Source organism: Topomyia yanbarensis, chromosome 2, assembly GCF_030247195.1.
Source record: "Topomyia yanbarensis strain Yona2022 chromosome 2, ASM3024719v1, whole genome shotgun sequence".
In the NCBI taxonomy this organism is placed as follows: Eukaryota; Metazoa; Arthropoda; class Insecta; order Diptera; family Culicidae; genus Topomyia; species Topomyia yanbarensis.
The window spans coordinates 468,181,852-468,253,940 of NC_080671.1; the positions used below are offsets into that span (position 1 = coordinate 468,181,852).

Genomic DNA, 72,089 nt, shown 5'->3' on the forward strand with positions numbered 1-72,089 from the left:
TTTTCAAACCGTCTTGCTTGGTATGTTATTCATGGTTATCAGTGATCAACAGTCCGCATGAAAAACCACAAAATCAGCATAAAAAGTCGCATGAAAACCTCATAATAAACATTTTAGTGTATATTGAAACATCATTTCTGGCAGATGTTTTGAAATCCGATATTTTACTTCAGAACACTTGGGCCACCCCCTATAAATAAACCTATGTACTATTTCAAACTTCTATTCATTTTAAAAGAGCCTTTTCCGGCACTGTGCTACTCGTCGATCGTAGCTTGGCGGTTTAACAGAATGAAATTTCTCTACACGTTATTGATATTTTTTTCTACCGTTTCATAATGTGAACTTGTAAATCACATTCGCTGTGGTGTATGAGTCTTGGCGCATAGGTTGCTACAATGTCCGAATGAATGACGTTATTGGATTGCTAATCGATTTGCGTGCGTTCGCTTATATTTAAAGAGGGCCTGTCGCAGCCAAGATCCGACCGAGTGTCCTTCATGTCAGTGTGTTTGCGGATGGAGAGTTATCGCTCTTTGGTCTCTTTCTTTCCAATGAATAAATAATTTCTCCCCTGTGTATTTATTGCATCTAAATATACCGGATCGTTCATAATTTTTATAGGAAGACGCTGCCCCTCAGTACTTGGCTGAAATCGATCGTGGAACCTTGCTAATGGAATAAGTATTGAATGTTGATAGGAGTTCCGTTCCGAAACGAGCTTCAATATTTTCTCGTTTGTTTTCTTCGACTCTTTGAATCAAATAACCGACGACCGTTCCAGTGACTGCTGTGTATCGAATGTGGAAGTGGTTGATTGACACCGAAAGGTATCGTGTTTGTGCCATTTTCCAAAAACGCTCCCAGTGGAGCACGCAGTGTTGTTTTACGCACAGTTTGATGGAGCTGCCCAGTGTTTTTCACACAAATACAGTTGCATGGTTTTGCTTGTTTTTTTTTCTTTACTTTATCACAAAAATCTAAATATTAGAAGACCCACACATTGCTCGTGAAATAAAACGATTAATCTCCGTGTCGTCTATATCTCCGGTTGTGCATGCATCTTGCTCGGAATGCTAGCTGATCTTGGCCACAGCGATGGATGTTAATGTCAGGAGGAAAGTTCTGTCGCTGACCGTAATCAATTTCACTAGCTGGCAAGTGTCTCTGCATCTGTTTTCCATCATATTTCCGTGCGCGCACGACGCTTTTCCATGTTCGCGATTTGCTGGCGTTCGTAACTGTCGTCTTGAGTTGACTTTTTGGGGGGTTCGCGATTGTTTCGAGTGAAATATCGGTGAAATATAGCAAACAATATTATGCTCACACTAATTGAAAGTGAAAGTTCGAAATCGGAATTATGAAACGGAATTTTCTGCTGCTGCTGCTCTGTCAGTTTTTGAACTGAAGCCAATTATTCAATCAAAGTTTAGCGATGTGTTTCGGAATGGTTGATATTTATTTCGATTGGTTTATTCAACGAGTTGAAACAGTTATTGATTGATTAACTCATAATAATCATTCATGCATTCATCGAATTTAACAAATCAATAACATGTTACTTTTTTCCTGGTAGGTAATACGCGGTAACTTAGTCACAAGGTTAGCCAAACCGATGAGTGACCTGCTAGAGGGTGTGGCACGCGTAGGTGGTACATATTTTTGTCATCGGCAATTCGTTGCCTTTGAACAATCCACTCGAGTCTGCTAGCCGGTCGTTCATTTTTTCAGCTTCAGACCGAAAACAGATTCTGTTTACGCTATATGCGGTCATTTACTTGTTTCAAGCAGATTAATGAGAAAATGTAGAAACAATCTTCAAAAATCAGAACTTTTAGTGGTTGTCACGTTTAACAAAATTTTGACAGGAAAAAGAGCCTATTTTTATCCCGTTTCTATTATCACCCTATCCATTTGAAGCCGTTGGTTAGGGTAGCGTCTGCCCCCTTTATTCAACGCAATGGTTCGCATTGGGAGGGCGATATTTAGGGCACCAGATTCGAGTTTTCGCTGCGCTCAAACACGAGCATTTCACCGTTTTCAGGCCATTTGTTGCTTTGTATTGGTTTTGGAGAGCGAAGCAAAGCTGTTGATCTGAATTCATGTGGAATCCATCGATTGTAAGACGAGTAATTAATAAAATAGAGAGACACCTTCCCTAATATTGCCAAAATTGGCAGTTTACCGTAATTATGTACTCAATAATGCTTCTAAATAATAAGGGATTCGAGTAACGAGAGCATAGAAGTTATCGTTTTGGCTAAAATAAAATTTGTTAGCGGTTTTCCATAATCAGGAATCAGAATATGTTTTCCATGTTATTAGGAGACTTGTGCCTTGCCATGGCGTCTCATAACTTTCCTGAAAAGGGAAATGAATGAAAAAGGAAGATTCTTCACTCTTGATGGAATAATGAATCCTACTGATAAAACCTATAGTACTTTGCCCCAAGGGGTTTCCAACAGCATGTCAATCTCCAAAAAAATCCCTAGATTACTTCATAATTATTAAGAGTATTCCTTCGAAAAACCGATTAATCATTGATTACTCGATTACTGTAAAATTCCTCAATTACACTGGAAAACTTGGAATCAAAGCGAATTCCTGTTGGAATTACTTCAAATTATTCCGTTATTTAAATCGAAAGCTGCTCAATTTTAGCAAATAGATTCCCGTTCTGCTGGATATTTTCACTATAAGTACCGCAACACATGTCAACTGACAAACGATTCAGATTAATAGGGAGCTGTTGTTAGCTTGCTTTTTATCATTTCTTATACCCAACGATTGCTTTTCGTTGCTTGCAACAGAAATTCTAATGACCTATGCTCGTAAACAGAATCACATCGGTCTTTTTGGATATAAAGGAGGATTTTGATTCAGTTTCTATCACTATGATTTCAGAGAAGCTGCATCAGTATAGTTTGTAACCGATATTAAACAACTTGTTGTCTGAAAAGCACAATACATATTTCGTTTGACAAACTTCACAATTTAGCTACATGGGTTTTGCCCAGGGTATATCTTTCAACCACTTTTTGTACAACTTGTATATAAACGACAACGATGAATGCTTGTCAATTTTTGCATGCTAAGGCAACTTGCAAATGATGGAGTGGCCTTTGTTATAGGATCCAAAGCCGGTATTTTCGGTACCATGAAAACATTTAACTAAGAAAGTAGCTGATTTGGAGCAAAAACTGGACAACAATTAGTCTCCGGAAATCTATCCGGTAATAACTGAAGTCAAATGACACACTCACTAGTAGAATGACGCAGTATAAGTATACACAATGCGCGACAGTGAAGTTATTATTATTTGTCCCCCATTCTTCAACCCACGCTGGACCCTAAGAAATGTTTGTAAAGAGAGTACTAAAGAGCACAAAGTTGAAAGAATAGCGACCTCACGTACCACAAAAGTAATGATTGCATCGACCTTGAGAATTCGAGTGGAGAGTGTACTGTTCGTTCAGTGAAGTGTGCTGAGAATGTTTCATAAGCAAAGTTCTGATTAGTCCTCATTGTGCGCTGTGTGCCGACATAATTAGTTTATCTATTAAAGAACATACACTGATTCAGTACACAGTGATATCGGATTTGGCATCCGCATGCATCGCTTTGAATGACGAGAATTGTACTTTGTTGTCTAGTGGAAAAGGCAGTAGTCAGCCAGAAGAAGTGTTGTACATAAGAGGAAGTGCATGGACTGCAAAGGAGAGGATCAGGTCAACCGCACTCTTGCATTGTTGATATATTGTTGAATACAGAGTTTCTACTATCTATCAGCTATCGAATTCGATGAAAGTTGCGCCGATAAAATTTATTTGGACGTTTAATGTCTCTATAGAATGTTCCTTGGTTCTGCCGATACTGAGGATTTCAGTCATAAGATCAATTTTTTCTGTACAGAAGCAAGAATATGATCAGGTGCTCTGACGTATAAAAACTGTGCTTCAGTTTATGTCCCAGAATTAGCAGTGATTTAGTATATCCTTGGGATCATTGACACCCTTCCCATAGACCGTAATGGTCTATTCATCGCTATAGATAGTTTAAGTTCTATAGAGACCCTCTATTCCATGCAGCGTGTGCACTGTACACTGTACAGCACTCTCCGTATTTTCTAAGGAAAACACGGAAACTCCTGAGTGCTTTTTGTGAAAAATCGTACCACCCTCATACCTTCCAATTGTTCCCTTCCGGATAATGAGAAGGCGCAATCTCTAGCAATCTCAATTCTCATTAGAAGAATGTGAAAGACCAAACAATTTCAACTAATTTTACTTTTTTTTCTCGTCAGAGGACAGAAAGATGGCAAGTCACGTGGAGCAGTGGAGACTGATTATCCTAAAAGTGTCGACGAAAACCTGTTTGAAGGGCTTTGATGCCCTGACTCATATCAGATCATTATACGTTGGATGCGCATTCCTGGCATATTGGGCTTGTGGCAGTCTTTCAGCTTGTGGCAACGATTATCACGACATCGAACATATTGTCTGGTCATGCAACGAGTATTGTGGTGTCAGATCTCAGTTCTTTTAGATTGTGGATGTGCTGACGATAAATATCCAACATTTAGCTATTTGTTCTCTTTTTTCTAACATGCTCTGATTTCTACTACGAGACTGTCAGAAAATCAAATGCTGCACAATTGAATTGGCCTGGATGTCTGGCCCCTAAAAGACACCAGCCGAGTGATCTTCCATAATGTTGCCACTTGTGTTCATCTTCTCTCTGTCATCGTTGTCCGCTATCCCTTTCCTGCTCCTTAATATGATCCCCCTTGTGTATGTCTTCTTTGTGAATGACCCCGTTGTGAAGGTGCTGCCAAAGAATTGATCCACCAAATAACATTTTGCTCGCCTATAAAATGCCGAAAAGTGTTTCTCGTAGTTTTAATTGTTAAATCAAAAAATGCTTCTTGTTAAAAATTTTGAAATGTGTTCAAAGTTTTCAAAAATGTTCTTAATTGCCTCCTTTAGTCTTAATCAAATTCAGTTAATATTTTAGGTCTTAAGTAATTCAATTAATAACTTTTCTTGTATTTTCAATATTCCTAGTTTTAAATGTTTATTGAATTGATATAAAAAATATCAAATTTCAAAAAAAAATTAAGCTGTTGTGCCTAGTTTCAAAACGCCAAATTGTTGAACAATAAAATTGTTATATATTCCTTGTTTTAACGTGTGTCTTGTTAATTTCCTTTTTCATGGATTTTTAGGAACGTGTCCACTGGAGAACAGATAGAGAAAGAATGACCGGATCGGTGAGAATGAAAAAACGGCGAAATTCACCTTTTTATTGGAAACACTGAGAAAAGATATGTCCTCAAGCAGGAATCGAACCCCCTTAGGGGACATTTAGACTAAAAATCAAAGAGGTTTATGATGCTATATCTAGGGACTAAATTAGAATATTTTAAGAGCTTCGGTTTATTAAAAAGAAAGAAAAGTATATGTTCCGATTTTGTCAATGTCCCCGTTTTATCAGCCTAAAATTCACCAATTTTTTCGACGACGAGTTATTACAAGCAGCATAAGGCGTGCAAACGATTTCTCCTTGAGGGGGTCATTTACAAATAACGCTTTTTTAACACTTTGTGAGGATGGATTACAGGAGAACCATGAATGCGAATGGGATGAGACTGGGAATTTTTGTGATTTTTTGTTCGATGTTGTTTGATATTGAATGCAACCCTTTCAAAAATGTAAGGTCAAACAGTTGGCAGAATTCCAGTCATGCAAAAATTAAAACAAAAATGTGAAAATTAAAATAAAATTGATCTTATAGTTTCGAATTACATTACGATTACTTTATGATTAATTGATTACATTGTATCTATGGTTAATTACGCGAATTATTTCAAGAATATAGACAATTCCCTGATTACTATTAATTACCAATGTAATGAATTATTTCGAAAAATTAAAGTAATCCTTGATTAAGTCTCACTATGTTGGCTTGTTGGAAACGCCTTGCTTTGCCCCACTGGACTTGCAACTAAACATATCTTTGAGTTTTAGCTATCTATGTATGGTGAACAAAACCGGATACGCAATTGCATTACTGCCGGGCAGTTACGTATCAAATAGCATGAGGCTAAGTAATCGGATTAATAAAGATCACACGGGTAATACTCAGCACGCTGAATAGCAGCCATGTGATAAGTGAGTTTGTTATGTGCACGTATAACACGTATAACTCGAATCGAACAAGCCTCTTGTATGGTGCGAGTATGAGTGAGTTTGTTTTTTCCATTACCGCAGACCAAGCCCTTTTTACAGTGTGCCCAGTTCGTCGATTTGGAATTAAAATATGTATCTATCTAGGGAAATGTTTAAATGATCAAACGAGACGAGCCAGTGCCAACTCATACGCGGTGCTATCAGAACAGAGAGTTACATCTAATACCTCTACCGATTGAAATTAGTACTGCTTAAGTATTCCATCAATTCAGTACCTCTCAAATTGATATCTGAGCTGCCGTAGATTATATGGTAAGCATTTGCATTACTGCCGATAATGAGTGGAAACCCATTGCTGTTAGGTAAGATACAACCTCGAGAAGAGAACCACCAACCAATTTACAGCGAACAGAATATGGTGGAAGATTATGAGAATCGCGCCACGATAGATTTCGCAAGGCCAGCCTAATAAGCTAACGCTGTACACTTTCAGTCCTTAAAATCGAATTCAGTTGAAAAGGAATCCAAATTGGGGAAGCACTTTCTAGATGTAGTCGAACAGTCAGAACGATCAGTAGAAGGCTTTCAGCCAGTACGAGTCAGTGAAGTCCTTCGTTATTTTGGAGATGAACCCGAATTGCCGGTTTGCTTTTGCGATAACAGCTGTACGGTGTAGGCTAAACGACGATTTTCGCGCCAAATCGAATTTAGAGTTGGCAGCACCCTCTCAGATTTTAATGAAACTTTCTGTACATGAAGACTTTGTCACAAAAAGCCACTTTGCATACTTTGTTTTTCCAAAAGTGATCTAGACTGTCTTTTGAAAGGGCCAAACTTTTTTTACCATTTTTTTTCAATTTTTATCGAAAACTAAACCAATGAAAGTCATAATCATCTCAGAATCCAATAAAACTCAGTTTGTGAGAAGATAATGTCTAATTTAGCAACTAAGCATATTTTTATTAAGCGGTTACCTACTTTTTCATTTTTCATGAAAACGAATTTTTTTATTACTTTATCTGAAAGTACAACTCCTTGAGAATATTTTCCCAAATTTCCAAGATCCGAGAAATAGATCGAAAGTTACAGCGCTTCGAAGCGCGCTTTGGCTACCAAGAGCAGTGGTAATTTGAAATTTTTAACTCGATTATCTCGAAATGTCGTTTTACTAAAAATGGTTTTTCCGTAATCACGATTGCCGAAAAACTACTCAATCAATTTTCTTAATTATTGTTCTAATTGATCGAAATGGATTTTTCTCATACTTTAACGATTCCTTTTCTATTCATAAATTTTAGTTTCATGGATAAGAATTTTTTAATAAAATTTTTAGAGCTCAAAACAGCGAATTTTTACTAAAAACGTTCTCGAATGCAGTAAAAAATTATTATTTATTCAACTAATCGTTAAGGTACGAGGAATACTCATATAAGGGATTGTCGTATAGGTTGGGATAGCTCGATATTTTCGTTCCTATGCAGTGTTGCCATCTGTCATTTTTAGCACATACTAGACTCGATCGTAGCTCACTTTTTATACCAAGTTGAAGTTATAGTTCATTATTGTCACAGCTGCACTAAGGAGTGTCAAAAAACGAGCGAAAAATCTTTTGTTGTACTGATTTTTGCGCCATCTTAAACTGAAACTTTAATTTTAAAGTGTTAAGAAGTAACCAAAATGTTATTACCGATCAGGGTTTTGCGTTTGCTTCATTGGATTTTTTTCTTCGAAAAATTGGTTGGGACAAGCGTGTCGTATAGGTTGGAACACCATACAATTACGCATGCGTACAAGATTGCGTACAAGTTTTACATGTAAAAACTGTGAGTAAGATTAATGGAAGTAAATAAGTCTTTCAGATACTTTTTCTTATTCTAAAATACCAATTAACAAATAAATATTAACCAAAAAATAAATGTAATGCATTAAAGTTTAAATTGCCTTTAATTATTTAAATTGTTTGAAGTGTCCCAACCTATACGACACTTTATTTTTGGCCATTTTGCCGTAATGTAGAAAATTGTGTACTACAAGCTAAAAAATATTGTCATGGAAACAAGATATCAGCCTCTAAAGATACCCGTCCCAACCTAGACTACATTCCCTTACTAATGTAATTTTTTGAGTTTTGGGATTTTAGACGATCTATTGGTCTCTAATCGTGATCACCGCAAACCTCTTAAATAAAAAAGGGTTTCGGGGAAAAGCCATAACTCCACCAATTATCAATTTATTTTAATAAACTTATGCTTGTTTATTTTACTGAAAAATTTACTACCAAAATATTATAAGATGTAATGAAATCATTGCTTTATTCATTTACGTAAATTCAAACATTTTTGACATTTTTATCACTAAAAGGTATGTAACTCCTTAATCAAGAATCCCATTGAAAAGAGTTTATGTCGTTAAACAAATATTCTATTATTAGGGGAATGTGTTCGGTTGTCGGCACACTTTTGTTTTTGGCTCACAACATAACTCCAATCGAACAATATATGGGAATAAGCATACCAATGGAAAGCTAGAGGCCTTAGCTAATAATTTATGAAAGAATTTAATTTATTCTGTCAACTTGAAAAAATTTATTAACAATTTAGTAAAATGCTATTTTTTTACCATTTTGAAAAATGTGGTCGGTTGTCGGCACCCTAAGAAAATTGACTAAAAATGGAAAAATATGAATGACAATCATCAAGATTCAAAGGGAAAAGGAAATTTATTCATTTCAACAACCATCAAAGGCATTATGAACATCATTCTTCAACAGAACCATAATATGTGTATGTGAAAAACTAGTGCGAATATTACGCACTGCTAATGAGGAATTCCACGAAGATCCGTCCGAAAATCTTTAAAATCGTGACCGACCATCTTAGATTCCAATGAAACTTTACACGTTTCACCGTCATGCAAGACTAAATATTTTCCACAGGTAATAAGATTATTTTGACTCAAGAGCAAATTTTCAAAAGGGCGTAAACGTTTCTACGCGCATGAATTTCAATTTTTTTTGTTCGATTACTGTATTTTATACAGCAAAACTATCTGAGAACGAGTTACAGGGAATGAATACTTCTATCTGAAAAAATATACACTGAAAAAAATGTGTCATTTTTCAAAAAAACAAAAATTTATGATAAAAATTTAAATTGCTAAAAAACCCATTTTTTAAATTTTTTATATTTTGTTACCAAAAACCTAAAGAAAAAGGAAACATTTTGAATGTGATTGCATGATGGAGAAAAATCGGAAAAAAAGTTTTCCCAACAATAACTTCGTACATGTTTTTAAATTTCATACTAATAGACATACAAAATTGTAATTCTATTACAGAATATAATTCTAAGCACCATTTAAAATCAAAATGCATTTAACAAAAATCTTCCAAAATGCGATAGTTTTGGAGATATTTGAAATTTTGCTACCTCAAAAACAATTAATTCGTGTAATTATGCTCTTTTTAAAAGTTATTCGCTTTACCCCATCAAAAAATGTCAAAAATTTAATGTTTATCGTTTTAAAGACGTAAAAGCAACCTTTTTAGTGTATTTGGATCATGGAGAAGCTTTCAATAAAAAAGTTTTCCTAACAACAACTTTTGACATTTTTTTATAATTCTTACTATTTGCAGTCAAAAATACAATTTTCTTTTTGAATATGATTCTAAACGCCATTTTAAATCGAAATGCTCTTAACAAAAATTTTCTAAAATGTAGTAGTTCTCGAGATATTTTAACTTTTGTTTTAACAACACAATTATTTTGTTTTATTACGACCTTTTCATAAGTTAGTCGCGTTTCTCCATCAACGATAATAGGTTTTTCAAAAGGCCCGTAAACTTTCGTGCAACTTTCTTTTTGACATCAAGGCGATATTGTGAAACATTTTAAAGTTACATGAAAACAACCAACATATGATTCAGCTATATAGTTTAATCAACAGACCCTATGGATGAAATATATTTTGGTTGCTTTCATGTAACATTCAAATGGTTTACAATATCGCCTTGATATCAAAGAGAAAGTTGCACGAAAGTTTACGGGCCTTTTGAAAAACCTATTATTGTTGATGGAGAAACGCGACTAACTTATGAAAAGGTTGTAATAAAACAAAATAATTGTGTTGTTAAAACAAAAGTTAAAATATCTCGAGAACTACTACATTTTAGAAAATTTTTGTTAAGAGCATTTCGATTTAAAATGGCGTTTAGAATCATACTCAAAAAGAAAATTGTATTTTTGACTGCAAATAGTAAGAATTATAAAAAAATGTCAAAAGTTGTTGTTAGGAAAACTTTTTTATTGAAAGCTTCTCCATGATCCAAATACACTAAAAAGGTTGATTTTACGTCTTTAAAACGATAAACATTAAATTTTTGACATTTTTTGATGGGGTAAAGCGAATGACTTTTAAAAAGAGCATAATTACACGAATTAATTGTTTTTGAAGTAGCAAAATTTCAAATATCTCGAAAACTATCGCATTTTGGAAGATTTTTGTTAAATGCATTTTGATTTTAAATGGTGCTTAGAATTATATTCTGTAATAAAATTACAATTTTGTATGTCAATTAGTATGAAATTTAAAAACATGTACGAAGTTATTGTTAGAAAAACTTTTTTACCGATTTTTTCTCCATCATGCAATCACAATCAAAATGTTTCTTTTCTCTTTAGGTTTTTGGTAACAAAATTTAAAAAATTTAAAAAATGGGTTTTTTCGCAATTTAAATTTTTATCATAAATTTTTGTTTTTTTGATAAATGACAACATTTTTTTCAGTGTATATTTTTTTCGGACAGAAGTATTCATTCCCTGTAAATTGTTCTCAGATAGTTTTGCTGTATAAAATACAGCAATCGAACAAAAAAAATTGAAATTCATACACGTAGAAACGTTTACGCCCTTTTGAAAAATTACTCTTGTATCAAAATATTCCAATTGCCAGAGAATATCACGGAGATTCATATAGCGAACACACCTGCAAAGATTCGTTCGAATCGACGATGGTCATATTTTGCGGTCGGCCGGTTTCTCATGGAATCCCTCTAATGCACTGACGGATCGAATTCACTGCAATTGAGTTAGTTTCAGGCAGTTCATTTTTTACCAAGCTTCAGAAAGATCAGATAGAAGTCATCTAAAGGGAGGAGTGGGCTACTGGGTAAACCACCCCCCCCCCCCCAAGTTGTCTGGTCGTGACTATCTGGTATATACATACTATCTAGCGATGAAAACATGACCAGGTGAGCTTTCTTCATGTAAATTTAAAACGCTAAACCGAGTCGTCTTTCTGGTTTTCAGAATGGTGCCAAAGATCGATCTCTAGTATCTATTCGTAAAGCCCGTTCCAAAATACCCATATTGATTAGGTTACTGAGAACATTTGCCACAAAAAATGGGGTGCCGACAATCGACTATGTTTGGGTGCCGACAACCGAATTTAATAACCTTTTTGAAAACCGATCAAAAAAAATTGTAGCGAACATTTCAGTGTCATTTAATGTTGAATCACAAAATAGAATAAATTCACATCGTAAATATTCAATGCGCATACTTTTTTGATCGATTTACTTCTTTCAATAACACTAAGCAAATCATAAAAAAAATTCAGTTAAGTTTCACTTGTTCAAAAAATATTTTGGGTTTAGAACAGAATATTCAAGTCTGTTTGCTTCAGCAATCGGCACAAAAAGATCATGCTAATATAACACACAAATAATATTTATCAGAATGTCCATGTCTGGTTTCTGTCAAAAGCTACATAGGGGTGCCGGCAACCGAACACTTTCCCCTACTTTTTTATTTTCTTGTTTGGTGCTGAGGAAGAATCAGAGAAAGAATAATCACCACAACATTATGTTTTGAATTTTACATAGGGTAGGAGTATCATTTATGGCAATAGCACCAGTTATGTCATCATTAAAAAAACACTTTTATCAAACAAAATCTTTGGTTACTACCAAATTCATTGTTACAGAGTGGAACTATAATACATGTACTGTTTATTTTGGATACTTTTGATAACATTACAAAAGTCTTGCAATATTTTATTGTTATTTTATTTCAAATTATCATACCCGCTGTGAACCTACTAGTTCAGCTATGAATACACGTTTCCAATTCAATAAAAAATTAGTACAATACGCACAATAACTATTAACATATAGCGTTCTAGGTAAATTTAATACAAGCAGTTTTAATAAAAAAGAACAAATATACACCATTTATCCATATTTATTTGTTCATACACTACTATTACAACTGGTACACTTGACTAGCCATGTTCCTCATTTCGCATCGTTCGAAGTAGGCCATTTTATCACTGTTCCAGTTGTGGCTATAAGCTTGTGTACATTCTACGACTCTGCAAATAACTGCCTAGGCATAACTTTTTAGTGTTTTGTGTGATTGTACATACCTAATTACTGTTCAGTATAAACTTCAAACTACAATGGTTGGTTCTAAGCGAAAACCCGGCAGTGAAAAATGCTCAGAAGAAACCATTAACAAGTGCATTTCGAGCATACGGAAGGGTGCAATGACGTTGTACAAGGCCTGCAAAATGTACGGAAGTCCTATGTCCACAATTCGATACCGAATAAGTGGTAACTGGCAAAACAAAAACACCACAGGTCCTCGGTCAGTACTCACTAAAAATGAAGAAAACGGTATTGTTCGCTGTTTGGTCGGAATGCAAGACCGGGGTTTTCCCCTTTGCTCTTATGGCAAAAGTAAAAGCGTTTTTGGCATCAAATCCCCGCCAAACGCCTTTCAAAAACAACATACCAGGTACAGTCACGCCAAACATAATATTCATGTTAACAACAAGATTTTTTGGTTTAGGCCGTAAATGGTTTGGTGCTTTTTTAAGAAGAAATCCTGGTCTTTCACTGCGTAAGCCGGAAGCGGTAACGACGGCCAGTAGTCGAGTCAGTAAAGAAGATATCCGTGGATGGTTCACCATGACTAAAGATTGGTTACTGGAAAATGGATTCTTTGATATTATGGAAGACCCAACTAGGATCTACAATGGCGATGAAACTTCCTTCTATCTTCATCCAAAAACGAAAGAAGTTATTGCTCGAACTGGGTCTCGTAACGTCTATGAAGTACAACAAGCTCCTGGGAAACAAAATGTTACGGTAATGTTCTCCTTCAGTGCGGCCGGTGCGGTAGTTACTCCTCAAGTAATCCTACCCGGAAAACGAAGGCGTAAAGAAGTAGCAGAAGGTTTTCCAAGCGAGTGGGCTATAGGACTTAGTGATTGTGGCTGGATGGATGTTGATAATTATCGGTTTTACACCAAAAAAGTGTTTCATCCCTTTCTTGTGCAGCAAGCTGTCAAATTTCCCGTGGTTTTCTTTGTGGACGGCCACGCTTCCCATAAAGCAATGGAGGTCAAGAGTTGGGTATTATATTGGTATCTCTTTATCCAAAAACCACTCATATTACGCAGCCGGCGGATGTTGCCGTTTTCAAACCGCTGAAAGATGCATGGAGACGTGTGGTTCAAAGCTGGCGCTTTGAACACTGCGGAGAAATGTCCACATTAATACATTTTGGTAGGGCACTTTCGCAGGCAGTAGAGCAAGGCATAAAAATGGAGAGCATTAAAAATGGCTTTCAAAGTTGTGGCCTTTACCCTTTTAGAGCTGATAGTGTAGATTATACTAAATGCATTGCACGTAAACAAGTACTACATGATGCATCTACTCATCCCACACTTTCGTACCATAGCCCGTTGTCCACCTTGGCAACCGCAACAGTACCCATAGAAGTTGATCCAAATTCAAACCTAGTTTGCAGTGGTTCTGAGGCGGAATCTTCACCAACTTAGAAGAATACTGAGCACATGCCTTCGACGTCAGTTCGTTCCACTTCTTCATCTGAACATCCAGCTATCTCTATGGAGACATCTTCATCACGATATGTTTTAATAGAATTCGATAAGGTTGTCCAAGCTGTTGACATGATTAGTCCGCATACAATGCAAAAAATACAAGGCGATATTAGTCAACTTTCTCGTGAAGATAGAATTATACGCTTCTTCTATCGCGAATTTGTGCATCCGTTCGTCAGGCCTCATAGAGCTCCAACAGTTGGGATGGATCCAATCATTATTGAAAATTTCTACGAACCTGGTTGCAATGATTTCGGTATATTAGAGAATCTAGGTACAAATGACGACGAGTCCACTTTAGCAGTACATGAAGTAAATGAATAGGGTAACATAATTGAATTTTTATAAAGTTAATTTTTTTTATACTAAATTCGTTTCAAGGTATCGAAATCTCTGATCCACGGAACGGTTCACAAGAAATAGTCGTTAAATACGAATTGTTTGATTCGCAGATTCGGCAGCCGATTGAAATAGGTGGTAGAATTTTGAATTAACAATGCTGTAAGTTTCAATCATAAACATTTTTTCAATTCAGATAGGCAAGATGGACGAAGTGGAACAATAAATTCGGTGTTGGAAATAGAGACGATAGCTAATTTGACGTCGTTGGTGTTTGTTTGTTTGTTTATTTGTGGAGCAGGGAAAAGCCCGCTGGAGTGAAGCTCATTTTTGCCTCTTCTCCAGTAGGCATAAAACCTTCTCATCTTTTCATTGTCAACAGGCAATATGCTAACCCTAATGACAAAAAAGCTAATTACTATATAATACACAGAATATAAATAATATACAATGATAGAACATACAAGTAAGTTCAGTGCTTATTAACTATGTCTAACACAAACTCGAAAAGTGAAACTGGCTTAAGTACTACTTACAACATAATACAAAAATTTTATAAACGAAAGCAACTAAACAGTGGATATGACTTCAAAAAACTTTTTTTTTATGGTGGCTCGGGACAAATTAAAGTCGAAGGCATCAGAGAGTTGATTAAACATACGACTCATACAGGCTATGGGTTCGTTATGACCATAATTAGTTCTAGCAACAGGAAGGCGGAAAAAAGTATGGGATCGCAAAACACGACGATGGATGTTGAAGTTCAGCTGTTGGAGTAATGCGGAGCAGTCGATATTACCTTGAATAATATCGGAGACAAACAAAGCCTTTGCGACATTGCGACGACAACTGAGCAGGTCTAGACCGATCAATTTACATCTGTCTTCGTATGCGGGCAAATTTATCGGGTCATTCCATGGAAGATGGCGCAAGGCAAATCGTAAGAACTTGCGTTGAACGGACTCGATTCGGCTGATGCTGTTTTGATAGAATGGTGCCCAGACCACTGATGCATATTCTAATATCGAGCGTACTAGAGAGCAATAGAGTGACTTTAAACAGTGCACATTTCTGAAATTTTTGGCTGTACGAAAGATAAATCCAAGTGTTCTGGAAGCCTTTGATGTTACGTATGAAACATGGTCTCTAAATGTTAACTTTGAGTCAAGAATTACACCTAGATCTTTAACAGAAGTATCTCTCCGAAGATTATTGCCATAAAGTTCATAATTGAAAATAATTAATGAATGCTTACGAGTAAAGGATATTACGGAGCACTTAGATGCATTCAAGACCATCTGATTGTTGCTGCACCAATTAGCGAAGATTTCTAGATCGCATTGAAGAAGTCTTGCATCATCAAGACATTTTACGATGGTGAATAGCTTGAAGTCATCGGCATAGGAAAGCTTGACACATTTTAGTAAAAGGTGGACATCGTTCATGTATAACAGGAAGATTATGGGCCCCAGGTGACTGCCCTGTGGAACTCCGGAGGTAGCAGCAAATGGTAGGGAAAGAGTATCTCCAATTTTAACGCTCATTTGACGGCCAAATAGGTATGAACGCAACCAATTAAGAAAAGGTCCATTAAAACCCAGCTGTTCGAGTTTGCCAACAGCTATACGGTGGTTGATCTTGTCGAAAGCTGCAGTAAGGTCTGTATAAATCGCGTCAACTTGATGTCTTTGTTGGAGCGCATGAGTTATGTATGATGTGTAGGAAACTAAGTTGGTACTGGTAGATCGCTTAGGAATAAATCCATGTTGTTCTTCAGCTATTATGTTACGGCAGTTGTGAGTGACAAAATCCAGGACGATTGACTCGAATAGTTTGGATGTAGCGCACAAGGCTGCAATTCCGCGATAATTGCGCACGTCGCGTTTACATCCCTTTTTAAAAACCGGGAAAACGAAGGATCGCTTCCAACAGTCAGGAAAAATCCCTGATCGCAGAGAGTCGTTGAAAAGGCATGATAAGGGTGTAGCGAGACTTGTAGAACATTGTTTTAGAACAATCGCTGGGATCCCATCAGGACCGACGTTACATGATTTTTTTAGCTTTCTACATGCAGTAATAACTGCATCAGAAGTGATACGAGGATGTTGACCGATGGGGAGCCCACATGGAACTCTTAGAACAGCAGTAGATATTTCTGAAGAGTTCAGTTTATCGTATGTAAAAACACTGCTGAATTGCTTACGAAATAAATCGCAAATATCTTTGGTAGATGAAGCTTCTTTTGCATCACGGATCATGACCGATGGTAAACCTGACTCCTTCCTTTGATTATTTATATAATTCCAAAAGGCCTTTGGATTGGACTTTAGGTGATTTTGAGTGCGTTGTTCGTGGATACGAGAGAGACGTTTGTTTAAACGTTTATATCTGTCGTTGGAAATAATGTAACGAATTTTCAATGGGCGCGTGCGAAATTTCGAGAATTTTTTCAAAGCAGATCTTTTGGCAGATTTTAAACGTTGCAGTGTTCTATTTGTCCAGGGAGGGGAGCAGGGAGTTTTTTTTAACTTTTTGGGTACGTACTGGTCTATAGCGTACAGTAGAACGTTCGATATGACGGTTGCAGATTCGTTGACATCTCTTCCATCGACAACATTGCTCCAAATGATGTTACTCAAGAATTGGTTCATGGCGAGGAAATTTGCATTTTTGTAATCATAATAGATAGACTCAGATATATCTCGAAAGACGATGGGCGAGCAATCGCGAATCGAAAGATGTAAAGGTTGATGATGGTGGCATTTCTTTACAAGCGGAGACGGTGCTTCAGAAATGGAACAGTCATTAATTAAGTCTAAACTAACAAAGCATAGGTCAAGTACACGGCCGTTACTGTTAACGATGTTGTTAATTTGTCCTAGTCCTGCGGTGTTGTAACTGTCCAACAGTTCTGTTGCTAGGTGACTAACGGTGGAGAATGAGTTGTCAGGGAAGAGGTACTTAGCGGGACAGGAGACCCACTTAATACCTGGGAAGTTGAAATCGCCAAGTATTACCATATTATCACTAATTTTCATTTGTGAAGCGATCCATGTAACAGAGCTAAGATGTTCATTAAACAATATTACGTCGCTGGTACGATCCGGAGGAATATATATTACGCAAATGAATAACGTAGATTTTGAAAGCGTTAGAGCGACCCATATTTGTTCTACACATGAGCAATTAGGGGGAAAGAGTTGGCGTGATTTAAAGCGAGAACGCGTTGCAATAAGAACTCCGCCTCCATGGTTCCTGCTACTGTGAGAACTATTTCGGTCGGACCGAAAAACGGTGTAAAGCGGGCCAAATATTTGGTGTGATAACGTATTACCATTCAACCAGGTTTCAGTAAAGGCATAGATGTCATATGATGCATCGGAGCAGGCTAAGTAGTAATCAGTTATTCTCGTATTCATACCGCCAACATTTTGGTAATAAAATTCGAGTTGTTGGTTCAAACCAGTGATGTCTGAATTCCTCGTTCTCGTGGCAGTTGAAGTGGGTATGTTGGTGTGCGATGGGCTTGAAGGGTGTACTGATAGAGTTGATTGGGCAATGGGGTATTGAGTAGCAAAGGGGTTCTCGGCGATTGAATTGTTCGTGCTGGTAATCCATTGGTTATTTGTCGCATTGTATTGGAAAGACGTTGACTTGGTAGCAAATTCTCTTTCACCAACGGGGCGGTTTGAAAACGTTTGTTCAAACTCCGATCTAAAAAAGGAGAGATAGTAATCCCGGGAGGCCAGAAATCCTTTGAGGTGAGGAGTCCCTCGAGCGTAGTAGGAACACTGATCTTAAAAGATACATAAGATAACGGTCGTTCCTGTTCACGATCTTGGCGTACTAGCTTAACACAGAAAATCAAGTTTGGGTCGCACCTGGATTTGCTTACTATATAGAGGATTAAATTATTAGCAGTTTCATTTGGCTGGAATCGAGTTACATAGAACCATTTTCTTGATATTGTGGGAGGTGCAACCGAGAGCGTTGGAATTGTTAATGTTTCAGAACGTTCAATTAAATTACAATTAGGAATACTTAAGCTTTGTATGGCAAACTGTGATCCGGGAACCGTGGGCTGCTGTAGAAATTGTTGACTGTGACGGTGGGGTTGATCATCGACGACAGCACGTACACTGGCGCCGGTGTTGAAACATACGGTTGCGTTAGCAGTATTTGCGTTGTGGGAAGCGGATGTGGAGCTGTTAGTGCGCATGGCAGCTGCGGCGGGAGCAAATGAACGCGCAGCATATGCTGGGGTGATCAGCGATGGAATGGTTTCGAAAACTGGAGCAATTGCAGGTGGTGCAGCGGCAGCAGATGGGCGAGGTGGTGCGGCAATATCAGGTGCAGCAGTAGTATTTGCTATTGAAATAGGTGTAACAGTGGCATGGGAAGTGGCTATGGCGGTAGTGGGTGCAGCAAGACCAGTGACGGCAGTGGTCTCGGTATAAGAAGGCAAAACGATGATATTAGATGCATCATTTGATGCAATCGCAGCAGATGCAGTGGCAGTTGATATAGCAGCAGTTGATTCGGTAAAGCACACAGCAGTAGCAGTAGGTTCGATGGCAATGGGTGCAGCAGTAGTAATAACGTTAGTCGGCGGCGTAGTAGTAGTCGGTATGAGCTCGGAATTAGCAGCAGCAGATGCAATATCATCAATAGCGCAGGTGTTCACAGGTGCATCTATAAGAGGGACTGGTATAATATTGGAAAAATCAGACGTACCGATTGAAACATCAACTCTCCGTCGCTTATCTTCCCGTGGCCGTCGAGATGAGTTGAAACTTGAGGTACGGTCTCGTTTGTTTCCGCAGGAAGTATCGTCGCCAGGCATGAGTGAGTTGAAGATTTCGGAGAATGAGAAGTGCATCCGATTCAGCTCTTCCTCGAAGTTAACAGTAGCGTTGGGATGGGTGGGTTGGCTATGAGGCTGGTTGCAGTTACTGGGGCGTGGTGGTCCGTTGGAAAGATTGCGACACAAAGCACGAGTAGCATCGATTTGTAGGCCAACTAGTTTCATTATAGATGTTATACGGAGTAGAATGAGATCGAGTGTAGGGTTTTGTATTGGTTGATGCTGATGGATTCCAGAGCTACGGCACAACTGACAAAACCAAAAGGCTCCGGGACAATCGCGTACGGCTTTGTGCTGGTTGCTATTCAAACTAGCACACTTGAGGTGGAAGGATTTGCGACATTTTCCACACTCAACTTTGCCACTGCGAACGGTACCGGAGAAACAAGGGCTCGCATCACACTTTTTAGACATTGTTCTCCTTATGACGGCACCGGACAAACACTATTGGTTTCGTATAGTTGACGTTCACTACTGTGAATGAGCACGGGTATGCCGAATGCGAAAATAAAACAATGGTCGATAGCAGCAAACACGAGTGAATAGATTTCACCGAAATCCATATATTGACCAGAGTTGAAAAAAAACCGACACTATGTCTAAGTTCGATACGGGATAAGCAATCGAATTTGCAAAAAAACTGAAACGATAGCGCGTTTAAACCGATGAAAAATCAAAATAATTGCAGACTCTAAGTAATGTATCAAATACTATTTTTAACAATCCATTGCAAGATTCTGAATTAGTTGAGCAGTCAAATGAAAGTATAAGTAGGAACTCAAAAAATCCTAACATTAGTATAGTTGAAATTGTATACTTTCTAGATGAACCGAACAGACTCTAATAATGGATCGTTTTACATTTTATTTTCCTATGGATCGTTTTGTAAATATCCATGAACCATTATTTAACGTTCGATATATGAATCATTTCTAATGTTCATTTTTACATCTTCTATGGACCAAGAAAAATTATTTAGCAATAATTTTCATCAAATTCATGGAACTTTTTCTGACATTTTATTGCTCCATTTTGTAATACCGTGGAACATTTTTGTCGATATTATGGAACATATCGATGTGTTTTAATGTACATTGTTAATATTCTATGGATCAATGTCAGTTAATTTATGGCGCAAAATGTATCATTTTATGGAACATTTCCAATATTTTTATGGGTCATTAGTTGATTTTAATTGCTCTTTTATTACTATTTTAGTGCTCTTTTGCGACCATTTTATGGTTCAATTTTACATAATCTATGGATCAAATCACCCCTTTTTATGGATCATTCACACTGTTTTATGGATTTTCAGTTTTGTTTTATGGAACATGGACAACTTTTTTATGGATCGTTTTTCAATTTTTTATGGATAATTTTTGTTGTTTTAGCGGCGCAAACTTAGGGCTGCCGAACAATTTTGTCAACTTGTAGCTGATATGTTTGTGAACTTAGCACTTTAACTTGTTGGATAGTTAATAGTTAGCCGATGATGTACAGCATTTTGTAGTGACATAATATTCAATGCACAAAAGAAAATAAGTTTGAGGTGGTTCAACCAATGTTTGTAACTGGTGTCATGATTGTTATTTTAAACTTTGGTCAAACAAAAAATTAAACTTTGACAGAATGATTATTTTAAATTTACAAGTATTATATTTCATATTCTTGTTTGTACTGTGGCAGACATAGAATATAGATGTATTTCTGTAATGCATCAATGCAGATTGGAAGGATTTTATTTGCTAACAAAATTTTCAGCGAAGTAAATCTGTCAAATGGGTTGAATCCAAATTGCTGAGCTTTCAACATCTTGGATTGCTAAAACGTTCAGTTCAACGAATTTTCGCTGACGTCATGCAAAAATTGAGAAAGCTTCAAATTCCGATTAAAAAATAACAAATTACAATTAATTACTTCCTATAGTCGTGCGATCTGTCTGATAATGTATTGACAATTATAACTTTACAGATTGAACCTGACACTGGATGTAGACAGTGAATCTTCACATGATTCCTGATGGAGGTACCTCGACAAAATGCGATGTAAACCATAACTCAAAATTTTCTGGACTAATCGTTCTGAATTTTGCAGTTCTTCTTCTTCACATCATTGCCCTGGTAACTACAAGAGATTTTTGCAAAATGCTTAATATTATTATTATTTTACAATGACATGTTAATCGTATTTTAGCAAAAATCGGACTTTGGCTTCAAAGTGCTACGAAAATTCGAACACTGACCAAAAAATAAAAGCTCCCTTAGTTACTTGTGGAATGATATGAAAAAACAACTGTGCAAATGTCTCAACGATTGGACCAGTACATTTTGAGTTACGAGGTACACCGCAAAACCAATTTTCGACGTGGCATCTGACTCAACTTTTTGCGTCATTTCGCCAAGTCATCTGTCCAGTCTCAACTTTCACAACTCTTTCATACATACTTTCATATATACGCAGGGCATATCTGTTCTACCACTAAGAATTAAACGACAATTTGTTCTACAGTGGAAATGCTAATCGTCCAAGATGTGATGGAAAATTATAGATAGTGAATCAAAATATAAATAACGATCAGAATAAGAATATTTGTAGCAGATTGTTTGCCGTCATGGCGGCCTTTTACACTGTTTTCGTTTTGCTTCAGGATGCAGCCATTTCGGCAATAACAGGTACTATCGTCTTAGACCGGACTAAACTCAGGCCTAAAATCAAAGATAGTACCGTATGGCGGTACAAACTAGCTTCAAGCTTACCACTATTAGAGTTCTTCTGACATTTTGTTCTACCGTTAAGTGAATATGTAGCCGAAAATTCATTTGGTGATATTTTTATCAGTTTGTTCAACTGTCCAGTTATATAACTCTCAGGGAGTTGTTATGGTATTTCCATAGTCGCGAGCATGACTGGCTCTTTTTGCCATTCGCTTGAGAGTGCCACTAAAAGCATCACTGGGTCCTTTTCCATGGGATGCTGCAAAAAAGCAATCCTGCGCTTAACTCATACTTTGAGTGGAATCTACACAAGCTTGCAATGTTTTTTGTATTGTGCTGCTGCTCCATCAGACATAAAATAAATTTTAGAAAAGTTTGTCAATTGTTTCATAAAATTTATCAGTTTTGAGAGGAACAAATGAACTGCTGTCTTCAAGTCTTCCAGTCTTCTAGTCTTCCAATCTTCCAGTCTTCATTCAAGTTTGTTATAAATATATACCAAATTCGTTACTGATACTTTTTGCTTGTATCAGGAAACTAGCAGTTGGGAAAATGGATTCTGAGATGACTATGACTTTCATTGGTTTAGTTTTCGATAAAAATACACTGAAAAAAATTCAGTTTGGACAAGGAAAAGTTTTTTTCAAATAACTTTTTTTCCTTGAAAGTGCTCAACTTGAATTTTTGACGGTAGGTAGGGAACATAATTACCTATCTTGCAACAAAATTTCATCCAAATCAAAAATGGTTTTTTTTATTGTAAATCGACTTTAAATTTTTAAAATCGATTTTTTTTCAGTGTAGGAGTCAATGAAGAATTTTTTCAATATTTTTATTTAAAAATTTGATTAATTTTGTGAAAACCACTCCTATAACATTTTTGTAGGATTTGTCATTTTTAATAATATAGCCATTTGAAAAAAAATGGTAAAAAAAGTTTGGCCCTTTTCAAAAAACAGTCTAGATCATTTTTGGAAAAACAAAATATGCAAAGTGGCTTTTTGTGACAAAGTTCTCATGTACAGAAAGTTTCACTAAAATCTGAGAGGGTGCTGCCAACATTTGTTCGAGTTTTCGAAATTCGTCTATATGCCAAAAATAATAGAGAAATACTATTGTTATTCTCCGGTAGTTTACTACATGTTGCATTTAAAACTTCCCTTCTTACTTAAGCTTATAAAAGATAGAGATGTTTCCAGAACCAAAATAATTACAATAATTATTTATGCAGATTCTTCAAACATGTATCAAACATTGAGAGAACAATCCATACTGGTGTCACCGCCTAGGACCGAAAAAGTGGAACGGTCTTGTCTACCGGTGCAATTACCCCGCCGAAAATCCTTCAACCGTCGTGTTATATATGTTTTGAACTGGCAGCAGTGCTGTTTCAAGCGCGGAGACATCTTGCCTGTCACATTAGTGTTTGAAGAGGTTGAGACTCCAAACGCAACAGCAAGCAGCGGCGTGGCAAACCTGTAAAAAAAGGAAAACACATTACGGACTCATCAGTGCAAAAAATAAAAGAAAGAATCTTGTTTTCAATGGGCATGACTTAAAAATCGATGTTATTTGTTTATTTTCGATCGGAACCAGGCGGTATTTTTAACTCAACAAGTAACACGCGCAACTCCGGTCAGTCTGTTTCCTCGAAGGAGGGCGGATAGGCGCAGAAAAAAAAATCTCTGCTTGAACACATACTTTTTGCTATATACCATAAGCACATAACTTCTTCTGGTACGTGCATTATATAGCGAAAAAATATCGGTATTTTTAGAAGAAATTATCTTTTTCCATCCGACTGTCAGTATCGATCGTACTCTCCGCTGGAAAACATCTAACGACCCACCGGGCAATAATACTAAATGTGAGCTTTACTCTTTGTATACTAGATATTGTGCGCTTGACTAACCAGCTTGGCAGTTTATCCTGCGCTGTTTGCCGTTTCGGTCGAATAACGTGGAGTGCATCTTGGTGAAATTAATTTTTCAATTTCCGATTTATTTTAGTGTTATAACTTTGCACACAACGCATCGCACCCGAAGCACAAAGCACAAAGCTAGCTCAGGATGAGTGAAACTAGGAATCTCGCGACAACGTTCTTGATCCTTATCGGTCTTCTGTTCCTGCTTTGGCTCGTGTACGAAGGATTCTCCTAAAGGGATCCTGTCCTTCTGCGAAGGGAGCAACAAGCATGTGTGAGCGAGAGATAGTTTCATTAGAAAGCAAGGATGACGCGAGCGAGTGAGTGAAGGATGACGCAGAATGCACCTGCTGCTGTGCTGCTGCACCGTATGGATAAGAGCAATGCACAATCTACACCTAACCAATTTCTTAAGATGCACTTAGATACTAGGATTCCAGCTTGATTTTTCGTTCCTCATAAAGTCACCCATCCATTGCATGCGGAGTGCACTTGGCACATCTTCCAACATTGTAGCACTGAACGTCAACACCATCAGCGCCATGAGTAAGTATCCTATAATTTTTCTTCTCTACTGTCTAATCTTGTTAAGAAACACCGAAAATGCCACGATACTGTGGCGTAAGACCATTTTCCCCGTACTCTGTGATTGGCCAACCAGTCCGGTCGCATCACCGGAAAACGATCAGCCTCATTTTGTTATTGGAAAGTGCCAGATGTTATTCGGTGCCGCCAGTCTTAAATTTAGAATCGACTTCGAACAAGCCGCCCCGGCCTGGCCTGCTCCTATAAAAGTCGTTAAAGTGCTCGTTGAATATTTCTCTAATAATTACCAGTCAGTCAGGGCCGCGAGAAGCTGGACAGCATTTCAGTCATAATTTTATGGGCGGGCTGCGTCCCGCTGCGCTGCGCTGTGCTGTGCATTGGCGCTGCTGGTTGGCTGCTGTGGTTCGGATAATGTCGATGGAGGCGCACGGTGCGTGACCGATCGACTGACCGACCGACGACAGGACGGCGCATTTTGCGCACCGTTCGGGAAAAACATGCGTCATTGCGCGCTCTAGAATCGGGTTGATTGAAATATCTGGGACGGAATACTCGAATGGGTGAAAGGTAAGAAGTTCCCCGAAGTCACAAAGTGCGAGGAACAAACTGGGACGATATTTCAAAGCGGACAGATGGGTCAACTTGGATTGCACTTTGTGTCCTATATAAAGGCAAAAGATTTCAATACTTTTCAATAATTTTGTAGAAATAATGGAACATTTTTGCAACAATAATAGCTATAAAAATATTTTGGTAACTGGGTGTTAACAACCATTTCGACAAAAAGAAAATAACGATGGTGCGAAATTTGGGGTAACTCGGGGTAAGACAGTTCACTGCTAGCTTTCAACAACTTGCTAAAAATATAACATATGTACCAAATGCTAACAAATAGATAACACTGTCTATTCGAGAAAAAACCGTGATCGAAACCTGTCAAAGATGTCCGATCTGTTGTTGGTTTGCCTCTTGAACAAGCGCTCATAACGCTCTGACCTCGGTGCAATTTTGTACTACGAAGATGATGAAAACATTAGTAAAGGTGATGAGATTGTCCACTGTCCAAATTTGTCGCGATAAACTGCATTTCAACTTATTATTGTGAAACCAAAAATAGAACTTCATTATTTGTTGATATTGTTAACAGGTTTTAGGTTGTTTTTTTTCAAACTGAAAAAGAAAAGTTAGGAAAATGGTAAACACGTCTACATCCAAGGTCATAGCATGCGTCGAGACAAAATCTGCCTCTGTGCATAAAGTAAATATACCTATACTAGCTACCCCCTTGCTTTTTCTAACAAACTTTCACGAATGATGGGTGTGCAAATGCACCCACAACAAATCAGAAACCATAGCAGGTATTGATAAATACGCACGGGATGTTGATTATGGCACACCCAAACGCCACCGTATCGTAAGAATCGCTCTGATTCTGCGCAACTGGTGATTCGTTGCAGTGGGGTCTTTAGTTATTATTTTCTTTATGCTCTGTGTTTGTTTGTGCCGTAATAAACAACGTCGTTTCCAAGGTTGTTCAAAAGTTGCCTTTAGACACTCGGTGGCGATGACGGGATCATTATCAGTTAATTGCGAACTGTTCATCACTATTTGCATTTTTGACGCTTGCTGTGACCTTGATGTAGAAAGACTGACGTCCACCGACATCAAAATACACATCAAGTTAGCCGCTGAAGAAAACAAATTTAATAGGGGATTAGTGAGCGATGGTTTTCTAGTTTCTTTTTTCAACAGTTTGTTTACTCTTCGGCATATGAGAAAATGAACCGAATTTTTCACATATCTAACGAGATCAATCTACCATGTGGAGTGAGAACCCATTCCTCATTCGCTCACTTTATTCCTACTGTGCGAATAGATTTCCCGCGGTCAGATTATTGTTTATATTAGGATGGCTTTAATAACGTAGGTCGTTTGTACATGAGAATTCTAATAATGTTTCGAATGTTGGTCATAGTTAAGATTACCTCCATTATCTTAATGGTATTTTTGTAGAGAATACCCTAGAGTTATCAACGATTTCTTAACTTTCTAATTAGACGAAGGATCAAATCATAATTGGCTAATGCCGACGAACCCAGGGCCGGCGGAACACCTTTTTCCCGAGTGGGTAGTAAGATTCGAAGTAATTTCTCTTCGTACTGACGAAAGTTCAAATAGCGTGTGTAAGTGAAAATGAAAATTCCCTGATAATATCTGGTGGCTATTTAGAAACACTCTTTATTAACAGGGCTGTTTGTCCGACGGCTTGGCGAAAATATGTTTGTTGAATACTACACCCAAAATCCAACGGGCATGTTTCTATTACTTTTGGGTAAGATTCTATTGCCTTTTTGGTAACAGAGCAATAGCGCATTGCTGTATTAAACTCATATTACCGCAAAGGTAGTAAACGGTGGAATGACGATGTAGGATAATTCGGTCGATTTCTATAATAGTATTAGTATCGAGCCAAACCAGCCGGAGGTCTGGCGGATTTCTACCCAAATTCAGATCGCTATCTGCACCAATTTTGGCCGAAATAGGCGGAACTACGGATTTTTTATAGGGTAACTTGGATAGTGAAAGAAAAAATTTAGGCAGTTTCCGGATCCAACACAGCTCCCGATCTGGACCAGTTCCCAAATTTGGACCTCCCGGATCTGGATCAGTTTCCGGATCTGGGCTTGTTCCCGATTCGGACCAGTATCCGGATCCGGACAAGTTCCCGAATCTGGACCAATACCCGGTAATGGACCAGTCCCTGGATCTAGCCCATCCCCTTTTCCCCTTACCAGGTCAGGATTTGAACCAGGCCCAGATTTGGTGCTTAGATCCAGACGAACTATATGTCTTGCTTTCCGTACATGACGGGAAGGATTGTTAACGTTTTGTGCAGTCGCTACCTTGCTGTTGACGTTCGTGATAGAAAAAAAATTCAATTAAACTACGACCGAAATACCCCTTCACTATTTCGAGTCGGTTTTTTTTTCTGATTGTGCTATCTCCGGCGATGGGTATCTGATGGGTTTCTCCGGCAACCGACATCCTTTCAGGGTTAGTGGAGGTCGATTTGAATATTTCTCCGATGGCAAAAATCATACCAATAAGTCTCATTTTCGATACAAATTATATCTAATACAACCGGCCCCCGGATGGTCTACTTCCGGACTAAAGACAAGCCATTTAACGTCATCGATAAATCGCGTGATCTAACTAAACAACACTCGACCGTGCACGAAAAAGTATTTTGTCTGCGTACCCGCACGGGAAGTAGAGATTGTTGGTGTAGTCTCCGAGAAGGGCCATGATTGCGGAATTGGTGGCTCCTTCCAGATCCCTGTGCTTCAGTCAGTGTAAATTCTGGTATGCAAGCAATTGTGTTCAGTAAAAATCGAGGAGTATTAGAAAACTTATTTTCCATCTGCCTCATTTCGAGCCTTTCGCCGGATTTGTTCTTCCAAAATTTGTTCTTTTGAACGGGGCTCGTCTACTTGTTCGCCTTTTTGTAATCCGGGGGCATGAACTGAGGAACCCATTGAAGAAATAAGGCACGGTGTGGAAAATGCGGAGAGGATCAAGACATTGGCTCCTGGTCTCGGAAAGTCCACATGGGACATTCAAAACTTCAAGTGTCTCTATATTTTAGTCATATTATTTTTCTAGGTTTACTTCCGACGTAGATCTTCCTCAATTTTAGCATTATTCGCCATGACCGAAAATAATATCGAGGAGCGTTTTGGGGATCAAAACGTGCTATTATTTCAAACGGATTAGCCTTTGCTAGGTACCAGGTATTGAAGTTGTCACTTGTTAAATCCGAATCATAGGCAAAGATTTATTGATATTCTTTCCATATACATCGCACCTCAACTGGTTCTAGAATATTTCAACTCCCACGGCGTGTCATGGGGTTGTCTTCATGCTGATAATCGATCTATCTTACTGCATGATATTCGCGACAACTTCAGTACGACCATCTTGAATACAGTGGAAATGACACGAATGCCAACCAGCGCGCCCTAGTAACAATTGTGGTTTTATGATAGTTTTGTAGCCACTGATAAAACTTAGATTGCACTTGTAGTGTGCTATAAAACTTCAATTGTTACTTGGGCGGCCAAGTGCGTTAGATTTATCGTTGTACTCTACCTCATTAGTGTCCTCATTGATTGAAAGAGTTACGCGTCCACTATATCCGAAACAATCGAATCTAAATGAGAAATTCCTCCGGTGGCAGTGTGCAACGTTTTGACTGGCTTTTTTTACACTGAGATTAAAGATCAGACAAAACGAATACCTGGCGCGAACAACCGTGGACGGTTTCCCACTCCGTTGTGGGCAGAGAGTGCTCAGAATTGTACGCGAAAAGGTCCTATGATGACTTTTTGAACGTCAGATCGCCCAATTTTTTCCGAATATACGCGACGTTAGAAACGCAAATAAAAAACTCGATGCAAACTGAAAAACGCGGTTATTGCCACCGGTTCGTCAACTGATGAACGAGAGAAACAATATTTCGTCTAGCAGCTGAGCCCTACGTCGTGTACTCGATTGGACCTTTGATCGGAATACACGGAACTAAAAATTCTTTATCGGCGACAACAGCATTCCACGTAAATTCACATTCAAATGATAGACGTTTTGCGATGAAATTATAATAATGCATATAAACGTAATAATTGTTCTTCAAACACACAAATTTATCGGACAGAAAAGATACTCGCGCTAACTCCTAATTATCCCGGAGAGAATATGGGCGATCCTATATTCTTTATATTGAAATCGTTCCGGATTGCCTGATACAAATATTAGTTTGAGTTCATTCGCATTGATCTATTCCGGGTACTAAGAAAAGTGACACTTAGATTAGAATGATAGTGAGAAGGCGGATACTTAGGCATTAGAAGGTAATATTTGTGAAACATCGCGCAGCCTTAACAAATTTTTCAGTTAGATTTAGAGTTAGAGAACGCTCGAAAATTGGCAAATTTTGTGGGATAATGGAAGTTTAGGAATCCCAAACAGCATCAACCAACCTTGGTTAAAAGTATGGATGAATGTCGTGACTTCTTTCGGGTGGCATTTCGGATCATGTCCAATCATTATACGTTGAATGCGCGTTTCCGGCGTATTGGAGTCGTAAAGAGCGTTCTTTGCGCTTGCGGTAACGGCTATCGCGACATTAAACATGTTGTCTGGTCGTGCGCCTAGTGTTCTACACACCAACAAAACTAAATTTTATTGTGGTTAGTTTCAAAATACCTCTTGTGGTAACTTTCGAAATACCTCAACAGGTATTTCGAAACTTACCACAATCTAACAAACCGTAATCCACGAAATGACGAAATATAACCGTGTTCTGTTTAATTTTACATGATACTTGTACTTTCCAAGCGCAGTGCCATAAAATTACACATTTTAAACAAACGCCATATGTGGAGTAAAATTTCGTGACTCGCAAAATTCAACGACATGTTAAATTAAAATCAAATGTAAAACTATTTCATTTTTGATGCTCGTATAGTCATGGTCAAGAGACGTAAATTTACACGATTTTTTCTAGTTGTGTAGCGCCAAATCTGCGTTGAACGAATCCTTTCGGCCTGGTTCTAGTCCGAGATATGTTGGCTATCCTCCAAATTTATTTATATCTACTCTTTTGGCTGTCTTACGATCAGGTACTTGCAATGTGATCCCAAGAGTTCCAAGCGGATCCAAGGAGGCTAGTTGGCGATCCGGTTCATGATGTTCTGATAGTGATCTTCCGTTTGCCACAAAGCGACAAGTTTAATTTCTTTTTTTCCTTGTCATTTTTCTCTGATTGTTCTCTGATAGGTCTCTGCTACTGATGTTGTGATCAACAATCTTTTGCCTTCCTTATAAAAAGTCTACTGATTGTCTAGTTATTGTTTCTCCTTGCTTCAATTTTTATTGAAATGATTATTCATGTTAAAAAATTAAAAATTGTTTATATTGTTCTTAAAAATATTTCTAACTGCATCCCATAGTCTGAATAAAATTGTTTATTAAATTTTTTTGTCTATCGATCTGAACTTATTGTTTTAAGATGTAGTTGTATCGAAATGTATTTCCATGAGTATATAATATAATAAATAATTCCAAATTTCAAACAAATCCTAATTTTCTTGAGAATTTTATTTGTAAAGCAAAGAAATTTGTATCTGAATAAAAATATGCAATTGTTTTACATCGAGGATTTCCAACGCAAGAATTTTGGGCGAAAAAAAAACATGGTTAATCTCAGGTTTTGATTTGTTCCAAACTTTCGAGTGGGTAATTTCCCCCTCGGTAATCTTCGAGTGGGTAGTACTACCCATACTACCCACGCATTCCGCCGGCCCTGGACGAACCTCTTTCTCGACTGCGCCTCATACTGAAACGAGATAGTTAATCAGTTTGCCGTCTCTTGTATCATTGCTCACGTCCATGACCATTCTATTTTAAGTTGCTTGTTTTCCTGTCGAATAAGCAGCATATCTAAAACTATATTCTATTGTCCACTTACAACTCGTAGGTGAATTGGTTCTGGCTTTTCTAATTGTTGACCATTTCAACAATGCGTTGTCGGCCTGATACCAGCACCGCGTTTATGCGTGCACACACTGGGCCGGGCCAGGGGTCCCGCGAAGAGGATAAGTGAATAAAATAATACCAGTTGTCAGCACTGCGGCGCCATGAAAACTTCAAAAGAAAAGAGCGGCCCAATCTTTAGTTGTTTCGAAAAAGATTTTGATGAGTATTTTTGGAATAATTTACCCATCACCAGAAGAACATTCTTTATCCGCTGATTTCAGTTTTAGTTAAACCGGATTAATGTCAAAGATAAATTAAAAGCTCGAAAATGAACCATCCTGATTCTGAATCATCTAAAGGAGATTCGCCAACACAATATAGAGTGATCTCGAAGCTTTCTATTAGCGACGTGGAATGTTTATTGAAAAACAAAATATGTTAAGAATAACATTTTTGTAAGACCCGTAGTTCGAAAATAGAGATAATTTTTTGTGAACTAAATTCATTTGAAGACATCTTCGTGTTTAAATCGTAACCTTGGTTTATTTTTAGAGGTTGAATTTTATTGACATATTGTTATTTGATTTTCGTAGATTATCATAGTGTTATGTCAGCCCTATTCTAATACATGGTCAAATGGAACAGACAAATGAACCCTCGGTTCTGTTTTGAATTAGCTCCAGTCTGAAGTAAAACGCTTCAAACTGAGCGGTATTAATATAGTTTATATCATGGGTACTTCTGGTATATTAGATATTTTTTAGCTTTAGAACCAAAGGTTGGCGACGTTTTTGAAGGCACTTTTTACGGTAAGTTCCCTTCTTTTTTATGAAATACTCGTACAGTGTAGTACAATGTCCAATTTGCAAAATACTCTAGAGAACATGAAAAAATATTAATAATTATCGAAGTTAGAGCAATTTCCGCAAAACGCGTTTTTTTCAAAGAGGTTTGTCGTGACTATGATTTCAGTCCAACAGCTCAACTGAAAGCATAAAACTAAAAAAATCATTAGTATAATATGTATATTTTGTACCTGTGGTGTCCTTGAACGATTAATTAAAACTTTTTTCTTTTTGGAAACAAGCACGAGTTTCCAAAAAAAACACTATTTTCACCTAAAAAAATATTAAAAAATTCATAACAATAATATAAAAATTTTGGCGAAAAATGTAATCGTTCAAGGATACGGCAGTTAAACTACGAACAATTTAAAAAAAAGTTTTGAAATCGGTTGAAAACTTTTTTCGGCAATCGTAGTCACCGCAAAGACGTTTTTGGAAAAAAATGATTTGAAAATAATCGCATTTAAAGTTTCAAGTATAAGTTACGCTTTCGTAAGGGAGCAAGATGAAAAATGCTATAACTGCGTCTACTGCTCCGATTTCTATGAAAATTTAGGATAACGTTCTTAAAATCCTGAACTTTAAGATAGAAGAATTAAAAAAATTCGATTTTTTGGCCAACCTCAACATATGTAACCGAACGAGAATTCCAAAAAATCTGACGATGGTATGAACCAGCAATAATCAGAATAGAGAATTATCAATTGTTCTCCTGTTTTGTTCGCATTTAATGCATCAAAAAAGGGGCGGGTATGGCGTAATTGGTAAATCGTTTGCCTTGTACGCAGCCAACCAAGGTTCGATTTTTAAACCAGCGTATAGGGTTAGAGCGTTTCTAAAAGAATTTTTTCCTAACAGAAAAAAGAGGTGAATGACCCTAAGGTTAAAACCACACTTCAGCTTTATTTTTGTGTAATAACTTGCCTGCAGTGGTTATGCTTCCAAACTAGTAATATTCGCCCATCTATCGATGAAAATTGACATCTATTGACATATATGTCAAGGAGGGTATATGTCCTTCCGAAGCAATTATAGATTCTGCACACCCTCAAAACAAATCTCAATTGCAGTCTGTCGACAAACACAATTCGTTTGATTCTACCATCATTGCAAACCTGCAAACAACTTCAATGTCTAAGTGGAAAGTTAGATCGCATCGCTTCTGCTCGCTCAGAACGCCTCCCACTACAGACTGCTGCTGAACACAATAGTTAGGACGCCGTCACAGAGATTATCTGCACAGCAGTCGACTGGAATTTCATCCTTCTGACCCGGTCGTGCTCTCTAACGATTTGAACCAACTAAATGAAGGTGCACATTGTTTGTCGCTGCCATCACCGGGACGCCCGTTATACAGCACTACGGAAGCCCCCAAGCGCTCCGACGCAGTCGCGCTACCAGCCAGCGACCCGCTTAGTCGTACCGGTCCTGCGGTCGGAGGTCGTGAGGGGGTCTTCCGAATTCCCTTCTCAAACGCGTATTTTGCTTTACATGACAGTTCGCTTTCTGAAAACCTCTTGGTTCATAGCATGCCGTTGCGTACAACACCTGATTTCCTGTCCGTCTACTACCAGAACGTCCGTGGAATGAGAACAAAAACGCAGGCTTTCTTGCTTGCGCTCACTTTCTGCGACTACGACATTATCGTTCTCACTGAAACCTGGTTACGTGATGATATATTAAACACCGAGCTAACGACGACCTACGCAATCTACCGATGCGATCGCAACTCTTTTACCAGTCATCTACGTCGCGGAGGTGGTGTTCTCATAGCGATAAAGAAACATCTAACTGGGACTATACTAAAAATGCCTGGATGTGAATGTTTGGAGCAAGTTGTCGTACGCGTTTCACTGCCAGGTCGATCGTTATATATTTGTTTGCATTTATCTAAAGCCGAACAGTGATCCTGACTTGTTCAACGTTCACTCTTCTGCAGTCCAAAGCATCCTGGACAAATGTAATAGGCGCGGCAATGTACTTGTTGTAGGTGATTATAATCTTTCTAATCTTCAGCGGATTTTTGATGACGATTATAAGTGCTACCTTTCTGAAAATGCAACCACGGAACACGGAACTTTGGTCGCTGGTGGCTTGAATCAAATCTGCTCTTTTAGCAACGTGAATGGACGGACCCTTTCGTCAATGACACGGACGTGTTCGAACTGATTGAGCCTCCCACATCTATACTGAAGGTTGACCCTCACCATAAACCCTTCGTTTTAAGACTTGATACGCGTTCTGATGACGGTGAAGCTTTTGATACTTTTGATTAACGACGACTTCAATTTAGACTTTACTCGATGCAACTTCGATGAAGTCGCAATGGCCATTGGTGCACTCAATTGGCGTGAGATGCTGGTTGGAAATGGCTAAGATCAGGTAGTTGTGGCGTTCTATGATGCCATATATGAGATTCTTCGCCGTAATGTTCCTAAAAAAACGTGTCAGCAGAAAAGCAGAATATAAATTTCCGTGGTGGAACGCTGAGCTTGGTCGCCTACGCAACGTACTCCGGAAACAACGAAAGCGATATTTGCATCATAGGACCGACGACAACAAAACTATTCTTCGTCAAACTGAACTGCAATATGAAACAGCCCGGAACAGTGCATTCGGTGAATATCTGAATCAAGTTCAGCGCAGCCTTCGAAATAATCCTTCGACATTCTGGACATTTATAAACAGCAGAAAACGTTCCGTGAGTGTACCAGAAAATATCTATCTTCGAGACAAAAATTCACAGTCCGCTGCCGAGTCGGCGAACCTTTTTGCAGATCACTTCCGAGATGTATTTACCAGACCTCCTGTCTATCCATCGCAACAGTACCTCGAAACATTTCCAACGCATAATATCAACCTTCCTCTTCCTAACGTAAATGATTCTGATGTAGCGAGCGCTCTGTCCAGCGTTGATCCTTTGAAAGGGCCTGGTCCGGATTGCTTGCCTCCTGTGTTTATAAAGCATTGTGACCGAACACTTTCTGCACCAATAAGTATTATTTTTCAGCGTTCAATCTCGGAAAATATTTTCCCAATGGCATGGAAAGAAGCTGCTATAGTTCCTATAGTACTACAGAGGAATCTCGCTGCTGAACTGTCTAGCTAAAGTTCTGGAAAAGTTTGTGTACAATGCGATGTACGCTGCTTCTTCGAACATAATTGACGAACACCAACACGGATTTATGAAAAAAAACGCTCCGCCACTTCGAACTTGATGACGTACACGAGCCTTCTAGTTCCAGTTGTAGAGATGCGTCAACAAGTGGACGCTATATATTTTGATTTCGCAAAAGCATTCGACAAAGAGCCCCACAACATTGCTGTTTTGAAGCTGAAGTGACTAGGCTTTCCTGAGTGGGTTAACAGATGGCTGCATTCTTACCTCTCACAACGATCTGCCTTCGTTAGAATTGGCACTACATGCTCAAGCGCATTCGTAACGCCAACCGGTGTGCCTCAAGGAAGTCACCTAGGGCCGCTGATTTTTCTCTTATTCATCAACGACCTCTGCATCCGCACAAACTCTGAAAAACTGCTCTATGCTGATGATCTGAAAATCTTTCGTTCAATTGCTCCAGCACTCGATTCTGCTGTGCTCCAAGACGATATAGCCAATATATAGGAATGGTGTTTGCTGAACGGTATGCAGATCAGCATTGATAAATGTAAGATGGTAAGTTTCGGACGCTCGGCAAATATAAGGCGTTGCGAATATACTCTTCAAGCCTGTGTCATCAAGCGGGTGGATTCTATCCGTGACCTGGGAGTGTTATTCGACAGAAAACTTCGTTTCGCCGACCACATCACTGCAACAACGGCGAAGGCTTTTGCAACATTGGGTTTTTTTTTAAAAACGGAACGCTGTCGATTTTGTGGATTTCTACGCACTGAAGTCTTTATACTGCGCACTGGTCCGGAGCACTTTGGAGTACGCTGTACAAGTATGGGCGCCATACAACGCCGTTCAAAGTAGCCGACTGGAGCGCGTTCAGAGAAGTTTGTACGATTTGCTCTTAGAAAGTTGCCTTGGAACGACCCTATCCGTCTTCCGCCGTATAATAATAGATGCATGTTGCTAGATTTGCCAACGCTGGAGTCTCGCCGCACGTTCTTGCCAAGAATGTTCATTTTCGATATGTTGTCGAACAATATTGAATGTCCCGACATTCTCTCTAGGATTCATTTATTTGTTCCCCCTCGTGATATAATGAATCGTCCGCTTCTGTGGATTCCCAGGCACCGCACAGCATATGGCCAGAACAATCCGCTAGACAGATGTTGTAGCAGATTCAACGAAACTGTTTTAGTTTATGACTTCCATACTACTTAATCTAATTATAAGTTAGCAATTAGAAATTTTTAACATTGACTCTAGCAATAGCATTAAGTGTGATCTGTGCGGTATATGTCGAAGATGTAATAATTAAATAAATTTGATTCGATAATGGCATCTAGCTCTAATATTTACGCAGTTATACATATGCCTATCTAATCTCTGTGATGCGACGCCTAGTCATATTCATCGAATGTTATTCGTAATCTATTTACGTCTGTTTAGCTATAAGGCCCCCCTAAGTGCATTAGTGCCCAGGGCCAAGCGGTCTTAATACGGCCCTGGCAATACCTTCAGCCGACAATCGCTGTATGCTCAGTTTTATAGTTTTCACAGACCTGGAATCGTATATCAGTGGCGGATCCAAGGGGAGGGTCTTGGGGGTCCAGACCCTCTCCGAAAATTTTTAACTTCTTGAGAAATTTTAAAATAAATTTTAAAAATATTTTAAATTCATTCTAAGTTCAAAATCATTCCAAACCAGATTCGATTACCAATACTGATTTTAATTAAATGAGGGTATTACATATTACGTATTGTACAAGGAACATTTCAAAGTCGAAATTTTGGACCCCCTTCAAAATTTTTTTCTGGATTCGCTCCTGCCGTATATGCTTCATTCCCTAAAACATTCTTGCGTAAGTCTTATATATTACAGACATACCTCGGTATAAAGCTACCTCGATATAACGTTACTCAATATAACGTTACTTTTTATGAATTATTTAAATGTCAATTCGAATGGAATGGTTACTAATTTAATTAATGTTAATGTCAATTCGATTGCAATGGTAACAGTTTCATTTTAAAATATTTTAGGCATAGTTTCTTTTCTTTTTTCGTAACTCATGCCAAAAATATGAATTTTATCAGTGACATAATTCTAAACATAACACAACAAAACCGTGCTAAATGGTTAAATATAACTGTTGCATTTAATTTTACACGAAGGATGGTAAAAATGCGGTAATCACATTTTTTTTTCGATGTACATTCACATGAGATTAAACCTTAATTAAATCGTAGACACGTAAAATTTAAGTAAACCTTAAAACTACGCCATATGTCAGATTCAGGAGATCTAAATTTATATGATTTTTTCTATCTTCGGCAAAGCTGTTTATCAAAAGATAGTTTTCAAGTTATTTAATATAAAAAATACTTCTTTTTTTAAAACACAATGAAGAGGTGAACAATCACTAAATGAAAATTCAACGATTAAAAACAATTAGGTTAAAATGCGTTTTGGGAAAATTTAGTACTGCAACAAAGTTTTTCGTTCTGTTCGTTTTTGTCAAATTTTATCTTTTCGTATCCCTTCTATGACTGCAACTACATTACTTAGGATTAAAGTAACTACAACATCCAGCATTCCACGAAATTTTGCATCATGCACCAACTTCATTGCAGAGATATATGTATATCTTTAATTGCTAACATCAACTTAGTTTATGGTGGCTTGTGGGAGTCCCCTCATCTCAGAATCGATTTATTTTTTGTCTGACTTTGGTTTGAATTATTATCTGAGAATGTCCTTGCAATGTTTCAGGTTATAACTGATTAACATCTCATGCCTGTAAGTATGATTGTTTTCTTTCTAAAAACTTTAATGAAAATCGTGTTTTTCAAAATTCCGTGCAAGATTACCAAAAAACTATATAGGTATAGGAGGAACTGGGCCAATTCAGACCTAGTAAGGGTTTATGAGCTATAGAACTGAAACGTGCCAACCGAATCACAAATAAATATTTTCTCCTAAAAGCCTGATCATCGATAGCGCCTTTTTTTTCTAAGGCGACGTTTTCCGATCTTTTACCGTATTTTGTATAAACGGTTATGCACAAAAGTACATGAAAGGTCCGAATTACTCCAAATACATGATAAAGCATAAGTTTATATGCATGACAATAGTTTAATATTAATGACTAGTAGTTGTTCAGAATGTAATTTATTCGTTTGTTGCTGTGATCTTAACGCAACACTTACGCATAGACGTGTTACGAAAGAATAATAAGTTGTAGGGGCGGCGTGGGTTAGATGGTATGGAACCTTTCGTTACTCAATCGATGAAGGTTGCAGTTACTACCTTTATATTTACCTATATTGTTAGTTTAGGTTGAAACTTCAACTATCCGAACAACAATCAAGTATCAAGTACCTACCCAAACACATCTGAGGAAATGGCATTTCTGATGAGTTTACATAACAGTACATTTTCTACGAACTTACACATAAGATCGAACCTCAGATAATAAAGGTGCTGTGAACAACGTCGCTTCTCATTTATATGAGGGAAAAAAAAGATCCTCTTCATTCTTTGGCTTCTGCACGCACTGAGTGCCTAGCGCCGACGCCGGAGAGGTGAGTCCACAATCTGAACCCTAGCTATAGGCCAATCAACACATGGACCGGCATAACCGGCTTTACTTCCATTCCGAAGGAAGACGTGACCACAGATTTTTCACTATAGAAAATTTCAACTCTCACAACAACCGGGACCCACATCCCTGTCTATTTGATTTGCAGTCTTCGATAAAACATTACAAGTATCAGTACAATATTCACTAATATCTGTCATTCTACTTCAGGATCACCAGGCCTACTACGATCGAGATGCTGCTGGTCACCCTACAGCGCCCACTTGTTCAACTCTGATAGACCATCCGGTGAAGACGCTTCGGTATCAAGAGCCTTACACGTACCGCAAAGTTTGTGTAAGCTGTTTTACTTGAAGTCTACCTCGGAAGTGGTTCAGGCAATTTTCTTTCTCGACACGATTACGCCTTCCAAAAACGGTAGCAGTATGAAAAAGGACGATAAACATGTCAAGGACAGGCCAGATCGTAAAGTAATCCGTCACCCGATGGGACCCATCTCGACCAAATCGATCATCATCAACCTGATCGTTGCATTCTTCTTGTACTTGCTGCGGCGTTTCATTGGTCTGTATGGGTTTGTTTATTTGAGGGGCTCGAAAGTAACGAAATTTCCATTTTAGAAGCTGGTGGGAAAAGTGCGATAACCAAGTACAGCCGATTCATCAAATAGAAGGCCTTCGCTAGCAAACGTTGGGCCTCTTCATTCTTCATCTTTCGCATCCTTTATGTTAATTTTGTGTCGTACGTTAACCGTCAAATAAAATACAAGTATAACGTTATAATGTTTAAATAAATGGAAGTGTTTTATTTAGATTGTTTACATATTTGATTTTTTCTATCTGTAAAGCATATGGAATGGTGAGAACTCGTAACATATTGGAAGTAATCGTATGCATTACAATTTGTACAACCAATGTTTATCACTCATCGCACCGGAGAATATATTTTTTATTTTCGTAGATATAAACAAATGTGTAAAAATATCCATTCCATTGGTAAGAAAACCGAAAATCTCGAAGAATAGACTTGTTTTTTCATGTTTATGATGAGCACTAGCATAGTAGTGCAGTAAGCACAAAACCGTTAAACTCATTAGCTCATTCTCCGTCGGATTTATTTATCCGAAGAGTTTGTGTGAGTGAATTGTTCGGATTCCTTTACTGATATGAGTACACGCTACAAAGAATCTTGTATAAAAATATTGCCATACAAATAACTAAGCAAATAGTTCACTCTCCGCTCGAATTCTCACAGTTCTGTTAAGACGAAGCAATCATTATATTTGCCGTAGTTAGCTACCACTTCAAATTTTCGCTCTTGTCTCAATGTCCGCAAACATTTCTGAGTATCCAGTGTGGATTGAAGAATCGGAGACAAAAATCGAGTCTACAAACCTTCATGCTTAGAGGTTTTGTAGAGTTGTGCTGCCAGCTTCCGGAATCTGGCAGTTGTACTAAGCGTGTCTGTGGAATATTTAGGAACTTGTCGACTGCTGAATAAATATTAACGATATTTCTCAATCACCAACCGATACAAAATTCCACTAGATTTATTTGATATCTAAATTAATTCGGAAATTTTAACAATCCTAGCACGAACCAGACCACCCTTTAAAATGGCAAAGGCCTCATATGCAGTCTGTCAAGTGAGGGCGTGATCGATGACACTTTTGTGGTTGATTTTGATTGCGACGTTAAATAACAATTATTTGAAATTTCGTTCGACGCTGAGGATTTTACACAAATATCGTCGCCCAGAGCACCAATTATGTACTGCTATCTTCTAGACATACTTACGATGAGAATTTCGGCGAAAGCTAAGGTGAAAGTTGATCCAACTCTAAAAATAGGCTTGACTGAAGTATTCCTTAGCGACTTCCTTGAGGAATGCCTTAAATTATTTTTTACGATCTTTACAAACATTTATTTGGTTAACGTTAACATATCGGTACAAATGCATGTAATACGTAATGCAAACATCTCAAAATTTAACACCAGACACATTAAAACTTTGCTCTGATAATCCTCTGGAACCGGCATATTGTCCTGCCCCAGAAACTCTCGGACGATTGCGCTGGTACTAAGTATTACCGACTTAAAGATAGCAGCCAGCCCCTTCTCCAACTTCATCTCATTTAGCGCCTCAAGTAGCTTCCTCGGAACGACTACAGGTGTTGAAAGCACAACAGGAACAATTGCATTAAGGTTGGACAGAGAAAGGGTAAAATTCGCAAACGAAAAAAGCAGTTTTTTTCCACACCGTATGTCAGCACTTCATAAAAATCAATCAGCAGTACTGTAACAACATTCTACATACGCTGATTGATTTTTATGATTTTATGACATACGGTGTGGAAAAAAAACTGCTTTTTTCATTTGCAAATTTTGCGCATTCTCTGTCCAACCTTAAGAGTGAGAAACACAAAAAGTTTGACCAATAAAAATCAAACTAGAGAATCATGAATTGTTCCCCTATTTTGTCCGTATTTTACATATTAAACGGTTTTATACTTCAGCGGTGAATTTCTAAACTAGTACTGTTCGCCCATCTATCAATGAAGATTGGCATCTAATGACATATATTAGCATACACAGCAAAAAAAATCATGTAACTTTGCGTCTTGCCAGATGCACATAATAGGAGCGTCCCAATTCCCAAAATGTGAGATGTTCGGCTTTTCCTAGGCCATTCTAAAGAGTCGCAATATTCAATTTTTATTTCATAGCATGTAAAATTCTATTACAGGATAGAAAAATACGCCGCTGCCTTGTTTACGTCAAATGTAATTTTCATTTTTTCTAAGAGTGTATAATAGATGTTGCAATAATTACAAAGTTATAAAAAGGCGAGCGAATTGTTTACGAAAATAGCCTTAAACGCATTATGAAGTATGAAGAATTCCGTTCAACAATAGGGTGTCTTTCGTTCAATAGTGCGCAGGAGTTCCGAGTGGTCTCAAGACGACCCTGCATGTGATAACTAGGGTAGACGTGCCCTTATTCATCTCATTAGTCAGTATGTCACATTATTTAATTGATAACTCGACTTATAGTGACTGGATTGCGCTTAAATAGGTATCATCATCTTTGCTACGTACCTAAGAAGAAGCACAGTTAAAAATTTTGCCTGTAAAATGTAAAATGCTCCCGTTTGAGCGAAGCGAAGAGTCGAGTGCAACGTATCCTTATTCATCCTACCATTTGAGCTAATGCGTGGAATAGAGATAGCAGATACTGCGCTAACTAACGTGTTCAAATGGGTGAGATGAATAGAGGAGCTAAGATGAATTACGGAGCAGTAACCCTATGTTAGTCGCGAGGTAAAAATGCGTGTTGCAGCTGCGAATCGGACTTTCTATGGTTAATGTAGGTAGTCAGCTAAAGTTCCGTTGTCTATCGTGTGTTCTGTGTCTTTCAGAGAAGAATTCTGCGTTCAACAGTCGGCGGCACAGCAGATAATGAACTACGAGTTGCACCAGGTATACAAACATGCTGACATTGGAAGGCTGATAAAACTGCGAATGACGGAAGAGAGAACTGTTAAATACATTTGGTCATAATTCGAAGTACCCGAATTATTCGACCACCATGCTGATGATGATTCCACCAAAACGCTCTACAAGAAAGGAAAGCTCTTAATTTCGTCGAACGAAATACCTACGTTCGAAAATCACTGAAATACTTTTCTGGTTGAGTGAGATACCATTTGTGTTAGAGAATGGCAGCTGCTCTCGTTTATTTACACAAGGATGCAATTAGTCACATAAGGAAGTAAATGGAAAACTATGGGTTATAAAGGAGATCAAAATAGATGGTATCCCATATTGTTAACATCACACTGTGCACTCACACATATCGTGAGTGCCAAAACGTAGGCCCGTGCGCAAGGGGAGGGTTTTGGGGGTTCAAACCCCTCCCATGAGGGTGTTGCATAATTTTTTAAAATATATATATTTCCTGTTCAGGAAAAAAATATACTGCAAGCCGTTTTAACACGTAAAATGTCACTCTAGAATCGAGCTGTTGAGGAAACAAAGGACTTGTGAGAGAGGTTGGAAAGCGATGTATGTCAAGTTGATTGGCCTCTCTGGATCGGTTCACGTTTTGACAAGTTTCAATATTAGCAACAATTATGAGTAGACCAGTTACACAACAAAGGTCGGTCAGAGGACCAGCAACGGGAGCTAAGAAGGAACACAGGAAAACGGAGAAAAGAGGGATAGCTAAATAGTTCGCGAAAATAATCATCTGTATAGGGAGAAATACCGCCTCCAAAAAGTCTCAGCACCAGCTAGCAGATAAATAGGAACGAATAGTATCAAGAATAATAAGAAACGCTGCGTTATAACGAGATTTAAAGCATTATGGTCGACACCTCTGGATCGGTTCGTATCTCAACAGGTGACGATATTTGCAGCATACCTTAGCAGGGCAGTGTCGTGAATCGGCCCTTCCACCGAAGGTGGTTTATTCAGGTGTCGCTGTTGGACGGCTGTGTCCTGACCCGGCTCTACTGCTATCTCGATCGACGCCATCTGTCGACCATCCATGCTCGCTCGTCCGAATGTCCAGCTGCCGTGCCGCCTCGTTCTGGTTCTGGCGCCAGCTCGAGTGTCCCGCTGCCCCGTCCTGGCAAAAGCACATTCCCTATTGTAGTAGTACCTAACAGTGGCCCAGGTGGATAAGGATAGCGAGATACAAGAGGCAGAACCGTAGCGTGCGGTTGGCCCCCGCCAAGGGCGCATCCTTAGGGGGCACAAATCTGAATCTGCTTTTTAAAATAAGTGGGCTTAAGTCATAAAATTAGTATAGGAGTATCATTTCCAGGTACACATTATTGTTTGAAAGTCGAACTGAAAAAGAAAGCTAAAGCAGACAGCGAAAAGGCGCATAACTGAGACTCTACCAAAGACGTAAAAACACTGCCTATTAGCCCAGAATAAAAAACAAACAAGACAAAGACTTCAAATTTCAACAAAAATAGCTAAAAATATTGCAAGCATTTTCCACGCGTTTTCTCAGTTTCATAGGAACAAGGGGAACAGAAAAATTGTCGTGGTCAGTAAATCAGGCCATCTTTTTAAAGCTGTAGCAAAGATCGTAGAGTAAGCTAGATAAATTAACATGGAACAGATAACCCCATGCCGTACCATGAAAATTGATGCCGAGAGAAGTTACGTAATATCACAAAGTTGCTGGTTCCCAACCTAGGTCTAACCAAGTTAAGTTGAATCTCTGGTTGAATTGTCACATGGGTTTTGGTGTTCGTGGAAGCGTTGGAAACTTTTTGTTTCTTCTAAATTGACCAGGTGCTGTTTGCTTCGTATTTGTGACAGAGCTTTTTCTTGATGGTATATTTAGCGAACTTTCAAAAGAGAAAAAAATATTTTTACGAAGACTCATTTGTTTGTAATTAGTGCAATATGCACTACATGCATGACGCGCGGTACAATCAACCGATCATGCAGACGATCCCTGTCGAAGAAGACGCAAAGCAGTTTCGTCAAAAGGTCACCTTACACTAGTTTGAAGGTCCGGTACGATTGTTACTCAAAATCTTCGCTCACTGGAGCAAGGGGTCATGGAAACAGACCATCTCGTCTTTCAGCAGATCTACGCATGCCAAGTTTGAATCGATAACTACACCATCGATCTCAACTTTGTGAGCGGGTATGTAAACGCGTTAGTTCTTCTGGAATTTTTTGTCGCCAGTAACGTCATTTGTTTGCTTTTGACAAAATATCACAATCCTGGCTTATCTAGTCGAACTTTCGAGATATCTGGCGCAACTGAATATTTTTACGTCTTGCTGAATATTAGAATACATCGCGGACTACCTACTTTATTATCTTCGATTTTAAATGGAAGCTCGGGTCTTTGGGGACGCATTTTGCTCGACATGCATTTTAAATTCATTTGGGTCTATTGAGGAGTACACTTAATATAGGATAGAGTGCCAATATTTAAGTTCTTCCTGAAATTTCAAATCGGACACACCTCAAAATGTCATGAAGCGACGAGATCTGATGTAATGTTGAAATTTTTTTTGTGGCATAAGGCCTTTTTTCGAATTGAAATGGTACAATGCAAATGTTTCTGTATGCCAAATTTTTTAGAAATTAATGAAATATCGAAATCTGGTGTTAGTTCGGAATGAAACAAGTTTTTTGATTTTTATTTGAAAATCTCAGTTTAAAAATCAAAAGTACCAGATAGAAAATTTTTGTCAAAACAATTTTTTTATGAGCAGACACAAGTTCCGTTTTTTCATGCAGTTCTAAGATATTTGGCATAGAAAATAAATTGAAACCAGCCTTTTCAAACCCCAATATCAACACAAATCCAAGTTTCATAAAGGCTATCTTAAAAAAAAAATTCAGGGTTTTTTGTTTGAGGTGCATCTGGTTTTTAAATTCGATGATCGCCTGTTTTCCATACAAGTCATTTGCTATTTAATATACAGTCGTCTGATAGATGCTCCCTCCGTCGCCTTCAAACGTCTAGCGTCAACTAATTTCCTAAATATACAGTAAAAGATGTGTGGTAGGAATTAAATCTACTGGATTCTAAAATGTGGCAATGCTATTGCTCTCTCGCTCGATCTCTATAAAGCACGTGGACAACAGATATATGGAAAATATATGGAGTCGAAATTGATTACATTATAAATTTACAGAAATGAAGCGAGAGAGCAATTTAGCATTGCCAAACCTTAGAATCCAGTACATTGGCTGGAATTTATATGACATGAACGGCAGTCAAGCATTAGTTAAGTAGGGAGTAGGTGGGCTATTTCCATGTACACAAATTATTATTTGAATTCCGAACTGAAAAAGAAAGCCAAAGTAAACATCAAAGGGACGCAAAGCTGAGACATCGCCAAGGGCGCCAGAAGACCACGCTACTGCTTTGACAAGAGGTTTAGGTTTAGTCGTTAAGCCTAACTTCTAAAAGCCAATAGGACACTACCACGAGCCAGCAGACAGCAGTATCTGTTGAAGAGTCCTTCTCGATAACGCACATTTACCCAATCTATTGAGCTGAGTTGATTGGTACACAAGACTCGGTCCTCCAGGTTTCGGAAAAAACTTCAAAGTTTGAGGGTTTCGACACCTTGAATTTATAAGAAACGTAAAAAAATCAAAACCCTCCCCTTGGGAATTTTCTGCGCACGGGCCTGCGTAGAGTTCATCGTAGCAACCTTCGATTTTTTTTTTCTTAAATCTTTCAACCGTCCGACTGGCACGATGGCCAATAAAGTATTGTGTTGGGTGATTCCTTTTCCAGACTGAGTTTTCACAGAAACTTTATTACATAAGCTGTTCGTCAAGAATGTTGAGAAAAAACGCAATGCACCAAGTGGATTGTGAGGCTAACTTTATTTCAAGTTCAAGACGGTATTTGTAGTATTTGAAGTTTTGTGATCATTCGGAAGAATTGTGGAAGTTGCTCCTGATGAAAAACTCGCGTATACCTTTTAACAAGAATTACAACGGAAGAGGCTGTTTTATTGAAATTTAAACATGGCCATTGTCATCTGGTAGGATACCAAGAATAGCAGATGAAGCCATCTTGAACAAGCCTAAGACGTCTATTTTATAAGGGAGTACTTTTCTGCTTGCATTTTATAGATTTTATATCTTGCATCTAGTATTCTGATGCTGTTTTTTCTACCCAACACCGCGTCCCTTTAACCATAACTGACGTCAATCCAAACATTTTGACAGCAGGTGTGGTTTTGTTCTCCTGTTGGGTACATATTCCATTGTGACCAGATCTACTGCGGCAGACCCTTTTTATTGTATGCCACATCAGGATGTTGTATCACTATTAATCTGAGTGATTCCCAATTACTGACTATAGGCGTGCATTCATGGACAACTTCTGCGCTGGTTTCATTCCTACCTAGATGGAAGGCAACTCCAAATCAGTATTAAGAACTGTCTATTTGCACCATTCTTCGCTACATCCGGCATACCACAAGGAAGCCATCTCGGTCCAGTAATATTCCTTCTCTACTTTAATGAACTTAATCTACTTTAGAACCAACTATGGTTGTAAGGCTTTTGTGGGTGGGTGCAGGTGGCAACAGACGGAACGGGACCTCAAAGCAAAACGATAGAATAGCCAAGCTGTCACTTACCAAAGCCTTTCGCTTACCAACTCCGCTTATGCGCCATCGATTCCGAATTGTATCCGATGCGAAGTTGCATGTTTGTTTTCCCGGCTAGCGAAATCTGGGACGGAACCTTTTCGTTCACCCAACGTACTCGATTAACACGGAACAAGTGTAACCAAAATCTAAACCGTAACTCAAGGGAGACTCAACAAATCGGGCTTCGCTCACTGTAAGTCATAACGCTCACTGACTCATTTTACTAGTTGTATAATATGCATCGATATGGATTTCAAACTGTTTATAATAGTAACTTAGAAGAACATTAAAAGGTCTGACCTGTTCTGTTGTTGTTATATGCATGCTGCTGGTCGACGACGACGAGGATGACGGCGACGTACGTTTATGCTGCTTACCGCTAGCTATGCAGTGATTGTGATGAAGAGTGGTTAATTCCCAGGAACAAAATGTACAGCCGAGCGATGCAGCGCACGAGGCAGCCGGCGACTAGCGATACCGCCAGACTGAGCGGTGTGTTCGGTTTCGATGCGGTCGAGCCGATACCTTATGCGGCGGCTGATTAGGGTGCCGGGAACTGACCGGCTGAGTGTTACGGGCGGATATACAATTGAATGTCGCACGTTCTCTGTCTCAGGGTGTTTGACTGGGACCCTTACGAACGATCATCAGCGAATGCTAGTAGAAACCATCAACTACGTCCACTGGCTCAGAGTGAAAAGCTGGCACTCCTACGGACTAACGATGCATGTAGCAATCACTTAACGTCGGGATCCAATGACTCAGGACCGTGGCTGGTGTCCCTACGGATTCTTGCGATCGGTGAACACGATCACATACACCGGCGCTAGGCGGCGTCTTCGAATGGTGAGCGATTGTGTCCCTTGGCTCAGGGATAGTGGCGTTGTTCCCCTACGGACAATATGAGACGTATGGCCGAAACCACGTTTCAAACACGTGTGCAAGCCAAAATCGCCTCGGTGATTCCCTATAACATTTAATTCTAACATACCTGTACTGCTTTTACAATTCGCTCATAGATCTTTCTTTGCAAATGGCTATTAATACTGTATGGAGCAGTTCTTCTACACATAGAGAGATGTTAAAGATAGTACATGATATTACTTTGGGGTCACAACTTACTTTCCCCCAAATTTTACGATTGCTCGCTTTGCGAGGACATATCATCAACGGTACTGTGTACTTTTATATTTATGATGTTTCGTATGTTCAGCTCCTCGTGGTCAATCTTCACTTTGTTGTATTTTTAACTATCACTATCACTGAACTGCTCCGTAAGAAGGCCAATTTGTAAAGAGGCTTGAGTTTTCTTGCGCAGAATCGAAATGGTCTGATTTTTGAGGCAATTGTTTCTAATTTAATTGTTCGTAATTATCGCTGCTATCGTTGGGGGAAAGAGATGGCAAAAAGGCAAAAATTAATTATAAAATGAAGCGCGACAACTCTGCGACATCGCCTCTAATGCTACAAACGGCTGCGACATTTCATGTCGCATGAGAGATCACTTGGGTGAAACTAGCGTTAGCACTTGAGGTTACATGGTTACTAGAGCGCTGTTACCGGACTCCAGCGAATTTTTACAGTGTGACGACGGCCTTTGACTTCAACCGGACGCGGAATGCAATAAAAGCGAAAATATTGGCAAATTTTAAAATGAAATTAGTTTAAGCAACCACCATTGGGGCCAAGGGGCCTGTTGGTGAAGGTAATAAACATAAACATTGCATTAAACATTCCCCGTAAGGTATTATAGAACGTATGAAGTTTATTGTCTTACTTGGTGCAGTCGTCCATAAGTGCAAGTAAAAGCGCTATAACCTAGGCTCGTTAGCCAAGACAAGGTGTAAATACCTCTGTCGCATCATAAAGGACCAAAGGAGTGACATTAACCTTCTTAGCCTAGTCACTCCCAACGATTTATCATATCCCTTTTACATCGAAACGGTCGGTACGGTTGTCCTCGTTTCTTCCTTCTTCAAGATTCAAAATGATTCGTTAGTTAGATTATTCATTAAATGAATAATTGAATTGCCGTATAATTTTGAAACATCTTTAAACCAAACTCTGCACAGTAGGCCTGGCCGTTTTAATATTTGCGACATAAAGGGCGAATACGAAATGATTGCGACATATTCAACATCAATTTTGCACACTTTCTCATTGATGTGTATTGTTTACATGCTGTCAAACTCGAAGTCGTGTTTTTCGATTCAACGAAAATGGAGGTGAACCAACGCGAGTCGAGAGAACAAATTCTTTCCAAACACCTGGAATTTCCTGACCTGTCGCACCGGCAGTTGGGAAAAATCTTGAACATTCACCATTCAACCGTCTCCAGAGTGTTGAAGCGGTTCCAGGAGCGGTTGACGTTTCAAGCCGTGGTTTGGCTAAAAAGATCGGCATGTCGCAGAGCTACGTCCAGAATGCAAAGAAGAGAGCTGGACTACATACATACAAGGTACAGAACATCCCAAACCGCAATGAGCGGCAACAATCGACGGCTAAAACAAAATATGACTGCTGTGTGATGGACGACGAAACGTATATAAAAGCCGATTTTAAGCAAATTCCGGGGTTGGAGTTTTTCACCGGCAAGAGCAAGTTCTATGTAGACGACAAATTTAAGAAGAAAATGTCGAAGTTCGCCTCCAAATATCTCATTTGGCAGGCCATCTGACAGTCGTGACAAAGGGCACAGGAAATGGCGAGATCTACAAATCTACGAAAAGCGCCTTTTGCCGTTCTTGCAGTAGCACGACGAAGCTCCGCTATTTTGGCCAGATTTGGCATCATGCCACTATTCTAAAAGTGACCTGGAGTGGTATGACGCCAATTCTGTCCATTTTGTTCCAAAGGACAGGAATCCGCCAAACTGTCCGGAGCTGCACCTGGTGGAGCAGTACTGGGCAATGATGAAGCGGGAACTTCGGAAGAGCAAGAAGACAGTCAAAGACGAGAAAGACATGTTAAGAAAATGGAAACTGGTACCGGATGACACTGTAAAGACTTTGATGGAGGGCATCAAGCGAAAATGCGTTAAATTTTACACTCAAGGCTCCATCGATTAACTTTTCTTTTGATTTTTAAAGTAAATATATGTATAAAACTATCCTAAAATTTTGGTTTGATTTTAAACATTATAAGAAAATTGGCATGACATTTTCGGTGTCGCAATAATTTCGTGTTCGCCCTTTATTACACATAATATGCTTCAAATATTAATGTTGCCAAGAAAAACACTAAAGAATATCTGCAGTGTTTTCCAGGATGCTTTTCAATATTGGTGTAAGGGCATGTTCAGGAGTGTTTCAGTTCTAGATTCATAATTTTGACAGTTCTATAATATGAAACTGAAGATTTTAAAACTAGAACTTGCCGTTTCCAGCAGCAGTTTTAGCGGGTGTTCTATTTAGTTTAAAATTCATGTCTCGTCATGCCTTCAGCGTTAATGCATTCAAATTTATTTTTCCCGTGTCTATCGGATCTAAGTGTCTGTGCTGAAAACTTTGCATGTATTTGAAACACAGTTCTATACATGTTTTAAAATCAGCAACAAATAGAACGGCGTAGTATAACAGTTTTAAATTTTGAAACAAAACTGTTCGAAATTATAAAACAAAACGCTCTGCTGGGGATGTGAATGTTTTAGTTCCAGTTCTACTTTGAAACTCCTATACAAAATAAAACGCTCCTGAACATGCCCTAAGGGTTAGAATAGAATAAGCTGTTCGTCAGGGAGGTTTAATTGTTCCGTGGTGTTGTGTGTAACCTTTTTGCCTTTCTCATATAAAGAAAGGCTATGCAATCACTGTAAAAATCGACTTTTTAACCGAGGCCCGGAGGGCCGAGTGTCATACACCATTCGACTCAGTTCGTCGAGATCGGCAAATGTCTGTGTGTGTATGTATGTGCGTGTGTGTGTGTGTGTGTGTGTGTATGTGTGTGTGTGTCATTTAAACTCACACAATTTTCTCAGAGATGGCTGAACCGATTTTCGCAAACTTAGTTTCATCTGAAAGGTATAACGCTCCCATAAGCTGCTATTGAATTTTTAGTTGATCCGACTTCCGGTTCCGGAGTTACGGGTTGAAGAGTGCGGTCACACAGCAAATTCCCATATAAACTGGTACCACCATGATGTTCAAATGATGTAAAACATATTAAAATTGATGTAACATTACTCTAGTTTACGGGTCTGGATCACTAATGATCAATCAAAGTAGCTTTGACCACATTGGCCACCTATGACGGTTCATGACGCCCCCGGGGAACCCGCCAAGTTCCTAAGCTAATATCACACCCATTCCCCAACGAATTCTCTACCGATTTTTACAAACTTGATTTCAAATGAAAGATACAGTAATGCCATTGACTGCTGCTGAATTTCATTCGGTTCTGACTCTTGCTTCCGGAGTTACAGGGGTGTTAGTAAGGATACACTGGAATTTCCCATATAAATCGGTACAATCGTAATACCTCAGAGGCTAAAAACTATTGAAATGGTCACCAAATAACTTCTAATCGCAGATCTAGATCACTGATTGCCAATCAAACATTCTTTGAATATATTGTCCACTATCGACGATTCCGGAAGTCCGGAATTCCGGGCATATTCCACAATTAAAGTCAAATCGGTTCTTCGGTGATGACTGAACCGATTTTCTCAAACCAAGTCTCAAATGGAAGGCAAAATATGCAGTATACCGAAATAAGATGAAGGATTTCTGACGCATCCTCCACTCCCACTCTACTAACCCCCCATTCCCTACACGTTCAAACCCATTCCACCAACCTTTCCAAATTACAATCACATGAAGATAACATTGAACTCATGCTTATTAAGCTAATTAAATATTATTCTTTTGCCTTTCTCATATAGAAAGGTTATGCAATTGTTTCAAAAACCGATTTTCCAACCGAGGCCCGGAGGGCCGAGTCTCATATAACATTCGACTCAGTTCGCCGAGATCGCAAAATATCTGTGTGTATGTATGTGTGTATGTATGTATGTATGTATGTATGTATGTATGTATGTATGTATGTATGTATGTATGTATGTATGTATGTATGTATGTATGTATGTATGTATGTATGTATGTATGTATGTATGCATGTATGTATGTATGTATGTATGTATGTATGTATGTATGTATGTATATATGTATGTATGTATGTATGTATGTATATATGTATGTATGTATGTATGTATGTGTGTATGTGCGGATTTGTTAACAAAATGTCCACATCGGTTTCTCGGAGATGGCTGAACCGATTTTTACAAACTAAGATTTAAATGAAAGGTATAATATTCCCATAGGTTGCTATTGAATTTCATTTTCAACCGACATCTTGTTCCGGATTACGAGTTGAAGGGTATGGTTACAAAACAAAATTTGTTGATTTGTCCACATCGGTTTCTCGGAATTTTCTGAACCGATTTTGACAAACTTGATTTTAAATGAAAGGTCCATCAGCTGCTGTTGAATTTTGTGTGGATCCGAGTTCTGGTTCTTGAATTACAGGGTGATACGTACGATCACGCAGCAAATCCCGATTCTAACGAATTCTGCGATGAATGTAAAAAGGTGAAATTTTTTCCAAAATGTAAACACAACTGTTGAATTTGTAGATCTAGGTCACCAACAGTCATTCAAGGTCTCTTTGGCCACACTGGCCACCATCGACGGATCCGGAAGCATCCAAATTCAGAATAACGGTTATATTGGTTTCTCGAAAATGGCTAGACCGATTTGATCAACTTAGTCTCAAATGAAAGGTGTTGCGTCCCCGGAAACTGATATTAAATTCCATCTCCATCTGACTTCCAGCTCCGGAGTTACGGGTTGTGGAGTGCGATCACATAGAAAACTCCGATTCAAACCGATACCTCGATGAATGCAAAAAGGTGCTCTTATATATACTTACCAAGTGTAATAAGAATGAAACACATTTCCATAATGTTATATTGTACGAACCAGTTATTAAATCATAGTTTGGAGAAATGAGAAAGGCACAATTGCACCTATAGGTGGATTAAAACAGGTTTTTACTCTTTAGTCAGGTTTTTCGTGTTTCAATTTCTCCATGTCCGTTAGACTTCTAGAATTTTTTAATGACTGCCGAAAACCTGGGGAATATTTCACCATGCACGTTTGAGAGAGGAAACAAAAGGGAGTTCCCTTTTGACTGTCCTGGTTCTTTTACTCGCCTGATATGGTCACCCTGGTTCAGGAGAACCAACTATAGTTACTAGAGCGCTGTTATCGGACTCCAGCGATTTTTTACAGTGTGGCGATGGCCTTTGACTTCAACCGGACGCGGAATGCGATAAAAGCGAAAATATTGGCAATTTTAAAATGTAATTTGTTTAACCCTTAAATGCATGGAACTCATTTTTCCTTGGTACTCATTTTTCTGGTTGGATGCAACCTAAACCTCTTGTTGAGGCTTTATATCACGGAATCCGGTATGTTGCCAAATGGCAACAGTATGCATTTAAGGGTTAAGCGACCACCATTGGGGCAAAGGGGCCTGTTGGTGAAGGTAATAAACATAAACATTACATAGAACATTCCCCGTAAGGTATTATAGAACGTATGAAGTTTATTGCCTTACTTGGTGCAGTCATCCATAAGAGCAAGTAAAGGCGCTATAACCTAGGCTTGTTAGCCGAGGCAAGGTGTAAATACCTCTGTCGCATCATAAAGGACCAAAGGAGTGACATTAATCTTCTTAGCCTAGTCACTCCCAACGATTTATCATATCCCTTCTACATCGATACGGTCGGTACGGTTGTCCTCGTTTCTTCCTACTTCAAGATTCAAAATGATTCGTTAGTTAGATTATTCATTAAATGAATAATTGAATTGCCGTATAATTTTGAAACATCTTTAAACCAAACTCTGCACAGTAGGCCTGGTCGTTTTAATATTTGCGACATATTACACATAATATGCTTTAAATATTAATGTTGCCAAGAAAAATACTAAAGAATATCTGCAGTGTTTTCCAGGATGCTTTTCAATACTGGTGTAAGGGTTAGAATAGAATAAGCTGTTTGTCAAGAATGTTTAATTGTTCCGTGGTGTTGTGTGTAACCTTTTTGCCTTTCTCAATAGAAAGGTATTGAAATTGCTCTGAAAACCGACTTTTTAACGGAGGCCCGGAGGGCCGAGTGACATATACCATTCGATTCAGTTCGTCGAGTTCGGCAAATGTCTGTGTGTGTATGTATGTATGTGTGTGTATGTATGTGTGTGTGTATGTGCGTCTGTGTGTGTGTACGCGAACACAATCTCACTCACTTTTCTCAGAGATGGATGAACCGATTTTTACAAACTTAGTCCCAAATGAAAGGTGCAACGTTCCCATAGGCAGCTATTGAATTTCTAATGGATCCGACTTCCGGTTCCGGAATTACAGGGTGATGAGTACGAACACGCAGAAAATGTCGATATTAATAAATTCTGCAATGAATGTATAAAGGTGAAATTTTTTCCAAAATATGACCACAACTGCTTCGATTTGTAGTATTAGGTCACTAACATCCATTCAAAGTCTATTTGGCCACATTGGCCACCATCATCGGTTCCGGAAGCCCCGGCGGAAATATCTAAATTCAGAATAACAGTCACATCGGTTTCTCGGAGATGGCTAGACCGATTCGACCAAACTTGGCCTCAAATGAAAGGTATTGCGTCCCCGTAAATGGCTATTTAATTTCATCCCGATCAGACTTCCGGTTCCGGAGTTACAGGTTGTGGCGTGCGATCACATAGCAAATTGTGATTCAAACCGATACTCCGATGAAAGCAAAAAAGGTAAAAATTTCGCTAAAGTGTCTCTCAAACAACTTAAATTTGCTGTTCTAGGTCACCAACGGCCAACCAAACTTTCGTTGACTACATTGACCACCATAGACGGTTCCGGAAGTGCCCGGGAAAAGCGGCCATCTTTCAAAATTTACGAACTCACATCAGTTTCCCTGAAATGGTTCGGCCGATTTTCACAAACTTAGTCCCAAATGATAGCTATAATATCCCCATAGATGTCTATAAAATTTCATACGGATCGCTTATATGGTTCCGGACATATAGACTAAACCGTCCGGTCACATATGAAATTCCCATATAAGCCGGAACTCAAATTTTTTTTCAAAGGGGGGACCTCATGAAATTTCAGAAATCGAATTCGTATTTTTGATGCCAAACATCTGTAAAATGCATGAAACGTCGAGATTTTATGTTATCTCGAAAAAATTTTTTTTGTAAAAATCGACTTTTTGGGACTTTGACGATTTCGCACCTTTTTGCTTTTCTCAATAGAAAGGTATTTCAGTTCAATATTACCGTGGCTGTTTTTTCTTTTTCAAAATTTTAGAACTCGAATAATGATTTATTTTCCTGTATATAGTTGTCATGTGATGTATAATAATAAAATGTAATATATGCATTTAAAAGCTTTTAATGAATATAAACAACGCACACATTCTCGTGATTCATGATTGAGAAAGGCACAATTGCACCGCTAGGTGGATTAAAATAGGTTTTACTCTTTAGTCAGGTTTTTCGTGTTTCAATTTCTCCATGTCAGTAGCTAACCGCTGACTGTAACTTACCTGTACGGTTGGAATAACTGGTCGGGGCAGATGTACCGGTTGTTCAGAAGTTCTGATTTTTTTTACTGACGAGGACCAATAAAGTGAATAGAAACTTGTGTGGCAATCACGCCAATGTTGCAATATACTCATTCATTTTTGCCAGTGAGCAAAAATTTTCTGATAGCTACTTCAAAAATTATAGCATTTAGTATATTTTTCCTCTATATTTTCCCATAGTACCAATTTTCAAAAATTTCAAGCGAAGTGGGCGGGGGTCTAAAATTGTCCAAATGATCTGAAATTTGGCATCTAAGCTTACTTCGACATTTGTCACAATATGGGAGGGGGGGCCTTTGAGAATTCAAAAAAAAGTTTTTTTGACAATGCCCTAGTACACCTACAATGTTAGGATGCTCAAAAATAGGATTTTTAGGACATAGAAGTGTTTTTAAGTATTTGAAGAAGATATTTTTTTGAATATCTGAATATCTCGAAATTAATACCTTCGTCCATTTGAAGCATTATCTACCACAATGGCATATTTGTCCCATATGCTATTGCATTCCCTATCCACATGAGAATGACTTGCGATTATAGACAGTTATATCATTAACTAATACTACCTTCTTCGACCTCAATAACCTCATCAATATTCTCGATGGCAGGCGCAACGTTTCTTCCTTCGACCAGGTTGTTCGTATATATTTCGTCTTTGACTCTCTTATGACCATTTCAATTCGCTGTTCTTCATCCATGGCCTCAAAGTCACATCAACGTAGTCGGCGAAACCAAAAAGCTGAACAGTACTATTTGTGCTGACAGTTTCAACTTGAATGAAAATCACTGACGACATGGATGCACATACTTTCGGGGTTTAAATAGTGCACATATAGAATCAGGTGTTTCGCTTGTGTTAGCTTGAATTTTCGATGAATCGTTTTAACCCCGCTTCCGAATTAGACAAAACTTTACCACAAAACGAAATTGTTGCCAATTGTAAAATCATTTTATTTACGACAAAAAGCTGCCATCACAGAGTTTTCCACAAGTAGTATTAATAAGTACGGAACAGTTTGGTAAATCACATCTAAAAATATTGTATAAACTGCGAATGTTAGTCGTTGTACACATTTGCCAAAAGTGTTAACGTCGACACACTTTTAATAAGCCACTGCGAAGCGTATGCATCGATTTTAATAAATACTTGTATTAATTTAAAGCTACGCCTTAGTTCTGATTGTCAAATCAAAGCCCTACTAAAACCTGTCCATAAAGTCTTATAAATTGTCTATGATGAATAACACTAGGTACTTGGTACCAACCACTTTTGTCACAACAAACCTTTTGGTATCGACCGATCTGCGGTATCTCTTAACTCATCCCAATTCGAAGCCCAGTATCTCATCCAGGCCATAATCGAAAAGCCGAAAATCATCCTCGTACAGACGGTACAAGCTCTTGATAATCCGCAGTGGAATGTCGCTGAAATACTTGCGCAACCGTTCGTTAGTGCCGGACGTCTTGTACGCAATGGGAAAGCTGATATCACTCACACCGGCCAGATGGAGTGCCAGTGCCGAATCATCGACCAGCGTCTCGTACTTGCCGATAATGTTGTACTGTAGCAGACACGGATGGCATAGTTTCGAGGCCGGTTCCCAGTGCTCGTTGAACGAAAGGTTCGAGTTGCGGCTTAACTCCGGCGTCAGCAGATACTGAATGAACTCCAGGAAGGTCACATCGTGACCGTACTCCAACGAGCTGTTTGACGCATTCTGGCGGAATGTTTTGATAATGAGTTTGCCTACGCGGGACTTAAAAAAAAGAACATTGTTAATGGATCCATTGATGAAAATAAATTCAATGGTTTACCTGAAAATATTTGGCACTTTTGGAGTTTCCTTCCAGTTTATTACGGAAGGCAGAAAGTAAACGCTCAAAGGGATGCCGCACTAGAACGAAACGATTGTACTCCGTTAATACCGTTTGTCGTTCTTCCGAATTGAGTGAGCTGAACGTTTTAAACATTCCGATCGAATGAGCTGTGTCAGCTGGAATTTGCAGTGGATCCGATCCGTTCCATTTATTTGTCATGATCATCAGAATTCGCTTCCAATTCGTACACGCGACCTGGATACCATTTAAGGTGAAATGTTATTAATATTGATTAGTGATGAGGTTAGATATTACTGCTCACCTTTGGAACATAACAATACAAAAACTTGTGTTCTTCGTCGATTAGCAAATGACTCATCTGAAACGAGTTCAACTCATCTACCGATTTGTACTCTAGTTCATCCTTCAATTGGTTACAAGCTCTCAGCATAGCGTCCTGCCTCTGAAAATTCTGCGACTGTGTAAGTTCATATCCATGAATTTCCAGCTCATCCAGCATGTTCTGATCGACTAGATATGGAACTGCGTTCTGACTCGGTTCTAACCCTGCCATGGCAAGGTTAATTGCCAGCAACATGCCAAGTATCTCGAATCCAGAAATCATTGCTCCTCTTCCTCCGTTCTCGCCACAGTGTCATGGGTTATCGCCGTCTTGCTTCTTTATCTGAGCGGTCAGTATTCCATTTCTAAAAAAGGAAGATTAAAATTGTTTCAGACACTATCAGCCGCGTGTTGAGTTACGTAACATTTATTTGGAAATTACTAACCGCGCATTCGGAGGTCAAAATCTAGTTATGCAAAATATTAAACGTTTGCCATGCAAAAAAAGTGCTCACCTTGCTTTTGGCTATACCTGCCTGACGCAATTGAATGTGACTTGTTTACAATACGAACGTATAGCTTATTTTTTAATTGCCCGTTCAACTAGCGTAATGATATCACAGTCTGAAAGCGAAACTGAGCCTCAATGTGTGCAATTATTCTCATCTTTTTACGAGTACTGAAACAGGTCCTCAAAGTGCAACTTCATTACCATTTATGGTCTATCGGTAATTAATCACAACAAAAACATGCCACTCTGTACTTTATTTCGCAAATATTGCTGAGTGTTCTTCTATTACCATTGCAGCTTTGCGTTCAGTGAAGAGTGCATACGTTCTTGTTCCACTCTTTTCTTCCATATTTCCAACATAGCAGTACTTACATCGATTCCAATCTACGGCAAGGAGAAAACCACGAAATGATATTAAATTTCTTTTGAGTCCATTGTTGTTGTATTCGATTGGATTAATTTCAACCTGTGAGTTTCTCAAAGATCCATGCGCGACTGTCATTCGATCTCGAATCATGCTAACAAGAGACGTATGCGAAAGCAAGTAAAGAAAGGGCAAATGAGTGTTGGTGAACATGTGTTGATATGTATCAGGCCAACACATGTAAACAGTAGGCACTCGGTAGATTGATGTGAAAAGATGAATTGGAAATGACTGTGCGTTGGTTGTTTGATTTCTTTTCCGAAGAGTGCTAGTACTTTATTTGGCAATATTAATTGTTACAATCAATTAATAGTGAAATCAACTCGAATTTATGGTTTACAGTAGTACAGGCTTGATAACATCGGTTACTTTCAATGTACATTTATAATTTTAATGAGGTTGTTCTGTTGGCAGTGCTTGGAGATCAGTGTCATGAGTGCTCTTAAAGTCAACTGTGGTAGTTGTAGTTTCCTGTGTGACATGCAGAGGGCAGATTGACGGCAAAATAGGATATGTCAAGTGGTTGATCAGTTCTAGATACCGTAAACCGGGGTGACTTTGATCATCGGGGTGACTTTGATCACTTGAAACTTTTTTCGTAGATCGCTTATTAAACCAGAATAGTCTACCGAATCATTTTAGTTTGAAATGATTTTTACTCTAAACTTATGAAATACTGGTTTGTTATACTTTTTGAGTATTTTGTTCGGTTTTTGGGTACAAAAACCACAAAAAACCGAAATTTTACTTTGCCTTATTTTTACAAAGCTTCATAAAGTGTCTATTTTTTATAAAACAACTAAATCTCAGATTTGAGCAAGAGTAATAAATTACAAGCGAGATTTTATTTTCCTTTAGAGTGGGATGTACCAAATTTACTGTTAAGAGTTTGTTTATTTTAAATACAAATTTTTGTGAAACTAGTTGGCAATTATTTCAAATTTTTTAAGCTAAAACTCGGAACTATTTTTTATTGTTCAATATTCCAACGTGTTAAAATGGATGAAATATTTTGTACATTAATAAAGCACTGAAATAAAACAATTTTAGCAGTTCTAAACGTTTTCAGAATCTTTTATTCTAGTCGGACACAAATTATACGAATTTTGGTTACTCGAATTTTACAGTACATTGAATACTTTGTATAATACCAATTAACATCTATTTAACAATGAGTATCTTTCCAGAATTAGTTTAAACAAACATTTGAATGAAAAACATTGACATCAATAACTTAATGTGGGTGAACATGCAGGTTATTAAAGTCACCCCGGAATACGAAAACGAACATCAACTTGAAATATTTTTTGGAAAAATAGCTGTAAGCGGACAATTTTAGGTAAAACCATCCAATCTTATTCTCCTTACATCAGTACATGGTTTAAAAATATTAAACTTGAAAAAAATGTGTTGCGTCTAAAAATATGCAGATTACTTCGAAAAGTGATCAATGTCACCCCGGTTTACGGTAATTTAAAACAAAAACTTGGTAGTTTAGAGAAACAAATAGTGCCAACTTTCCTCCTGGGAAACTAATGGAAAAATGTTACGACTTGATACAGATTTTTTAAAATTTTGAATGAAAACTTATACATATTTACCTAAACAAATCTTTCAAATTATTCCTATATTTTTTCTGTATTGAACGTGTAGTTTATTACAAACATAACTCGAATTTTCCCCAACATTTTCATAACTTTTTATTCACTAAATTAGTTATGGAATTTGCGTTTCGACTTCGTCTCATCAGAATCCTTCACTAATTTAGTGATGCTAGCTCCAAAAAACGGAGATACAATTTGTGTTCCTGAGCAAACGCCTAGCCAAGCGTGATGTACAAGAAAAAAGCTCATTGTAAGCTGGTGAGAACTAATGAAATCGAGCAAGCCTAATAACTTTGGTTTAGCAAGCCAAAACAAGAAGCATTATGCTATATTTCTCCTTAGTGGAAAACAATTTAGGTATAAATTATTTTTACTCCATTAAGGAGAAAATTGGTTAAAACCGTCTTTGCGCGTGAAGAATGCAAAACCTATAACTAAATTAGTTATAGCTTTTGCGTTTCGACTTCGTGCCATCAAAATCCGACACTAACTCAATGACAGGACTAAGCTATCGTCGGATTGACGATAGCTCCAAAAACAACGATCCGGTACATTTTAAAACGAAATACAAATTTTCCACACGTGTCAAAAAAGCCTCTTACAACTGAACGTGAAAAAATGTTATTCAATAATCTTTAGTCGAAAACGACAAACACCGAATGTTGAGATTACCTTAGGAAATCAGACTGTAGTAAAATGTGAAAGAATTAGAGATTTAGGAGTTATAGTAGATTCCAAGTTAAATTTTATTGATCGTTATAACACAATTATTCACAAAGCTAACAACATGCCCAGTTTTATAAAACGTTTTAGCTATAAATTCCTTAGCTATAAGATCCTTATACAATAAAAAGCATTATATATTGCATATGTTAGGTCGATATTAGTGCCCTTTTTCAAGCAGATATGAAGAACGAATAGAATCGGTACACAAACAGTTATTATTTGCCCTTCGTAAACTAGGATGGACAGCATTCCCTCTGCCATCTTATGAAGCACGCTGCTTATTTATCAATACAAGGTTTCCTAATAAAAAATTCTTCCTGAATCATTCAGAAATAATTTTTAAAGGTTGCAAAAAGCATCATCGAAGAATCAGGAAAAACCTTAAAGTAAACCTTAAAGATTTGAAGGTTTTAAAAAAGTCATGAACATATTCAGGAAGATTTATCGAAAGATTTCGAAAGCCTCCACGAAGGTTTTGAGTGAAGGAAATTAGAAGAAATCATGGAGGATTCTTACTAGAAATATACCTAAAAGAATTCCAGAATAACTATCGACGGATACGGGAAGAATCTTCGGAGATTCAGAAAGATTCAAAGAATATAAGTCAGGCAGAACGAAAGACTCTTATCCGAAAAACAAATTCTTGAAGTATTCCAAAAGAAGTCAGAAAATGTCATCAAAATATATTGAAGGAATCCTCGTAGCATAAAAAATCATATAACATCATTATTCAACATATCTATGGAATCCACAAGGAAGCGCATTGAGGGGTACGTGGAGGAGCTCACAACTGACCTGACTCGTGAGCTAAAAAAAATATGCTGCGAAGTTCAGAATTTAAGCGTAATAACCATTGAAATGGCGTCTCAATGCAACGAACATACCGGTAACCAGTCGTTTTCTGCTCGTGATGCTCTTGACGAAATAAAATCACAAGCCAAGTTGGCGACGATATTTTAGACGAAGTAAGGGCAATAGCCGCGACAATTAGTACCCTGCATACCACCCAAGTAACCACTAAGCCGTGAAGATGGCATCAATTCGGTTCTGTAGTCGCTTATAGATCAAGGGTAGCAGAGCTTGTAGGTTTAATATCGTACTTTAGTGCTGCTTAAAGGCCACTTTTGGCGAAATATTCGGCTGATATACTGCCTTCTCCTACTTTTTCCACCGCGCCTATGGAGATATATCAAAACAATTTGTGGTGGGTAGAAGCCACTGGTTGGAAAAAAACAAAACGAAAACAGGGGATAAAAAGCTTTTTTTCTCGTTCTTTCTTTCATGGTCTTTCTGTCGCATGCGCCGTTTGATTTTTTTTTTGCAGTACGACGTACGTTCCAAACTCGAACTTCTGCCTTTAGAAGCTTTGGAAGTTACTTTGCTCCAGCGCGTTTGCCGTTTGATCTATTTGGGAGTTGGCTAATCTATCTGATATTTGCCGTTCTTAAATTGAGAGATTTCTGTTGTGATTATACTTATAATTGGGCGCTAGATTTTGATCATATTTTTTAAAATTATCATTAGATGTATACTAAATTGAAACAAATCATCGCAATGTACTATATCATTTCATGGTTCGAAGGTTTTGTATCTTTTAATTTGTTTATGACGACATGAAAAAACTTCGGAAGTTGATAAGGTTTTCTTATGCTTATAATGTGTCTCATATCATATTTGTTTTGATTTGGAATTTATTGTTTGGAGTAATTTAAGTGTCAACTATAACAGGCATTAAAATGGAATCGGTGACTACCGTATCTGGCTTATAGCTACAGGGTTTATAAGCTCTACAATAGAGCCTCGTATACCCATATACGACCTGTTTTAATGCTTCAAATTCGTAGTGCTTATAAGCATTAGCAAAGCTTGTATAAAGCTTATAGACATTTGCAAAACTTGTATAGAGCCTATAAGCATCGAAAAGCTGTTATAAGGTGAATATAATGCTTGCTTTAGTGCTTAGTGGTTACATGGGCAGTGTTAATAATGCTCGTTTGACACCTGCGGTGTCTCCCCCAGTCTGATGGACGAATTGACCGTCGTTTCAAATAAAACTGCTATCTCAGGTTCGCAGCATAATCAAGTGGCAAAAGATGGATGGCGCACACTTGTTTCGAAAAGAGTGTGGCACTCCGACTGGTCAGAATATGACTTACGTAAACAGCGTCGTATTAAACAACAAAAAGAGAAAGATAAAGTAGCAAAGAGTAAAAAATCGAGAAGAAAACAGCGTACAAGATACAGCAATACCAACAGTAATAACAATAACAACTACAACAACAAAGATAGCAAGTGCAATAAGAACAGGAACCGCAATAAGTACAACAATAACATTAATCACAACTACAACCAAAATAGAAACAACAACAATAGCAACAAAAACAACAGCTACAAGTCCAATAATACCGCCAACAACTTCAATAGAAACAGGCACAACATAAACAATAACGACCACAACGAAAACAGAAACAACAACATTAACAGCAGTAACAACAACAGCAACAACAACAACAACAATAATCACAGAATAAGCAACTACAACAGAAACAGCAACAACAACTACAACAGAAATAACAACAACCACAACGAAAACAGAAACAGCAGACAGCAACAACAACAACAACAGAAACAGCATTTGCAATAGAAACAACAATGGTCTTAACAACAATCAACATAACAATCAACATCATTGTTCATCTTGCTCCTGTGAACGTTCGTGTTTTCGCCAATTTTAACGCACTTCTCAGAGGCAGACCAGGACAAGCATGACGCAGCTGGTAACAGTACAATAGTTTTAAACAATATTTTTACGAATAACGAATCACAACCAACTTCTTCGAAAGCCACTGAAATTTTGGTTTACTGTCAAAATTTTAATAGAATGAGGAGCGCCGTAAAGATGAACGAAATCCATAAGAATATATTAGGCTCCTCATTTTCGATAATTCTAGGTTCCGAAACAAGTTGGAATGAGGATGTAAAAAGTGAAGAGGTTTTTGGTAGTGACTATAATGTTTTTAGAGATGATCGTGATTTACGACTAACCCAAAGAATGTCAGGCGAGGAGTTCTCATCGCAGTTTCATCTATATTTAATTCCGATCTTATTGTATCACCAAAATTCAAAGAATTTGAACTTGTATGGGTTAAAGCACATATCGCTGATGAAATCCACATTTTTGTCTCAGTGTACTTTCCACCGGATCTAGCTTGCAAATCAACATATGAGATTTTCTTTCAAGCAGCTGAAGAAATAATCTCTAATTTTCCTCCAAAATTTAAAGTACATATTTATGGTGATTTTAATCAGCGAAACTTAGATTTTATTCCTGATTCTGAAAATGAGAGCATTCTACTTCCTGTCGTTGGTAAAACTAAACATTACAATATATGTTTGAGAAAATTGCATTGCTAGGACTCAATCAAATAAACCATATAAAAATCAACACAATTGTTATTTAGATCTCCTATTAACAAACGTCAATGAAGATTTCTGTGTTGATGAATCTCATTCTTCCTTATGGAAAAATGAAACGTTTCACACAGCAATAGAATTCTCTATTTTTGTGCACAATAATCATAATTGCATTGATTGTGACTTCGAGGACGTCTTCGATTATAGAAAAGCAAATTATGAAAATATTAAATATAAATTAAGCAGTGCTAATTGGCAGTCCCTTTTAAAGAATCAAGAGAACATTGAATGTGCAGTGGAGATCTTTTATATTATTTTATGGCAAATAATACAGGAGGAAGTTTCACTCACGAAAAAACGACGAAATCATGCATCCAAAAATCCAGTTTGGTTCAACAAGGAAATTATTAATTTGAAAAATCAGAAGCAAAAAGCTCACAAAATTTACAGAAAACAATCAGGATAATTTGGAAAAATACCTCAACATTCGTGACCAACTAACTTTGGCTATTTCTTCGGCACTAACTGTATATAATGCAAAAACTGAAAATGAGATCAAGTCATGCCCAAAACACTTTTTTAATTACATCAAAACTAAGTTGAATTCATGCAACTTCTTAGATGTCTTTAGATGGGAAAGAGGGTGAAACTTCAAAAGATATTTGTAATCTCTTCGCAACATTTTTTCAAGAAACTTATTTTAACTATTCAGACAATGTTCGTGACTTTGAATATTTTTCTTATTTTCCTGATTATTCAAGGGATGTTGGTGTCAGTCACATTAATGTTCAAGATATCTGGTCTCAATGATCTAGATGCCACTAAAGGCTCAAGACCTGATGGAATTCCACCTGCTTTCATAAAGAATTTAGCAACTGAGTTTACGTCACCTTTATTCTGGCTGTTCAATATGTCACTAGAATCCGGTATTTTCCCAAAAGATTGGAAAAAAATATTTTTTAATACCTATTTATAAATCGGGTAAAAAATCTGATATTCGCAATTATCGTGGAATTGCCATTCTGTTTTGCTTTCCCAAACTTTTCGAATCCATTATAAATAAAACCATTTTCAACCAAGTCAAACATAAAATAACAAATTCACAACATGGGTTTTTTAAAGGCCGTTCAACTAGTACAAACCTTTTAGAATTTGTTGATTATTCGTTAAATGCCATGGATAAAGGAAATCATATAGAAGCTCTTTACACTGACTTCAGCAAAGTTTTCGATAAGCTGGACATTCCCATGCTAATATTCAAACTTGAAAAATTGGGAATCGAGATGAGACTCCTCAATTGGATTAAGTCGTGTTTAACAGATCGTCAGCAAATAGTAAAATTCTATGAGATGAAATCTGATATAATTAAAGTTACTTCGGGGGTTCCTCAACGATCACACTTAGGACCTCTTCTTTTCATTTTATATGTCAACGACATCTCTCTTATTTTAAAAAACATTAAAATTCTCATATATGCGGATGATATGAAGCTATTTTTAGAAATTAGAAATAATAATGACTATAATGTTTTTCACAATGAAGCACAATTTTTTTATACATTGTGTTGTAAAGGTTAACTAGAATTAAATGTTAAAAAATGTAATCTTATGACTTTTAGCAGAAAACAAATCACGACCTCCGTGTCAATTACATTAGATAATCAAACTGTTCAGAAATGCGATAAAATAAGAGATTTAGGAGTTATCTTAGATAAAAAATTAAAATTTGTGGAACATTACAACACAATTGTTCATAGAGCTAGTAATATGCTTAATTTTATAAAACGCTTCGGATATCACTTTCAAGATCCTTACACAATTAAAACTCTTTACGTAGCATATGTTCGGTCTATTTTAGAATATTGTAGTATTGTTTGGTCACCATTCATAAAAAAACACGAAGTGAGAATTGAGTCAATCCAAAAACAGTTTCTATTATATGCACTACGCAAGTTAAGATGGACAGTATTCCCTCTTCCATCTTATGAAGCACGTTGTATGTTGATAGATATTCAAACATTGAAAGAACGTCGGGACTATGCTATGATCTCGTTTCTAAACGATTTCGTCATGCAGCGTATTGACTCATCTTACATATTGTCAAAATTAAATTTATATGCTCCTACTCGTCAATTACGCAATAGAAATTTGTTCGCGATAGGTCATCACCGTACAGACTAAGCTAAATTCGGACCACTAAACCAGATGATGGCTGTGTATAACGAGCATTGTGAAAGTATTGACCTTACCATGCCCCGAACAAGTTTAAAACAGTTTTTCAACTCTTTACGGCATCAAAGTACATAGAAATAGTATACAGGATAGTATATAAGCAATTAATATTTGTATAATGTAGTCTTCACTTGATTGACGAATAAATAAATAAAAATAAAATTAATGAAATTCTGTACACATATTCTGGTGAAACTCTTGCTCGGTCTTCTCACTTCTGTTCAGTACTTCGACGGATTCTTGCTCACAACTCTGACACTGTTTCCATTAAAATCATGAACAATAATAGTTGAAATACTGAACCGAACACCAAACTCCCAGCAAGATTTTCATCAGAATATTTGACAGAATTTAATTGGACATTCAACATGAATGCTGGTAATCTTGAGATGATTATCACCAAAACCCCGAGAGAAATTTCATCGGCACTTTGAGCAGCAGAACGTAGAAATAAGGGTACGGATTCCCTCGAAATACTGAGGTAGATTCGATTGGAATGCTAAGAAGAATTCTATTATATGGCTAAAATATTCGAACAAAATCCTTGTAATGATTATATTAAAATCCTATACAAGAGTACGTCAACACCTGAGAAGCTTGCTATCAGAGTCCTAGGAGCGTGCCAGATTCCGACTTCAGAATGACCGAGCTCGATCAAAAGACTCTTTTTATATCAAAACGGCTCAAGGTAGTCAATTCGGCAAGAAATTTTCAAAAGTGGTTCAAACTTCTCCAGAGGGACCTAGCTGAACTGTTATCATTAGCACAAGAAGTATGGCTCGAAAAGGCTCGTTGACAGGACGGAGTTGAACGACTTCCAAAAAAAAAAATCAGACAAAATCAAATGGCGAAAGCATGATATTGACGATCGAATCCTTGGTAAGGGTGATGTTGTACAGCATAGTATCTTTGTTTGCAAGAAGCATTGCAGATTGGTTCACGTCTTACTGTTCGCACCTCATGAATGAATTCTCTATTCGATCAGGATGCTGACCAGGAATCTTAGTAGAGCAATTAAAACAAATGGATGCAAAAACTGATCTGATTAGGCTGTTATTTTAGATTCATCAAATACCATAATTTACATTAAAATTCAAACGAATTTCAGAAATGTTTATGTCAGGGGAAATGATTATCTGAAAATCATTTTGACGTTCACATTCTTATCCCTGAATCTTCTGAACCCTCGAGGGTGATTTCTGAATCCTACCCTTCCCACATATTTCAAGGTAACTTCATAATTCATTAACCAAGAATTTTTGAATGGATACAAGAAGCCTCATGGAAGAATTCGGGAATTCGAAAGATTTAAAAAAAAGACATCGTAATATGTCGAAAGATTTACCAATAGATTCTGGATGCATCCTCGATGGAATAATAAATAATAATAAATAATAAATTGAAGTAAATTGGAAGAATTCCTGGAGGATTCTTACTAGAAAATGTTTAAAAGAATTCAAGAAGAACTTTCGACGGATTCAAAGAGTATCTTCGAAGAAAAAGTGCTTGAATGAATCAAACATGCTAGATTTTGTAGCAGAAGTATTCATTACAACTCTCTAATGAACTCAAGAATACGACTATCTGAACCGTCTTTTAAGTCTTTAAAGTATTCAGAAAGATTCATAGAATAATTAAAGATTCAGACTGAATGTAAGATTCTCATCCGAATTTTTTTGAATTATTCAGGAAGAATTTGCAATGGATTCAGAGAATGTCATCAAATCTAGTCTCCTAGCATCTTAGCAGAAATCCTAGTTATCTTTGAGATTCTGGAAGAATTTTTCAATTATTTAGGAAGGAAAGAATTCTTGTAGTAGTTAGAAAGATCCATTGAAGGATTCAGGAATCATCCTCGCAGGGTTCAGGAAGAGGGGATGAAAGATTCAGCTTCTTAACGATATCTGCGTAAGCTTTCTACAACACCGCTGCACCGGCATTTGTGATACATTTTTACCATGCTGTACTGGTTTCCAGACAGGAGACCCGACTTCCACTAACGTGGTTATTCATAAATATCAAAATTTGTCAGAATGTAAGTTGACAGACTCGCATGAGGCAACAAAAATTTAAATAAAAACACACCATCCTAGGTTGGTATATATCATTTTCACGTGGTTTTTATTATTATAATACTTTATTATTATTTTTGGTTTTGATTTACAATACCTTAAATATACATATTCTTATTATTTCACAATATTTTTACTTGTTTGATGGTTAAAGTTCATTTTCCTTTGTATATGTCTAATTATTGTTATATTTGGTTTTACTTATACTTCAATTTAACTTTAACTGCTTTTTTTCATTTCAATATTTATAAATCACAATCAAGTTTCTTCAGGTTTACGCATGTAAGCATAATTTTTTTTTGCTGAAATTCGACCATTTTAAAATGTCCGTCTGTCAGTGTTGTCCCACGTCTGCTAGTTCAGTTGTCAACCTCTGTGGTATGTCCCTCGCAACTAAAACGTCCTCGTAAATACTTCAACGCTGCTCCAGCTTCAAATAATTAGTTTTCTTCTAAAGCATACTCTGTTTTCGTTCGTTCGTTTTTTCTTTTGGTTACGAATTATTCTTTTTAAAACCTCTCGAGATTATGTGGACAACTCTGAAGAACCTTGCAGAAGACTTTCATTCATTCGATCGAAATCTAATTCTTTTCGCATGGAACATTGAAACCAGTATTGCTTTAATTTACGTTCAGTGAGCCCCGCCTAGCGACTAATGATTTCAATAGAATGGCTTTCTTCCTCATCCCCCAGCAATTGCACGTTTATCTTTACGTAGGTGACCACCTGAGTTTTAAAACTTTACCTGAATTTCATAACGCTCTGCACTCAGGGCACTACGCGACATCCGGAGGGTTGTCTGCACACAAACATTATTTTTTCAGTATATGCATCATACATACCTAAGTGATACATTCTGACGTTTCTTACGCAAACCATACGACCTAGAAGCGTAATCGTACACCACATTCACCATGTTTATAGAATGTTTTCACTGATTCTTTTTTCGATGTTCATCGTGACGACCCACGCCAAAAATGTAAAAAGGATACATTGTCCTTCATACTAAACAGTTTCTGAGTTTTTCATAAGTGTACCTCATCTAGTTTCTTACGATCGGTTATCCCGAAAAGATATAAAAGATACCTATTACTCATAACTGTTCATTTGGTAATATTTATTACTGTTACGGCCAATTTCTTCACTTGGATGAAAACCGGTTTTCGGCTAATTGGTCACCAGCAACCCGAGAACTAGTTTGCAGCGAAAGCCGGTTTTCATTCAGTGAAGAAATTGGCCGTTAGTGCTCGCGTTGTCTACTCAACATTGCGCTTTGATTGAATTCGAAAAATCAACTAAAGCATTTCTTCACTTTTCACCACATCGATTTCCTAAAATTGATATAAACTCTTTTCAATTTGCTTGCTAGATATAGGTCTTGACGTCAATGGAAGTCATGTCATTTTTATCAACAAACAAGCGAATCTACAGCTAGCTGGCCATGGGATTTGATTTTATGCAAGTTTTTTTTCACACTGTAAGAAACGATCTAAAGCGAATGGTCAATTATGCTGGCATGTATGCATTAATTTATTTCATAAAAATGAGGTAAATGCTTGCCTACATTGTTTCTTCCGGAATAAAATCCACTCTCGATGCTTTATCTCACATACACACTTGACTTGTCATATATGTCATTCGAAAGATTGGGTATTCAATTGTGACCAAATTTAGCTCATTATCACATAGTGCCTAAAAATCTTCGCGTATGCCATAGTGTTGCCTAAGTGCATGTAAACAAACATGCGTTTACCAAAAACATCCGGACAGGTAATTCCGGCTTCCGTGCTATTTTTCACGGAACGGTAGATTTTAAAAGTTCCCTCTACTTACTACACAGGGATCAAGGTATGTTGAGTGTTTTCTATTGTGCGGTTATGTAGATAAATTGTCCAGAAAGCTGCAGTGTCAGAGAGCGCCATAATCGATCGATCTGAACTGCACTTACAATTTTTCGGACATTCGTAACGGATAAGTATTTTTATTCAACGACTATTTTTAAATATTTGTTGCACTTTGTTTTAGGTATTGAGAAAATTTGGACGCAATTTAGATTGTCACAAACGAGTAAAACATAAAATAATTCAGGTACAGAATTACCACAGTTTATATTGATGTGGTCCGTTAAAGCCTTAAAAACACTGCTTTCGGGAAAACGCGTTTAAAGATAAAGTACAGTGTATAACTCAATTGCACAGTGTTTTAAAACGTCGTTTTCGTGCTCAAAATTAATAGCGTCTAAACCGTTGACTTTAGAAGTATAGTTTGTTCGGAGAAGTTGTTGGTCTTATGATTGCGCATTCACAGAAGTATACCATTTAGTGATTAATTCACCTATAAGTGATATACGAAATTTATTTTCCGAACTAATTAAGATAGAGACTTTGTGTCTTCGGCAAAGTTGTAGCAAATGTTACTACAAAAGAAATTTCTGAAGACACCATACATATAGCTTTAATAGTTTACAAGTTATGGAACATATTATATGGAAGACCCCTTAAAATTAGTTTTTTCATGATAACTTTTTAAAGACATTCTTCTATCTTTTTGGAATCTTCTACAAAGTTATTTGGGGCATCGAAACACATATTTTTGATGTTACTTCCTATCTGTTGAATTTAATTTAATTTGTTACTTCCTATCTGTTGAATTTAAAAGGATATTCCAAATTTTTCGATATTTTTGGGGTAACTTCCACCTTAAACAACTCGTTAAGGAGCAAAAAGGAGCAAACAACATCATAACATACTGAAAGTACTAGTTTTTTACTTTCATATAGTGGCCCGATTGTTAGTCGACGCGATTCTCCTCGAGTGTTATGTTCAATACAATATGCCATCGCAGTGGTATAAAATGAAATATTCAAGCTCACTGCGACAAACAGCTTCGTGTTTTTATGGTAAATTGCATAGAACACGCTCGCCTATAACATGCAATGTATATGGTTTGCCTTTCAAAAATCGATGTGTAAATTTGGATGTGTTTAATAATGTCGATGTTTCCATTATAAATAAGATAAATAATTATTTTTTTAATAATTGTTTTCTCCGTCATCTTCAAACCTTTCTTCTTCCGCTAGAAGAGCTTTAGCGCCTTCCAAAAATCGTTTTATACTTTTTTTAGCCATCCCCGATCTTCAGTCACGACAGGATCCACATTGTGAACAGGTGACGTTTATCAAGCTCCATTATAAATGTCACGAAAGACATTTACAAACCTTCTGGCGGGCTTTCCATCATCTTTTCAAGCTTACCAGTATCAACTGATTGTTTAAATTTCACTTGATACACTTTTCGAACGTACGATATACTACGTTTTGTACTTTAATCTTGATTGTGGCCAAAGTTCTCTTTTCCTTTTTTTGGACATCGATGAATATGTTTTATGCAATTTACCATGAAAGGATGAAGCTGCGATAAACAGCGCGCTTGAATATTTCTTTTTATATCACTGCGATGGGATATTGTTTTGAACATAACACTCGGGGAGAATCGCGTCGACTAACAATCTTACGACTATATAAAAGATAAAAAGTTGTACTTTCAGTATGTTATGATGTTGTTT

The 72,089-nt window shown here is 37.7% G+C and overlaps 3 protein-coding genes across 7 annotated transcripts; 2 read left to right on the plus strand and 1 right to left on the minus strand.

Moving 5' to 3' along the window:
* Positions 1 to 639: 639 nt before the first annotated feature.
* LOC131686170 (uncharacterized) lies at positions 640 to 39,393 on the plus strand. 3 transcript variants are annotated; one of them, XM_058970375.1, is made up of 4 exons: positions 640 to 830; positions 24,020 to 24,480; positions 38,784 to 39,137; positions 39,194 to 39,393. In XM_058970375.1, the coding sequence occupies exons 2-4, from the start codon at positions 24,414 to 24,416 to the stop codon at positions 39,241 to 39,243; spliced, it is 471 nt and encodes a 156-aa protein (XP_058826358.1). In that variant the 5' UTR covers positions 640 to 830; positions 24,020 to 24,413; the 3' UTR covers positions 39,244 to 39,393. The 3 variants fall into 3 exon arrangements, with proteins under 3 accessions (XP_058826358.1, XP_058826359.1, XP_058826357.1); XM_058970376.1 differs by lacking the exon at positions 640 to 830 and adding an exon at positions 23,672 to 23,877 and having other exon boundaries at positions 39,197 to 39,393; XM_058970374.1 differs by lacking the exon at positions 640 to 830 and adding an exon at positions 23,680 to 23,877.
* Positions 12,645 to 14,658, plus strand: LOC131681221 (uncharacterized). The gene is made up of 3 exons (XM_058961925.1): positions 12,645 to 12,798; positions 13,037 to 13,602; positions 14,629 to 14,658. The coding sequence occupies exons 1-3, from the start codon at positions 12,645 to 12,647 to the stop codon at positions 14,656 to 14,658; spliced, it is 750 nt and encodes a 249-aa protein (XP_058817908.1).
* A 16,917-nt stretch (positions 39,394 to 56,310) lies between the features above and the next one.
* LOC131686171 (carbohydrate sulfotransferase 11) lies at positions 56,311 to 58,576 on the minus strand. Of its 3 annotated transcripts, none has more exons than XM_058970379.1 (5): positions 58,427 to 58,570; positions 58,059 to 58,167; positions 57,524 to 57,908; positions 57,199 to 57,456; positions 56,311 to 57,140 (listed from the first exon to the last, which is right to left on the minus strand). In XM_058970379.1, exons 3-5 carry the CDS (start codon positions 57,824 to 57,826, stop codon positions 56,703 to 56,705), a joined length of 999 nt encoding a protein of 332 aa, XP_058826362.1. In that variant the 5' UTR covers positions 57,827 to 57,908; positions 58,059 to 58,167; positions 58,427 to 58,570; the 3' UTR covers positions 56,311 to 56,702. The 3 variants fall into 3 exon arrangements, with proteins under 3 accessions (XP_058826362.1, XP_058826363.1, XP_058826361.1); XM_058970380.1 differs by having other exon boundaries at positions 57,990 to 58,167; XM_058970378.1 differs by lacking the exon at positions 58,059 to 58,167 and having other exon boundaries at positions 58,427 to 58,576.
* Between the last annotated feature and the right edge of the window lie 13,513 nt (positions 58,577 to 72,089).

Coding starts and splice junctions, on each gene's coding strand:
- LOC131681221 (XM_058961925.1), top strand. CDS start 12,645: ATGGTTGGTTCTAAGCGAAAACCCGGCAGTGAAAAATGCTCAGAAGAA. Junction 12,799..13,036: donor AATTCGATACCGAATAAGTG/GTAACTGGCAAA, acceptor TTTTTGGTTTAG/GCCGTAAATGGTTTGGTGCT. Junction 13,603..14,628: donor CAATGGAGGTCAAGAGTTGG/GTATTATATTGG, acceptor TTTTCAATTCAG/ATAGGCAAGATGGACGAAGT.
- LOC131686171 (XM_058970378.1), bottom strand. CDS start 57,826: ATGATTTCTGGATTCGAGATACTTGGCATGTTGCTGGCAATTAACCTT. Junction 57,457..57,523: donor TGTATTGTTATGTTCCAAAG/GTGAGCAGTAAT, acceptor AATGGTATCCAG/GTCGCGTGTACGAATTGGAA. Junction 57,141..57,198: donor AAAGTGCCAAATATTTTCAG/GTAAACCATTGA, acceptor CTTTTTTTTAAG/TCCCGCGTAGGCAAACTCAT.
- LOC131686170 (XM_058970375.1), top strand. CDS start 24,414: ATGCGGAGTGCACTTGGCACATCTTCCAACATTGTAGCACTGAACGTC. Junction 24,481..38,783: donor CAACACCATCAGCGCCATGA/GTAAGTATCCTA, acceptor ATTCTACTTCAG/GATCACCAGGCCTACTACGA. Junction 39,138..39,193: donor CTTGCTGCGGCGTTTCATTG/GTCTGTATGGGT, acceptor TTTCCATTTTAG/AAGCTGGTGGGAAAAGTGCG.